General features: G+C 40.3%; 2 protein-coding genes across 3 annotated transcripts in view; one reads left to right on the forward strand and one right to left on the reverse strand.

Annotated features, from left to right (window-relative positions):
• The first annotated feature begins 4,641 nt into the window (after window positions 1–4,641).
• On the forward strand, window positions 4,642–47,849 carry nsmfa (NMDA receptor synaptonuclear signaling and neuronal migration factor a). The gene is made up of 15 exons (XM_079656715.1): window positions 4,642–4,987; window positions 16,214–16,275; window positions 16,470–17,366; window positions 18,065–18,131; window positions 21,931–21,999; window positions 26,446–26,498; window positions 28,258–28,338; window positions 34,619–34,749; window positions 37,347–37,430; window positions 37,530–37,563; window positions 38,364–38,434; window positions 38,632–38,711; window positions 41,471–41,573; window positions 45,619–45,694; window positions 46,793–47,849. The coding sequence occupies exons 1-15, from the start codon at window positions 4,917–4,919 to the stop codon at window positions 46,888–46,890; spliced, it is 1,977 nt and encodes a 658-aa protein (XP_079512841.1). The 5' UTR covers window positions 4,642–4,916; the 3' UTR covers window positions 46,891–47,849.
• Window positions 47,850–54,596: 6,747 nt separating this feature from the next.
• The window catches only part of camkk2 (calcium/calmodulin-dependent protein kinase kinase 2), a 20,607-nt gene continuing 3,114 nt past the window's right edge, over window positions 54,597–72,089 (reverse strand). The window contains exons 2-18 of one of the 2 annotated variants that reach the window (XM_079659539.1): window positions 71,498–71,541; window positions 70,417–70,686; window positions 69,280–69,633; window positions 67,210–67,257; window positions 65,447–65,500; window positions 64,125–64,176; window positions 63,853–63,986; window positions 63,352–63,388; window positions 63,097–63,118; window positions 62,912–63,000; window positions 61,463–61,662; window positions 61,234–61,287; window positions 61,082–61,155; window positions 60,718–60,805; window positions 59,827–59,958; window positions 58,978–59,081; window positions 54,597–57,045 (exon numbers count right to left, since the gene is read on the reverse strand). In XM_079659539.1, coding sequence (XP_079515665.1) covers window positions 56,973–57,045; window positions 58,978–59,081; window positions 59,827–59,958; window positions 60,718–60,805; window positions 61,082–61,155; window positions 61,234–61,287; window positions 61,463–61,662; window positions 62,912–63,000; window positions 63,097–63,118; window positions 63,352–63,388; window positions 63,853–63,986; window positions 64,125–64,176; window positions 65,447–65,500; window positions 67,210–67,257; window positions 69,280–69,633; window positions 70,417–70,635 — 1,734 coding nt within the window. In that variant the 5' untranslated portion in view covers window positions 70,636–70,686; window positions 71,498–71,541 and the 3' untranslated portion in view covers window positions 54,597–56,972. The remainder of the gene's footprint in view (window positions 57,046–58,977; window positions 59,082–59,826; window positions 59,959–60,717; window positions 60,806–61,081; window positions 61,156–61,233; window positions 61,288–61,462; window positions 61,663–62,911; window positions 63,001–63,096; window positions 63,119–63,351; window positions 63,389–63,852; window positions 63,987–64,124; window positions 64,177–65,446; window positions 65,501–67,209; window positions 67,258–69,279; window positions 69,634–70,416; window positions 70,687–71,497; window positions 71,542–72,089) is intronic. The other variant, XM_079659538.1, reaches the window with a different exon arrangement.

Genomic DNA, 72,089 nt, shown 5'->3' on the forward strand with positions numbered 1-72,089 from the left:
GATTTTTTATTTATTTTTTAATCCATATTTGATTCCATTCCATTCCAATGTAAATACTGTTATATTTATATTTGTTCTAGTTCTATATCTGTGTTTTAATTGTTGTTTTACTTTTATGTATGCACCACGACACCTAGTCAAATTCTTCCTAAGTGTAAACCTACGTGGTAATAAACCTGTTTTTGATTCTGATTCTGAAAAGTCTCCATATTCTGTCTTTAACAGACAATGTTAATTGAAAAAGTTTATGAACTATTTGTCTATGAAGCTTTGTGTAACAATTCTCCCTAATGGTCATAATTAAGCAGTTCAAATGTAGCAAATGAGATTATAATGCCCTGTCAAAGTTTATTACCAATGGGAAGCATTACTTCCACTGTCTAAATCATCCTCCTCAAATTAAACCATATATTTAAAGAAACAAGGACTTTAAAAGAGTTCAGTGATATGAACATCCCATTGGGACGGTATCAAAGTTTAATATCATCTCACTTAACGTCTTGCAAGCTTTAAGAGTCTTAATCCCCTCTTAAGCTTTACTATACTCCCCATCCATTTACACACACTTTATCAACCCGTTCCCAAACTTTATCCTAAAAATTCCTCAAAGTCTCCAGAAATAGGACAGGCTGCTCACTGCATGGCTTTCTTACAAGTGTGCCTTTACGTGTTCTGAATAAATATCTGACTGCCTCAGAGGAACATTTCACAATTCATTTTCACACTTTCTCTCCTCTTCTTCAGCCGTGTCACCAAAGTTCTGATGGTATTTTTATCAGCTGGTTTGCACACATTTTCTCACTGTCAGATGGAGTGATTACGTTTCAGATTAAAGGGCTGATAGCATGTGGCCGCGAAATGTGTTGAGACTGCACAAGTTAGATAATGCTGAAATAAAAATAGGGATAATTTGTATCACTTGGGAAAGTTACAAGAGGACTAAGAGTCTACACAGCAATGCCCCAAAAACTATTTTTGGGAGAGGAATAAGGTTGTGAATACGGTTTATGCTTAAAAAGAATCCTTTGGGAATGTGAACTTGCATTTATGTGATCGACCAATTAAATGACAAAATTGATTTATTGGTATATTTATATTCAAAGAAAATGCCATCAGTGGGCCAATTGTACATTAGACAAGTTACATTTTACTTGAAATATCAAATGACATTTGGTTTGTCGAATTGGGTTTGATGTTCATTAATACTGAATGATTTTCATTGGGAAACTACATCAGTATTTGTGGAGAATCTGATTGAGCATGCAAAGTTAGTCCCCTCAGTGAGAGGGACTCTCGGGCCACTTGGCTGGCTGCTGTTGTAACTGCTGTGACTCAAATATTGATCTGCTTAGCCATCAATCATCTGGTGAGTGCTTGTCAGGGTCAGAGGAGACACTAATATGTTGGGCAGATGTGGATTTATGGCTGCATGTCTTCCTTGTCCTCCCATTTTGATTGCCTTTCATCTATTTAGTGACACCCACAACCCGTTAAAGCACATTGTAGCACAGCTGCATTGCTTGTTGGTGGCAGACAGCGGCACTAGTTTTTTAGAATGAAAAACCTGAAATCGCCGCTTTCATTCATTCCCGTGTCTCTCGTCCTCCCTGCATGCTGTCCCTACTCTGCCCTCCTTTCTGTTTTGGATCCCTGCCGTCCATTCATCCCTCCCCTTTCAATCATCTCACATTTTGTTTGTCTCTTTGAAGGAGCTCCACCGTCCTTTCCTCCCTCATTTCATTCATCCCTCCCTCCTTCTCCCCTACTCATCTACAGTCCATCCACACACGATCACCTCAGTCTCGTCAGAGCTGCCTGGAATTATTTACTGCTTAATGGCCTACAGCCGCTCACCAAAGCCCATTGGTGCTTTGCTTTATTTATTGATTGTCATTCCTTTTGTCTTTGTGTGTGTGTGTGTGTGTGTGTGTGTGTGTGTGTGTGTGTGTGTGTGTGTGTGTGTGTGTGTGTGTGTGTGTGTGTGTGTGTGTGTGTGTGTGTGTGTGTGTGGCGACTGTGTGCGTGTGCAGGACAAGCACATTTTAAAAGATATAAAGCTCAAGGACATCCTGGAGCTGCTGGTGAAATGACCCGTTTATTGAAAGACTGACTGGTTTGATGTTTGAAGGCCAGTCGTGCATTACTGGGGGATCTGTCTGGTACCTGTGCTTCTATACGTTGATGTGCCAATATGTGTGGGTGTGTGTGAACCACTAATTATCTTCAATCAATGACAAGTGATTAATTATCTCTGAGCAGTGGGAGCTAACACATTTTCTATACCGCTGGGAATCATGCCAACATTGATTCTTTAAATAAAAGGAAGAACATCAAGTTGTATCGCACAGTTTGACATGAAAAGTGTTGGTTTCTGTAAATAATATACAGTGTATCCGGAAAGTATTCATACCCCTTAACTTTTTTCACATTTTGTTATGTTACAGCCTTATTTCAAAATGGATTAAATTCATGTTGTTTCTCAATATTCCACACACAATACCCCATAATGACAAAGTGAAAACGTTTTTAAGGAATTTTTTGCAAACGTGTTAAAAATAATCAAATTAAATATCACATGTACATAAGTATTCACACCCTTTGCTTTGACACTGAAAATTGAGCTCAGGCGCATCCCGTTTCCACTGATCATCCTTGAAATGTTTCTATAACTTGACTGGAGTCCACCTGAGGTAAATTCAATTGATTGGACATGACTTTGAAAGGAACACACCTGTCTATATGAGGTCCCACAGTTGACAGTGCACATCAGAGCACAAACCAAGTCATGAGGTCCGAGGAATTGACTGTAGACCTCAGAGACAGGATTGTATCAAGGCACAGATCTGGGGAAGGGTACAGAAAAATGTCTGCAGCATTAAACGTCCCAACGAGCACAGTGGTTTCCATCATTTGCAAATGGAAGATGTTTGAAACCACCGGGGCTCTTCCTAGAGCTGGCTGCCCAAACCAAACTGAACATCGAGGAAGAAGGACCTTAGTCAGAGAGGTGACCAAGAACCCGATGGTCCTAGTCAGGATCAAGGGAAAGATGAATGCAGCAATGTACAGGGAGATCCTTGATGAAAATCTGCTCTAGAGCGCTTTGGACCTCAGACTGGGGCGTGATTCACCTTTCAACAGGACAACGACCCTAAGCACACAGCCACGATAACAAAGGAGTGGCTTCAGGACAAGTCTGTGAATGTTCTTGATTGCCTCAACCAGAGCCCAGACTTGAACCCGATGGAATATCTCTGGAGAGATCTGAAAATGGCTGTGCACCGACGCTCCCCATCCAACCTGATGGAGCTTGAAACGATCTGCAAAGAAGAATGGGAGAAACTGCACAAAGATAGATGTACCAAGCATGTAGCAACTCAAGAAGACTTGAGGCTGTAATTTCTGCCAAAGGTGCTTCAAAAAAGTATTGAGTTAAGGGTGTGAATACTTATGCACATGTGATATGAGTTTTTAATTTTTTATTCATTTGCAAAAATTATTTTAAAACGTTTTTAACTTTGTCATTATGGGCTATTGTGTCTAGAATGTTGAGAAAACAAATACATTTAATCCATTTTGAAATATGGCTGTAACATAACAAAATGTGGAAAAAGTGAAGGGGTATGAATACTTTCCGGATTATCTGTTTGATATAACCATGTTTGTCTTTTATATTGTGTTCTACATTCGCACAAAAGGAGCAAAGAAAGCATCTGCAGCGATAGATAAAATCATACTCTAAGGTAAGGTGCGTTTATTTATGTGGCACATTTTCAGACAGAGGCCATTCTCCTCCTACATGTTCTGCAGAAATCGGCCCCTCTAAAAAATCAACCATTACCAACTCTACGTAGGCTTGAACTTAAAAATAAAAAAACTGCAATTTTTAGAACTCACGTTAAGGAAACATTTGTACGTTAAATTAAAGACTTTCACCTTGATATTCTAGTTTAATTTATGTATTTTAAGTTTTTAATGGATTGTTTTGTACTAACCTTACTGTATGTGAGATCTAAAGGCCTAAAGACATCCTGAAAGGTTTTTACGCATCCATTGATTTAAGTGAGAATACTGATGACCTGATTAAGGTGTGTGCAACTGCTTTAGTAACACATAGAAGCCATTCCAACTCTTGCAATCACAATTGCATAAGAGCATTGTGGATCCATGACTATAGAAGGAAACCTCTCACATTGCTCCACAGAGGAGCTGCCCTTTATGATCTGTCAGTCTCTTGCACTCTTTTGAATACTGATAACAATGGCTTGGAGAAATAAATATTCAACAGCAGAAACAACTCACAGTCTATAGCTATTGTTCTCATGCAGTATGATGTGGGGCTCAGAGCACTGCAGCGCCTGAACTTCATGCTCCCTCTGTCCTTGGCTGGGGATGAGAACCATTTTTGTGTGTGAGAGGGAGAGGCTTTTACCAAAATGACCGTTTACATAACACTAGGCAATAACCAAATAGATAAGTAATGGTCCAAAAAAAGGATGAGATGAAAGGCAAAAGGTTCCTGTATGTGGATGTCACCAGTGTCCCTCCCTCCCCTCTGTGATGATGATGATGATGGTGATATCACCACCCTCCCATTGCATTTTCAGATCAATGAGGGAGGGAGAAAGAGAGAAATAGAGAGAGAGGTCTGTGTATTTTCAGCCACACGCTCACAGCTGTGCAGCTACCCCATGTACGTGCTCATATCCTGAGAAACACAGAGAGAGCAAGTCTGACATTCCTCCCTTTTCTGCATCATTTCCTCTACAGACGCGTGAGAGACATACCTTCTCCAGGATTTCCAACTTTGTTTTCCTTCTTTTTGTTGCTGCGGTTTTTATACTGTTTTGGTTGTCGCATTCCCTCCGTGTCTTTGGAATGAACGGGTTTCCTGCCTGCGTCGTTTCCATGTCAGCATGGGAACTGCCGTATCCAAAAGGAAGAATTTAAGAAACGATGCGATTTCTTCTGTGGCAGCAAAAGTTAGGTGAGTGACACCCGGAGCTCTCCGCATTTGAACACGTTACATAGAAGCTTCAGTGAGACTTGGCAGGTATTTAAGCTTTCAGGTGCCACCCAACCGAAGTTACCCATGTGTGACAGTTCAATTTCCACTGCGCTTCCCGGGTACAGCTAGTCCTTATTTGTAATGCGCAGAGGTTATTTGCGCTTTTCTCACGTCCTCCGACTGTCCCGTCTAGCCCCGGGGCGTGCATCTGAGAAAACGTGTGCTTTAAAATAAAAATACATCCCTCCAAACAAGATTTGTGATGATTAAATCAAGCCAATTTAAGAAAAGGCTTCCCTTTAATCCTACAAAACTGTTTTACCTGGATTAAATCATGCTGGAAGAGGATATTTGCCCATGGCGCGTCGGAGCTATTACTGATGTTGTGAATGAAGCATCATTGTGTAATGAAAGTCATGCAGAGGCAAAGCGAGGGCTGCTGTGACTCACGGTAACCCTCATGCAATTTCTCACCTAAAATAGACTTTCCTCTGCTTTGAAAATAAATAGCCAGCCATCCTTTTGATAATGGTGTTTTAGACAAACGGCTGTCTGTCTGGCCGCATCGACCCGAGCGCAGCGAGGGGGCTGCTGGTGCTGCCTTCACGGCCCGGCGGGCAAATGGTACGGCCGCCAATTAATCAATCACTGAATCGATCAGATCGTTTGCAGTGATCACCTATCGTGGTCAGTTATTGGACCGGTCACTGAGGGGCAGCTCTGGTAAGCGGCTGGTAATTAATTAATTAAGGAAATAACATGGGACTCAGACTGTTTGGCACGAGTCCAGCCTGTTAAAAGCTGTTAACGACTCACTCGTTCAGTGTATGGGGCTGTATGGATTTTGTATAATGGTTGAGTCTGCATCCAGCTGTTAGCACAATCTCCATCATGTGCTGGCTGCATGGCTGAGCTGAAGCTGCAGTTTGCCTAAAAAAGCACGTGTGGCTGTTCATGTGTCCACACATGAAGTGCAGACAACGAGCTGAGATCTTGACTGAGATCAGAATACAAATGTAGTTGTCCTGCGTCTCGGCGGTGGCCTCGCTGCAGGCCTCGCTGTGTGACTTTAATTCGATCAATGAATGACCTTGACTTGTGCAGACTCCGACGTCCACAGATGTGGGCTGATGTGCTATTACGTCATTCTCTCATTGTGTCTTCCTTAACATTGCACAGCCCGTATACGTGAGCCGTGCTTGAGTGCATTGCAGTGTGTGTGTGTGTGTGTGTGTGTGTGTGTGTGTGTGTGTGTGTGTGTGTGTGTGTGTGTGTGTGTGTGTGTGTGTGTGTGTGTGTGTGTGTGTGTGTGTGTGTGTGTGTGTGTGGACAGGAGACAGGAGACATTTCATGTTAACTTGCATATTGAGGATGATCCCTTTCAATCGCAAACATACACACTCAAATACATTATTGGGTTTTCTATAGCCTACAACCCCTCTCTCGTTCACACACAAAGTTCAGAGTTTAATTATTTCTGAGTTTATTGGCATACTGAGCCTTGCCTCCCGTAGATGGGGAATGCAGCTGAACCACATCCAAAATTCATCAGCCTTTCCCCTGCAAGCAACCTCCTGAAAGAGGAAGTAAGCATTCTGAAGTGTTTTCTCTGCATCTCTCCACCACGTACAAACATAGCAAGGCATGTGCACACACATCTCTCTCCATTTCATCAACACATGCTCACTTCCTTTCCCCATTCTATCTGAAGGGCAGGCTGGACTCCAGCAGATTTTAAGTGCTAGCTCCGTCTGCAACGTCAGATCTGTGGACTTTTTTTTTTTACCCCCAACACAGCCATTTATGTTGCAATGTATGTTTAAATCCAAGGATTTTACCTCGGAGACACCATTTATTTTTCTATTCCATTTTGAAGGATGAGGTTCATTTCCATACATTCTGTACATTTTGTGCTCATCGTGTGCGCCGAATAAACTTTGGAGGAAGCAGCTGAGAGCACAACAGTGTCCCTACATCTGGAGACAGCTGGATTACTGTATCTGCTTATAATTGTTGTTGATTCTGTTTTCGTCAAGAGCCAGAGAGCTTGTTTCATAATCAGGATGTTAAAGGTCAGTTTACAGCTATTGGGTTGGAACTGGTGAGGGGAATAGACCTTTATGTCTGTGAAATGACTTTGATTATCAGGATGGCCTGGTTAATATGAGCCTCTGTGTCCCGTCAGTCTTCCGTATAGCTTTTCTTCCCCTGCAGGCTGGGAACTGTGAGATAGGTGAGGCTAGATGCACATGCATGCATCAATGGTGAGACAGGGTGGGAATTGACATGGGTGTCACGTACAAAGAAGGCTGTCCCTCTTGCCTCCCTCTTACTCACACACACACCTGCGCACATACTCTATGCCAGGTCGAGCTTGAATGATTAGTCAGCTATAGTCAATCCCGCAGGAAAAAAGAAATCAAGAAATGTAATTTTAATTAATTTTGAATGCAGAAATAAATTAAAGAAACGATCCTATGTCTGTTTTATATCATCATCATCATCATCATCATCATCATCATCATCATCATCATCATCATCATCATCATCATCATCATCATCTATGAAATGATGTCTTTGGGTTCTGGATTTGGGAACATATTCATTTAAACCATCAGCTAAAATGGGATGGACATTTTTCAATATTTTCTGACACTTAATAGACCAAATGATTAATGGATTAATTATGAAGATAATCATAGTTGCAGCCTTACTGCCAGCGCAACCTCCTGATGATGCTGTGTGTCTTTCTTTTCTTAACTTCTCATTTACATACTGTACAAACAAAGACACGCCAACACGTTCCTGTGCATCAGAATCCTTAAGGAAACTGACAGCAGGCATATGTGTATAAAAGTCTGAGTCATCATCCTTTGCCAACACATCCAAACATCACTTTTTTTTCTTTCTTCAATAACCACTACTCCTTTTGCTCATGGGGACCCTCCACTGACTTCATAAACTTAATGTTTTCAAAACCATAAGCACAAAATGCATAGCCTTTTGTGATCTATATTTAGCACCTAGCTAACACTATGACCTATTTTCTTTAACCAATTCTAACCTTATTGTAAACCCAAGCTCTAATCCCTAAAGAAATGTCCTCACTCTAAAGGTATAGGACTAAAACAAACACACAGCCACATACTTTGCATTAATCTACACAGAACATAAACTAATTTATCATTCAACAGCTTTTGTAATCTGTCTCTCTTGCATAAAGCTAAGTCGGTGAGAAGCTCATGAAACATTTAATGAACAAGCTAACCTGTTTATGGAGGGCATGGCTTGGACTGAGTTAGTCACACTTCAGTTGTGTGTGCAATGAACCGGTGCACTGCACACTGTGAAGAAGGTGAACGTGTTTATTTAAAATTCTATGAATAAGTAATATTCACTGTTTGTTGTTCTGACTGGAGACCTATTGTTGCAAATAAAAGCAGTTTTACTCCAGTTCCAAACATAGCGTGATATACTAACTATATACATATACTATAAGTAACTCAAATATGGTCTCAATATGAGTGGAACTGGCATAAAAAGCATCTGATTTTGATATGAGAGACCAAGGTTTGCATCATGATTTTCTTCCTTAAATGAAACCACAAAATTCTAATCACCAAAACATAACAACAACATAACAACAACTCACCACTTGCCGGTGGCGCTATAGGCAAAGTCAGATAATCAGGACACTCAATAGGATTTACCCTCTAAGAAGCATTGATATCTGTTCCAAAAAACATGGCAATCTTCCCCATTGTTGTCTGGACATGGCAGTAAAACAATCGAAAATGTCAACCTGCTGTTGGCACCAAAGTCAAATCTGCTAATCACCAAAGTCAGTAGGCGACATCCTCTTGGGACTGGTAATGGATGCACCAAGTATCATGGTAATCCATCCAATAGTTGTTGAGAGACTTAAGTGTGGACCAAAGAGGTGGACAGACCTGACATTGCAAACCCTTGAGCGTTATTGCACGTCCAGAAGGTATTTGTCCAGCCGAAAGGTGTGCCAGATCATAAACCGCTCATAAGAGGAGTAGTTTAGGAAAGCACTTACTGTACAGATGAGCCATTTTCTCATTGAGGTATGAGGATTGGTTAGAAATCACACAGTGGGGAATGGCTGTATTCAAACAAAGTGCTAAAGAGCCATCAGCTTCTCGTCGTGTTCGTCTGTCATCTCCTGCATGTTTATGGATGGCTGGTTATGAAACAGGTCACACTCTCCCCTCCAGCAGCTCATGAGAAGTGCGAGCGACTGACAGCGAGGGGGGGGGGGGGGAGAGAGACGGGATGACATCACCTCCAATTTGAATACCAGAATTCTGCGATATTGAGTGCAAAAGCAAATGCTTTGATCTTCCTATCAGACGGAGAGGACAGGCTGGGCTGTGGTCCGGATGAAGGGCGTCGGACAACAGCTTTCACAGAGCTGTGGGGGTGTGAGGGATGACCTAAAAGATGAAAGGATTGTTTGAGGGATGGAAATTAAATATTGTGTCTTATTAGTTTAATTAGTTTATTCATGGCAGTCGACAGGTGGTACTCTTTGTTTTGTAGACCTGTTCACGGGGGTCGAGGGTTGTTGCCTAATTTTGGAAATAACAAGCTCAACAAAAGGGAGACCGTGTTTCTTCTTGAATTCTGAGAATCTGGTCATTCTTTGCTAGAATCTTGCCCTAATGTGTGTCTTATTTTGTGTCTTATTTTCTTAAATGTTTTATGTGAGGGACTGCGGATGGAAATGAGCTCAGAGCTAAATCGGGCACTGTTACGCTTGACACATTTTAATGTTTTAAGTGTTCATTACTGTGCATTGTCCCTGCCAAATAAATGATTAAATATTGTCTGGTTAGCTTTTTAACTTTTTAAAATACTGTATTTTAGATTTTTGGTAATATGGACTGGTCTTTGCAATTAATAGACTGAGGCAGAAGTTATTAAAGCAATTTGGAAGAATGGTCTGCCTGCTGTCATCTACATTTGTTTTATCTTCATTTATTCTCTATACATAAATGACCATCCAAACAGAAAAGTTTGTTTAAAGAAATGTCCCTTTTATAAGCACTTTCATATAGTGTGGGTACACCTTACCAAGCCTAGTTTGAAAATAAAGACCGTAAGCATTGGTAAACAAAAGCAATGAGGTCATTTTAGAGTGAAGAAGTAATGTTTCATTTGCAGGGTCGAATTGAATCATTCGTTTCAGTTAATAATTTGTACATAATATGTTACTCTTTTAGGAAGTGTTCTCTTATTTTACGATAAAACATCGATAAGGTAAATATGTTCAGACTTCTGTAGGGAAACATAAAAGTGCTTGGTGTTAGTGAGTGTATAAATCAGCGCTGTACAGTACGTGGTGAGCCACTAGTGTACTGACATTTCAATCAGCTCCCTGAACAGGTGCTTCATTAACACTTCCCATAATGCCCCCCCCCCGGTCCTCAGCACACGCAACAAGCCTCTCAACAGGTTCTCATCACCCGCTGTGCAGTTCTTGTTGCGTGTGTGTGTGTGTGTGTGTGTGTGTGTGTGTGTGTGTGTGTGTGTGTGTGTGTGTGTGTGTGTGTGTGTACGTGTGTGTATGTGTGTGTACGTGTGTGTGTGTACGTGTGTGTATGTGTGTGTACGTGTGTGTACGTGTGTGTGTGTGTGTGTGTGTGTGTGTGTGTGTGTGTGTGTGTGTGTGTGTGTGTGTGTGTGTGTGTGTGTGTGTGTGAGAGTGAGAGTGTGAGTGTGTATGTGTGTGTTTCTTTGAAGGAAACCCAATTCAATTAAGCCCATCTGAGAGGGGGATTCGATTACGGAGCATTACGAGTGAGGAATCTCTTTGCTTGGCAGCCCATTGTTTACAGTGGAGAGACATCCGCTCTGATGATATTAACACCAGTGGGAATACTGCCACGGGAAGTGATAGCCTGTTTTCAGCCTCCAGCCGCTTGTCCTCTAAGGATATATGGTCACAGCGTAAAACGGCATGAGAATCGACAGGGAAAAGGCATGAGATGATTAGATAGGAGTCAATATTGGAATAAATCCTGTAAGATTATAGAACGTGCCACGATAAGCACCTGTATGTCAGTTCGTTAATCTTGGACTAACAGCGTCCTCAGGATGACTTTAGCAGCCATTTGTTAGTCAAATATTACAGTGGAAATGTGAAGATCCATAAAAGCTAAATCTAAATTATCTTAAAGTGGACCTATCATGCTATATTTGAATAACATAGTGTAGGAGCATACCTATATCAGGCATATTTATACTTTTTATTTTTCAAAATACCAAACAGATCATGAATTTTAGCCATTTCTCATTTCACTCAATTTAACACTGCCTTTGCATGGGCTGATTCTGTGAGAACAGCACCATCTACAGGCCTGGCATATGTACTACAGCGTCTCCAGCGCTTTCGAAAGGCAATGTCCGTGGCTGTCTCCTCCTGATTGGTGGAGTTGGCCCAATAGCCGTAGCGCCACTTCTGTGACATCACAGAAGTGTTCAAATCTAGATCAGTCTGTATCAGATCCGTTGCAGCGCCTTTTTAAGAGATTTGGGTATGGAGGAAAATAGAGAGGGTTGTGTTTTCTGACACTTGGTGAGTTCCCTGGAACACCGGGGACACATATTCATGTATAAAAGATGTACATAAGTGCATTTTGCATGATAGGTCACCTTTAATGAAACTGTGGTATAATTTATACTTGATCTAAAATGTGCACTTACATTTTGTCTCCACTTGGAAGACAAAGTCCCGTGATTTTTACTTGGAAAATGATTTTTCATGTATCCAAATGTGGGTGGGCATTGTTATGCCTTTACACCTTTTGCAGCAAAGCTTCCCAGGGCATAGGTCTGAGGGATGATTACTAACATTGCAGGCGTAAAACCCACTTAAAAACAGGACAGTTGGAGAAAGATGGCAAAGTAAAAGTGAATAAAGTAACACTGGATAAGTAATGAGGAATGTTTCACCATATGCATTAGTAAGCACACACCTGGCTGAAGTTAAAGGGTATGTTTACAGTTTTGTAATGTTCCCATCTGTCAAGAAAAGTATGCATTGTTCTGTCTAGATCCATTAAAAGAGATGCTGAGGTGTACCTTTTCTCTATCTTTTCTAGTGGAGTTTGTGGCAGAAAAGTGTTTAAGGAGGAGTAGAGTGTGTGTAATTGTGTCTGACTCATTCAGCCCTTGAAATGCTAAGTACACTCCAGTATGTGCTGAACTGTAGACCCAGACAAGAGGAGAAATATGCTCATATTCACTCTGACTCAGCAGGAGCTTCAGCTTGCACCCACAAGGAGTTTCTAAAGCAGACGTTCAGTAACTCTTGGAGAGGAGCTCTTTCCAAGAAAGTGGCATCATTAGCATCATTGTTGCTTTGCATTTTGGCTTGAGAATACCTTCTAGGAAAGATGAGAGCATCGGTCATTTCAGCAAATGACCAAACGGCATTTGTGTACATTAAAGATACATAAGCTTGCTGGGAAGTCCGTTGAAATTATCTTATGAGAATCAAAGTTTACACACGAAAGAGGTCAAGACTTTAAAGGTCACCTATTATGCAAAATCCACTTTTCCATTTCTTTTAGACATAAACGTGTGTCCCCTCTGTGTAAAGAGATTCTGAAAGTTTCAGGAACAAAGACCCCCTCTCTTTTTGTCCTGATCCATTTATATAAAAACCTGTCTGAAAATGAGCAGATCAGATTTTGGCCACTTTATGATGTCATAACGTTTTTTTGGCTTGTGTAACCATTAGCCAATCACCAACCAAGGTATTTCAGAGGGCAATAACACACACAAGGTATTTTGTCATTTCATTTGGGGACTTGAGAGTGGGAGAGTGGTTTCCAAGAACTCTGTTGTGATGGTCACTGTGACAGCCGAGTTGGCAGCTTAAAAGCATTGCAGAAAGCTTTCAGAATATCTAACTTTCATTCATGTGAGTAAATGTCTGATGGCCGACAGACTCATTAAAAAAAACACAAAACACTGTTGGTTGCCAATTCCCATTTTCCAATAAGCTCATGAACATACCACCATGGAACGGTTTTGAAAACATTACAGCTATACGATTTAGAAATCTCTGCAAGATAATGTTCATCATGTACTAAAATACATGGAGACGTGAAGATATGCATGGTTGGGCGACATTCTGGGCAAACATCTATTTTACCTTTAAAGTTAACTGTCATACAACCAGTCTCCTCCATCACTGTCAGAATATCTAAACAGATCTCCATTCAGCCTCACTCACTCCCATTTGACACATGTATCAAATCAAATGACCGCAAATGTACCAAACAGGCCCGTAGAGACCCCTTAGGAGGCCAAATGACAAAGGATTTTAGGGTTGAGTTGATTTTCGCGTCTGTCCTGAGGAGCTTTGTCTTGCTTCTCGCTTGTCCTGACTGTTCTCTCTGTCTGCCTCTGTTTTCTCTAGTTTACTCCCCCTTTCATTTTTAATATGCCCCCATTTTTCACCACACACGCTTCTTCCTCTCTGCTGTAATCCCGTCTCTCCTCAGAAACTCCCCTCCCTAACTCGTGTCTCTCCACAAACCCCTGTCACATGTCTGAGAGCATGCGGGATGAATTCCATATCTGCCTACCAGGCTTTCTTCCTCTTGTCCTCCTTCATTTTTCACATGTGCACAAGTTATCCGTCCCCTGCCGCCTGCTGCACCTGTGTCCCTGATGTGATCGCATGTCATTTTTGGAGTGGGTGCGAACAGTGATATAAGACAGCAGGGAGAGAGGGTTTATTTAATGGATGGATCGAGAGTGATTTTTCTATATCCCTTTCTGACTCAGTTTCCTCTCATGTATAATGGATGATGCGAGTCTCTTGCACCATTGTTTTCGGATTCTAATCAGAGTGCCCAGCCTGTTGAATAATGAAACAGGAGGGCAAAATAAGAATGTCTCAGAGCTTCAGGGGAATACCTGCTGATTAGACCGTAGAAAACATGTTTCACGACGGCCCTTAACGGGACTGGTTGCTTGTCAGATCACAAGACACAAATACTTTGTCTTTTTCATTTTTTCTGTTCTTTCTTCTTTTTTGCCTTTGATTACTGAGACTGACTCACACACACAGTAACTTTAAGATGACATCTTAGACTGCGATCTGAGGTCGTCACGGCGACATCACACATTGGTTTTCGAGACTATGGATTTGAAGCCTCGACTTTGGTTTTTGGCCTTCGTGATCTAGTCTTTTTGGAGCCAGAAGTGGCCATGTTTGGACGAGAGGTTGAAGCAGGAAACAAGCAAGTGAGTCACGTATTATAAGCAGCTAATGTTAGCACTAGTTGGCCAGCTTGGTTAGCAAGGTGCAGGCGTAAATCACTTTAACTGTGATGCTAATTATGCCTAGCAAAAACATGCTTATTTGTAATATACTCATAAAGTTGGAATAATTTTGTTTTCAGATACATTCCACTTTTTACTCCTATTTAATGTTCACTGTGATGTGTTTGGAAGAGATTGATCAATACAGTTTTGAGAAGATATACATTTTATCTATCAAGAACAAATCACATTGTCACAATCATTTCATGAGAAGATGTACAAATATTGTAATTCAACTTTATAGGCAACAGTGTATAACTAATGCATTCCCTGCTTCAATTTGCATTTTACAATAATTATAGGATTATAATTTACTAAATGAACATAGTGATGTATTAAAGAACACTTGAAATTAGCACTTAGATCACAAACTACTTAAACTATTACTACTACAGCGAAAAAAGTGATAAGTAAGGTCCTTTTCTTATAGACTTCTATCAAATCTGTTATCCTTTTGCAACCTGGTTGCCATAAATCAAGGAACCTAGTGTATGAGAGAAGGAAAGATGTTGCCTCATAGCAATGTTTTCCTTGCCCCTGCTCTTACTGTGTGTGCGCCTGCTGTGTTGGACAGGCTTGAATAATTGACAGAGCTGCCAGGAGGGAGGCATTCACCCCATGTTTGCCCTTCACTCAGGAGCCTCTCCTGCACAGTCACTTCCAACACTAGCTGAATAAGAAAACAGGTTACTCTCCTGCAAGTGCTGGAGGACGTTAAATGTTCCCCTTTGATAATTGGACTGTATCTGTGGACACATCAGCTTACTTTTCAGGATCACATCGATATAAACTTAATAAATGCTGCATTATAACCAAGTTTGCTAAAAGGAAAAGCATATGCTGACTCACAACTGATCAGTCTACCTGAAGTTATAGATTATTAGTGACCTGTTCAAAGTCAGTTTGCATACAGTGCTATAGGAGTTACCTGATATTTATATCATACACTATTAGAGGTTCTCACATTTTCTCATTTCCTTTCATCCCTCCAATCAAACCTAATAATAGTCATGACTCGTTATTCCTAATAGTTATTGCTGCGGTTCATATCCTCTCAGTTCCAGATTGACATTGAAAGCACATGTTGGGAGTAATTCGTCTCTCTTTTGCCCCGTCTCCTTTGGCTCATTTTCCTCTCCTGTCACACAGAGGAACGTTAGGAGGTCAGTGTCATTCAATTGCAAGACCCAGGGCTATTTCATTAAAAGCTGAAGCCCTCTATGATATTGGATTTTTGCTCAGTGTGGCTGAATGGACGTCTGTAGCGTATTATTGTCTGTCTATTTCTGTGTGCGAGTAAAAGAGACACTAAGAGAAGAAAAGGAGCACATTATGAGATTCAGTACGGTGGTCAATGAGCTCACAGCTTCTATTTTCAGCACGTAGCCAAGCAATCTTCTTCAATTGTTGTCAAGGTTAAGCGTTTAAGTTGACATGAAAATACAGTATTTGCGGTACAAACACACATACCATTTATGAACCAGGAAAAAACCAAAACACCCATGGCCTGCCTGCTGTGATTACATCCACTGACGCAAACTGAGGTCATACTGAGAAATGAAGTTGAACAATTCTTCACTTGATCTCATCCGGCTGTCTCATTCACGTTCTCTCTTTCAGTCTGTGGCTGCCTGAAGTATGGAGATAAAACTGCACAACAGCTGCATCTCTAATCTGTGGGTGGCAAAAGCCTACAAAGAAGGCAATTAGGTCTATAGTTTACAATTCCCTTGCCCTTTTCTCCTCTCTACCCTCCCATTTCCTCTTCTTTCAACTCACCCCTCCTTTCCAACCATGAATTAATGTCTTTATGTGTGTCATGTGTGTGTGTCCCCACAGAGGAGCCCGAGCATTTGGAGAGTACCTGTCCCACACACACCCTGAAAACCGAAACGGATCAGGTCAGCGTTTCAGCCATCCTGCCATTTGTCCATCCCTCTATGCTGCTCTGCCTATTCCTTTGTGCTCTCCAACCTCCCCCTCTGCTGAAATGCCAAGCTGCAATCATCACTGCAAAAGCTGATAACCGAAGAAAGATGATATTTAGATTATTCTTCTCTAACACTCATGTTTTTTTTTTTCATCGCCATTCTAGCTCATCTACTGTGTGAAACCTTGGTGGGTCCCGACCCGGAGTCGCCGAGTGACAAGACTGGCCCGAACAACAACAATCATCTCCATCCCTGTTCCAACACCACCAAGGGCTGTGAGGACAACCGGGATCCCGGCCAGGTGAAACCCACGCTGGGCTTACACCAGCCACCTCCACCATCCATCACCATCTCTACCAAAGCATCAAAGCTCTCCCTTGAGCGCAGCTTCTCAGCGGAGGAGGACCAACAGAAGAGTGTTGAGTGCACCCTGCAGCCTGCTCGCGTCTACACCATCACCACTCAGCGCGGTATGCTGATGAGCAGCGGCCGGGGCAGCAAGGAGAGCCTAGAACTGGACGTCCTGAAGGAGAAGTCGGGGAGTGGCGGGGTGGCCTCCAGAAGTGGCCTGACCCAGGGTTCCCCTTCCTCCGCCACATCGTCTCCAACCCAGCACCACCATGCCAGCAGCAGCCGTGGCAACAACCACCATCACAGAAACCATCACGACCCTCACCACGGAAACCACCACCACCACGGCCTCTCCGGCACCACCTCCAGCAGTGGGGGGGCGAGTGGAAGCAGCAGTAGCAACCAGCAGCAGCAGTCTTCTGCGGTCACTGGATCCCACTCCCATCATGGATCGCACCACCACGGCCACCACCATCACCTGTCTCAACCCCCGCTGCAGACCTCTGTCAGCGCCCACAACATCCGCGGCTGGGGGGAGGGGGGAAAGGGGGAGGCGGAGTGCAGCGGGCTGGCATGCGAGTCTTGCAGCGGGGCCCCCTCGCGGAGCCAGGGGTCTCTGGACCTGGAGAGCGCGTCCCGAGAGGCAGGCAAGCAGCATCGACGCCTAGAGCGGATGTGGAGTGTGGACCGGATGACTGGGCTGGAGAGAGGTGAGAGGGTGGAGGACACAGAGGAGAGGAGAGGCGCTGAATTCCAAACCAGGGCGGGAGGGGGTAAGGGTATGTTTTTAGACCCCATTGGTGGGTTTGCTGGGGTTTGGTATTGGACCAGAGAGGAAATAGCATTTCTTTAATTTGCCTGATTGCAACTTTAGTAAAAAAAAAAATAAGCCTCCAATAAACTTCCTTTCCCATTAGTCTAGTATTTGTTAATTATATTTGTTTACAAGTGATATTTCTAGCCTTTTTAAAGTTTCAGAACCACTTCTGTTAAAATAAGCAGAAAATCACAGTCTACACTTGAGTAAGCAATAAGTAAGCAATAACTAGAACACTTAGGAGATTTCTTTTTTCATTTTAACTTTGAGAAAACAGTTGAAAGTAAATTCCTATTGCATTCAAATCTATTTCTTCTCAGCTCTGGTGGGGATTGATGGTTTGTTGTTGGATGTGACGTGGTGGTCTGTTGATCTGACTCTTCGTCTCCCCGTCCCTCCCCTCTGCTGTCTCCTTCTGTGTGTCTCCCTCTCTCCATTTGTGGAGTGGTGGACTGTGAAGTGCTGGTGCTGTTGCTGGTTTTGTGCATTCATATATCAAATATATTGATTACAACGTTAGCCAATATGGCACATAGATATTTCATGTTTTGTACTTAACCCAGGATTTAACATGTGTCTCTCTAATTGCAGAGGACACTAACTGGTTCCCAAAGGAAAACATGTTCAGCTTTCAAACTGCCACGACAACCATGCAGGCGTGAGTGTCCAACCTTCAAGCACACGCATCAATCTCACATGTACACAAATACACACACGATCACACTTATTTTGTTTGAAAGGTCGGACTGGTGTGTTTGCATGTTTCAGACCATTAACTCCAGACTGCATACTTTACATAAACCGCACACCATTATCCAAAGCATGCTATAGGTTTTTAAGATTGATTTCTTACCTTCCAGGCTGCCATTGATTTTCATTTCAGTAAGCTATAAAAACAGACAGACAGACCCTTAAAGCGTGCTCTAGGAAAAACAATCCATCATAGTGAATGTTGAGTCAACTTTAGCTGAATAATTAATGCATGGTTTGTTTTAAAGGCTCATCAAGATGATTTGACATCTGAGATTACACAATTCATTATCACTTCTAAACCGCTGGATTGCCGATGTTTTAGATTTCATATTTCGACACTTTTGTCAATAAAGAATTAAGTATATGTTTATCTTGAGCAAGTTATAAGACTACGAGTCTGCAGCCATGTTAGTGTACTGCATGTAAACATAGCTGTGGAGCTTCTTATCAGGATCTCACATGGTTAAAATGACATTGCTAACATTTGGCTGTTTAGCAAGCTTATTTAGCATGTTCACCATCTTAGTTTAGTCTCTTAGCATGCTAACATATGCTATACACAGTAGTGTTTCCAGGTATTAAGTAATGAATAGGAGTATGGGAAAAGCTGATGGTGTCGCCAATTGAAAATGTACAGTATCACCAACATTGTTATAGTTTAGTCTGAACCCAAATGGTGGACTATACAACCAAGAAGGGCATCGAAATCCCCAAAGGCATGTTTTTTAGCACGGCTTCAATAAGTACTTTATTGGCAGTAATGTAACGTAAGCAGTTTTTTAGTTCATGTGCAAAAACATAGGCAAACACTATATTAAAAAAGTGAGTTTTTTTAAAGCAAATGAAAAAATAAAAGGCAGATGTGTGTGAGTGAGAATGAGTGTTAGTCTGTACAAAATAACTTGAACACAAAGGCAGACTCAATATAAAATAGTTTGTTCATTTTGCCTTTTAAATAAGCTTAGACCAGCAGCAAGGTCAACTTTAACCCACACTTACTGTCTCATTATGCCTCACAGTTTTTCCATCGCTGTTTTCGGCCTCATTAATCACCGGTGCCTGAAATGTGTGTTTTTGTTCTCCCTCTCCTCTCTTCCTGCGTGCTAATTAACAATGGGACAACCAAACAGGATATCGTGAGTATATTTCCCATGCATGCTTCCTTTTATCACTTACATGTAGCTCGCTTACTTCTTGTATTTAACTGCTGTTCCTTAACTTTGATGTCTACCATTTAACCTTCATCCCTGGGCTGGGTGATTGAAAACAAAGTGACCATTACAGGATAGAACCAGGGAGTGGGTGGACCTTTTTTTGAGGTACTAAAAAATTTGATTTTCGAGAAGCATCAATCATCTCCTTATATAGAGTTATGGATTGTAAGGTAGAAGCCAAATCAGCAAATGTATTTTTATTTTAATTACTCTTTCTTGCCAGAAGGGGGAAATGTAGTTTTCAAGTCCAGAGTAATCCACTGAGGTCGAGTTATTCTGCCATTCTCAAGTCAGGAAAATGTCCGTCTGTGTGTTGGCTGACCACAACCTGTCAGCTCACATCTACCCAGCAGTTATGTCGGTTCAACACGCACATCGATAGATAAGAGTTTGGCCATATTAGATTTGTGTGGCACTCCTGTTAGTGCTCTAATCCCTCTCCACCAACATCTCCAATTAACACAAAATCTGTGCTGGCGGACTTTAGGCGTTTTTGGAACTGACTGTGGTAATTGGCTCTAGACAGATTTGTTAGGAACAAGTATTTATAGTGCTAACATGTGATCCCAAGTGCCTTCTGGTAAAACTATATGATTTATAATTTGTTGCGTTTTATTTCTGGTCCGGTTCCTGTTCACACTGACATGATGGAGGAGTAAACTAAAAATGACAAAAACTGACAGATGACTTTGTTTGACTTTGACAGTGTTGTTGATTGCCATGATGCATTCATTTAGATCACTGTCACACTTTCTAATGGACTTAATGAACTGACAAAGTAAAAATACTCAGACACAGCGTTAAACAGCTCCTTAACTGTTAATCAGGCAAATACCTACTCTAACGTGCAAAGTGTGTACATTGATAAAAATATGAATTAATAAATTCAGTAGGTTATATAAATGGGCAATATAGATCAATTATTCGATCGCTTCCTTATTACATTTTTGAATCACCGTAGTTAAGTCGTTTTGAAACCATTCTAAAAGTAGTTAGAGGAACACGTTAGGCATGAGAGGTTAGTATTGGTGATCAGAGAAGAAGGTTAAGCCATCAGATAAATGACAAGAGGAATAGTGTAGTTTCCCATGAATAAACTAAGACTAGTTCTTCACATTTCATACTGCACAACCCCTGCTGCAAACACATCTCACCTTACTAAACCTAACTAACCGAGCTGCTTTCAAATGCTTTCAAGTTCTTTGTATGTTGACCAAGCTAACCTCCTGCTGCTAGCTCAAAGGACATTTTGAGGATTTATTCAAAATGTGAAGATTTGCAGCGAGGGATTGAACCACTGACCTTCTGATTGGTGGATAACCACTCCTCCTGAGCTATTACGATGAACAGACATAGTGTAGCTCATTTGAAGTAAGTTGTAACAAGCCATCCTGTTGCTTTTTGTACCAGTGGCACCATTTATTTACTCCTGTTTGAGTAAGGTTCGCTGAAAACTACAAAATCCTATATTTTATTCAAGATGTATGCCAATGTATACGACTGGGCTTGCAGTTGAGAGCCACAGACTGGCAGGGGAGTCAGAAAGTATTGACAGGGTGACTAATGCATTCTTGGTTTTGGTCTTTTTATAGGATTTGTTGCCTGTTAAGAAAATAAGAACAATGGCAGCCTTGACCTTTTAAAGAACATTTTGTTCTTTGGTGGATTTTATAAGCTACTTTCCACTACATACCCAGAGTCGGTCAATTAAATGTAGCATGGTCAGAGATGCTCTATCTCTCTCTTTCTGCCATGGAAACATTTTAATCAGCTTCACACGATTGTTGGGTTACATCTGAACAACAATAAGTGCGATTATTAAGACATAATCACACATCAACAGTGATGCATTTCACACCATGTTTGTACTTTGACACATAAGGTGGTGTCCCTTTCTGCACTTTTTTCTATTCAAAAAGTTTTGATATGAAAGGACACAAGACTTACACAACAACATAACTGTCGTGAATATGAAGTATTAACTTCACAGCAATGGAGAATGTGCTCTATTTTCGAGTTGAGCTGTTACTTAAGCCCAAAGGCCTTCAGTGGCAGAATTACACTCTCAAGATTATTTTTAAACTGCATGAGGATACACCACAAGTATCCATGACTGATTCTGCAAAAGTAGTAGGAATCCTACAATTCAGAAAAAAAACATATATCTCATAAGGCACCTCTGAAAAGCCACATGAGGTCACCAGACCAGCGTCTCAGATGGATTATACCACATGCAGACTGGCACAGTTGTTGCAGGGGTGAATAGAAAATAAGATTTGAACAGTGATGTGATTTGACTCTCTGGTCTTCATACTCCAAGCTAGCTGCTGCCTACCAACAACAGCTTCCTGTTTGCAGCCAAATAAACCCTGCCGCTAAAAGCCCTGGCACCAGATCCCCCCCCCCCCCCTCCCCCTGCTCTGTCCTACCCCTTGCTACGCCAGCATTCTCGCTCTCTCATCCCTTTAATACTGTGCCACGTCCCGGCAGGACTTTCCGGGGATTTGTGCAGAGAAAAAGGAGAGAGAGGGAGCAGGATTCTGCAGAAGTCATCCAGAGGTACGAAGCGGCCCCTGCCAGGGTTTGCTTTGCTGTTGGCTTGTTTCTGGCTATAGTTCCGTTGTCGCTTATTTACAGCTGCCTCTAATCTGACTAAGCCAAAGATTCACTACGTGGCATTGGAAGGTGAGGACGTCAGCTTTCAAAAGGATCCTCTGAGTGCCCTGCTAGAGTGCCCACATTTCTAGGCTGGAATTGTACTGCCACCCCTGCATTTTTGGTCTCTGAAAAAACTGGTACATTCTGTTTGAATGGTTTGAAAAAACTCTGGCAAATCTTCTCATAGTGTGAATGCTACTCAGCCACACCTAGATTAATTGCATTGGTAGTAAGACTTTTGTATGACATTAGAGTCATTCGTTCAATATACTTCAGAATTCAAAACCATCCCTGCTCCAACACCATACAAGTTTGAATGAGACCGCAGCATTCTACCGAAACATTTATTTAACACCCTAACAGAAATGGGTGAATTAGAATCACTCCAAAAGTTTTTTTTTAAATGTGGAGTGAGATTATGTAACACTTGCAGGAGTAGTGTCATCAGCAACAAGTTCAGAAACTGCCCCACCCAGATGCTCCTTCACACGGAGACAGATGGCGAATGTGTGACCGCGCATCTCAATTCCTTTAACATCTCACTCAGTGTCATCCATCTGCAGTGTCAGTTCACTGACATTGGTGTTTTTTCATCAAAATGTGTGATTTGAAAATGGGGGTAAAAGCAGAAAACAGAAAAGTTGCATAAAATACCACGGGAAAAATTGTCCGCCATCCAACAGAAACCATTACTTCAATTTGTATAATCCAATAATGCCACATTCAACCACGGCAGTAAAATTGTAAAATAGTATGTTTAAGTATTTCCTTTTTCTCTTTTGTTTTCACTAAGCTGAGTATTTGACCACTAAAAGCAGATCAAACAGGAAGCCATCTTAAACTGAATAAAGGGAAACTTATGAGCTCTGACATTTCAGTGTTGTATTCCTGACTCGGTGAAGCACTTTTTTCTTCAGCCCTATTTCCCTTTAACAAAAAAACACTTAATATGACTGAAAGCTTCTTTTATATCATATTATATTCTTTTCATATGATGTACAGCCGAAGGGTAAAAATGGAAGCATTTCCGTATTTCAATCTGGTTGGCAAAGTTTAGAAAAAGCTTTAAAACATCAGTGTGGATAAAAAAAACCTTTGACATGTGAAAGTGTTTTTAAATCTTCCTGCATTAGTTTAGTAAAGATGTGCCCTAAAGCCACAAAGCAGAGCAGAAATGATTACTCTCATACAGCAGGCAGGGCCTCTGTCAAGATCCTCATCCCCACATAGCCGATCATTTGAACCATAGTTATAACAACATCAATGCACAAAGGAAAGAGCCATTTCAGTATTGCTCTAATTCAGCCCCTGTACTCTGAGAGTGCTTTTTTTTCCACAATGGGAGAGTAGATTACACCTGGTGTCTTTGATGTGAGGGGTTCACTTTCTTTTTCATCTTGCATTACCATCACTACACAATTAAATCAGTTCTTTTCCCAGAATTTTCTAAAGTCTGACTTTACTGAGTACACATTTCAGGCACTTTAGTGAGTCTATACTTCTAATGCACACACATAGGAGGAAAGGAGAATTTAAAGCCACGATTCCCCGGGCCAGTCAATGTGATCTACGATGTTATACCAGTAATCATACAAATATGCTGTTAAAATCTTAAAATGGTACTATAACTGGAATACCAACAAATGTCAACGTATCAATTTATAGTCAGTGTGGTTCGAATCCCAAATTAATATTGTTCCATCCATATACTTATAGGAGTTGAATACTGTACTCATATTACAAAATGTACTGAACTTATACATTTGGATGCATTATGGTGAAAGCTATCCAGCATTATGTAGAAGTTAAAATGAGCCTTAGCTCACATTCATGCATTAATTATCATAATCCAATAATATACCGCATATGGAGTACTTAATAGTTAAAATATTTTTGACAATTTGATCAAACCTTAGGCAAATACTATCAAAGAAACTGGGAGAAAGCTCTGTTTTTATTAAGAGTAAGACACATACAGGATAGTCTTTGGGAGTGAAAGAAAAGAGGAATGGCTTGTACAGTAAGGTAGAAAAGGAGGGAAAATAACGTGAGAAATAATGCAGGTGTGATCATCATTCTTGTTCAAATAAAGATATGGAGAAGGTGGAACAGGCAGAAGAGAGTCAAATTGAAGCAAAATCTGAAAATGTAGGCAAATATGTGGATGGGAAAGGAGTCATGGAAAGTTATAGAGCATCACAGAAAGAGCTGAAGAAGAGGGTGGCAGCACCTGTCAGATTGTCTTAAGTTGGAAATGGAGGAGGCCACGGTTTCTCTCACATTACACTCTCTTTCACTCTAAATCTCATTATCCGTGTCCACACCTCTCATTGTGGGCAGCTGAGGTTTCAGCACAGGAGAGTGTGTGTATCAGTGTGTTAAAGATCTCAAAGTGCAAGCAGAAGTGATCTCTCCTGTCTGTCAACCATGATTTGATTTGTGTTAGTACATTAAATGAGAAGGGAAATGCATCGTTTGGTGTAGCGAGTTTACTGTTGGTTTGCTGACATTTTTATGGGGGTAAACCAAGGACAAAGTATTTATTTTTCCTTTTTAAGTCGCTTCTTTTTTTTTATGTGCTTCTCCACTATGAATAATAAACATGGACCCACTATCGCACAGACACACATATACATAAAACCACACGCTGAGATCATTAATCCTGAGTGCAGACTGTTGGCTAGGTGTGCTGAAACTGAGTGTAGATGTGACATGGGAGGGAGGCAGGAAGCTGGGACTCTTGCATAGAACATCGCGTCGGTCTGAGACAGGCAGTCATAGGGACGACTATACAAACCATATTGCTTTGTTCTTACTAAATACACAAAATGGACTTCAAGTGGAACATGGTAATGCAAAGCTTCTGTATTTAATTACGTATAGACTACAAATATACAGTGTAGTCAGAGAGTTTCATTGTTGCTAGGAGACATGAATACTATGGTTGACTTTTACGAAGCTAATGCAAGTAGCTACTGTAAACCTTGCAAATTGAAAACAAAAGAGAAAGTAACTCCACAAGTTTGTAGCATATGGTCGGCTACAACACAGCATTTATTTGATAGTCTGACATATCCTCTCATTAAAGTGTGTGAAGAAACAGGAATAAAGGAACGGACCAAGACAACAAGTACGTTTTGGAAAGATAAGGTTCAAAATGTTAATAATGCACTGTTTTACAAATTTGGTGAATTAACTTTACTCATTAGCCTCAATGAGATGCAAAAGTTAACAATTTTTATGACTACATTTGAATAATGAGGGAAACAGGCTTCGTGCACTCAGGTTACTTTACACCACAGATGTAATAAAAATGGCATTTGATCCTGTAATGACTGGAATAGAGTCTGCAATCATTAGCACATGTTTCACAGATATTCTGTTGTGTATAGACAAATCCATTGTCTGACTCACAGATGGTGGGAGAACAGTTATTGTAATTTAAGGTTATTCACGGTCAGCGGTCTCTGACAGAATAGGGTTTCCTAAAGTGAATGTTAATCAGTCTCCAAGCACTGATGTGAACATGTTTATGACACAGGACTTGTAATGAGAAATACGTCAGCTTATAAAACATTTTAACTATCAGTTATGTAAATTAAAAAGAATATGGTTTACAAAGATACTGAGTATTGTTCAGGATGATGGATCACCATTGGCCTCTTGCAGGCAGGGTTTAATGGAGGATTATAATGCTGATTAATAAATGTGCTTTTATATTATGGAGCAGAGGCATGTGGATTTAGCTTGATTGTTGGAAGCAGCAAAGAACAGCATATGTCTAAGTTTTCATCTGTTATAACAATGATTATATTTAAACCATGTAATAGGGTCTTAAGGATCTTCTGGACGTATTTAATGTGTAACATCCTGCCTTATACGTAAAAGTTGCCATCCTTTAATAACAAAATCCGGGTGGTTTTTATAAAAATGTTTAGTTATGCATATATTATTATTATAATTTTAAATATTGAGTAAATAACCTCACTCTGATGCATTGAAACCTATAAAATACTGGAAAAGTGTCTCCCTTTTGGCTGTTACGTGAATGAGACTCATTAAATCTTTACTTTGAAAGGATAATCAGCGGTGCTTTGGCCGTGTGGTACATTACACCCACACTGCTCCTGTGACAAGTATTTTCCACTCACAGTGACAATAAAATGAGTATATTTACCTATAATTATCTCTTTTTTAACCTAGAGACAGAAGCTTAACACTAAACTCTCCTACTTGTCTTCCCTGGCTTTGTTGTTTCCCGCCCTCTTTCCTCCTTCTCTTCTTTACGTTTTGGGTCTTCCTCTTTCCTCTGTTATCCCTCGCATGTTTTCATTTCCCTACCCACAGGAACTTCCGGAAGCATCTTCGGATGGTGGGCAGCAGGAGGATGAAAGCACAGAGTGAGTCAGAGATGTGTGTGTTTGTGTGTGTGGCTGATATGTTTGCTCAAACTGACTGTTGTGTTTTCCACCTCGCCATCATCTGTTTTTCTGTTTGTTTTCTGGTGTGTTTATTGCACGCGTGTGGCACCAAAGCGCGTCTGCTTTTACTGGGATTACAAAACGTAATATTGAATCACTTGAGGAGTATATGTTTATCAGTGTGTGTGTGTGTGTGTGTGTGTGTGTGTGTGTGTGTGTGTGTGTGTGTGTGTGTGTGTGTGTGTGTGTGTGTGTGTGTGTGTGTGTGTGTGTGTGTGTGTGTGTGTGTGTGTGTGTGTGTGTGTGTGTGTGTATTGATTATGCAGCAATATGAGTCTTGCTCCTGTCTATACGAGTGTGTTGGTGGTCCTTTCCTGTTGCATCGCTTTCAATGTTTCGGGTCTTTGTTCGGTTTGTTGTAAAGAAAAAGATGCTAAATATATTTTTTTAAAGGTAAATACGGAAGTGATGAATGGTAACAATGGAGGAGTGTGTGTCGTATTGAAAACACGTCGAAAAAATGTGGATTAGATGTGGCTTCAGTAACAGTATGAGTGTCATTTTAGGAGCCATCTTAAAAATGTAATGGAGATAAAATGGGTGGAGATAAAATGGGTGGAGATAAAATGGGTAAGAACAAAGTAAAATCAACTATAAATCTATGCTCCAGCAAATACAAACATTGCTTATTTTTTTATTTGTGTCAAATTAAGATGCATCATTATTACAAGTAACTTAGGAAGAGTACACGTGCTAAGATTATACAGCATGTGCCAAACATGTGCCAAATGTCAAAGCACTATGAATGTTAACAAGATGTTCCTTGTCCATCGTTATAGGTCACAATGGAAATGTGTTACAGACTAGTGGCCTATGATGATGTCAGGCGTGAAGGCCATTATTTTGTAATGCGAAAAAAAAATGTTTTAGCAGACAAGCCTGAACCCAATTATAACCCAAATGTGTCACCTATGATTGTAACTCAGTGTTACATTTTGCACATTTATTTAATCCTAAATCTCAAGACGCAACCCTGCTGTGAGGAGGAACTACTTCTCCTGGAGCAATTGGTCCCAAAAGGTCCCAATGCTGATTAAGTGAAATCATCACAGAATCATCTAGTTTTGATAAAAATCTAAAGTCTAGTCAAGAGCTATTGTGTCACAAAACAGGAAAACATGTTTTGATTTGATAAACAGTTATTTCTAAAAGCAACCCTGAAATATCAACATTTTAAAAAAAAAAGGCCTTAAAGTTGACCTTATGAATGTTTCTATTTAATGAAAAGATTGTTGTACTTGAATAGAATAAATTGTTGTCAGCAGCTAAATGGCGCCTTGAGGGACACTATTGATTAACCGTGTCAAACACTCTAAAATAGTCTACACATTTTCCAAGAGCACAGTGATTACTCTTCAAAGCAAAGCTGATTCTATCGAGGCTCAGTAAATCTTGGAGACAAAAGCAGACTTTGAAATCCATCCTTAAGATAAGAAGCAGGATCTTTTATGGTGTTGTAGTCTGTCAGCATATTGTATGTGTATGTGTGTTTAAACATGCAGGTGTTTGTTTGTGCCGAGATGGGGTGACATCGTATGTACACAATATATGTGAGCTTTTTCCGTGTGTTCACGTATGTGTTTTAGGTGGCGAGTGTGTAGGGAAAAAAGGTCATTTTGCGGGTTGTTCAGTGCGTGTGTCTGGTGTGTGTGTGACAATCTCTCCCCGCCTGTACTAGCATTCGCTGAGCGTAGATCGAAGAGTTTCAGCCGCTCCTGGAGTGACCCCACCCCTGTCAAGAATGACTCTCAGCATGACAGTGAGTTAACACGTACTAACACACGTTCATCTACACACAGACGCTGACACACACACACAGTGGAGCAAAAATTGTGCGATTTAAACACTTGGAAGCAGGCTTTAACTCTGAAGTAACCAAATCACGTGTTACATGTGTGTAAACCAGTGTCTGTTGCGTCTCGTATAGTTAAGTTACCAGTTTGTATTCCCTGCATGCACTGAGATATGAAAAATGTAAAACTGGCCTCCACCTTTAAGACCTGGCCTTTTTTAATATTCCAGACTACTTCAGTCACACTCCTTCTCTAAATATTATAATGAGTGCAAAATACAGACATGTACTTTTAAAGTGTTAATAATCCACCAAAACTGCTGCAGCTGCTGCATTTTAAACAATGTAAAAGGTGTGCAGTTATTATTAATAATAGCCCATGACCCTTCATGCCCTCACATCACAACTGGCATATCGATTACAACTTCAATTCGCTTTGTGCTTGCTCAGTGTTTTTGTCCTTAATTTATTCCATACACAGGTGGCTCATACATTGTTGAAAGCCACTTAGCAGCATTTGTCAGCTCTGAAAATGATTTGGTAATCAGCACTTTGATATATGAACCGACCGATGGAATGAGGCCAGATCATCTCTAGTCTTAAATAATGGTCCAGCTGTCAAAAGTAATGCAAAGTACAGTATAGCACTTAGTAACAGAGGTGGGAGAAATATTCAGATTGTGTAGTTGAGTAAAAGTAGAAGTACCAGAGTGTAGGGATACTCTGTCACAACTAAAAGTCCTGCATTCAAAAGTAAAAGTATAAAAGTATTAACATCAAAATTAACTTAAATTACCAAAAATAAAAGAACTCATGATGCAGATTGGTCCATTTCAGAATAATGTATATGATCTGTTTTGATTATAATTATTGACGCATTAAAATGTTCTCAAAGCTGGTAAAGGTACAGCTAGTTTTAATGACTCTGTATACTGCAGGTAGCTTGTGAATTTACTCCAGGTTTAACTAAAGTCGGATTTAAGTGTGGTTTATATTTATCATCATTAATCCAAATCTGCAAAGTAACTAAAAGGAACAAAATAAAAGTAGTGGAGTAAAAGTACATGATTTACCTTTGAAGTGTATTGGAGTAGAAGTACAAAGTAGTATAAAATGGAAATACTCGAGTCAAGTACAAGTATCTCAAAATGGTACATTAGTACAGTACTTGAGCAAATGTATTTAGTAACTTCCCACTCTGCTTAGTAAGTACAAATGTATATTCTACATGAACCTTTTTTAAATATTTCCAGATTAGGAAAAATCCTAATTTTGTATGCATCAATAGGCAAAACAAATTGTACTTCTTTTCTTATGTTCAGGATACCACAAAAGTTATTTCTTTTTTTACTTCCTCCCTCAGCAAATGTAAAATCTTAAAATCCCAAAACACTCAACAGTGAAATAATTGCCCGACTAAAACTGCCGATGTGATTCTATCCGGGTCAAGGAGATTATGTTTTTGGTTTGGTTTGTTGGTTTCTTTGTCAGCAGGATTGTGGAAAAACAACTGTCCCGATTTTCATTAAACTTGGTTGAAGGAAGTACTATGGCCTAAGGGGAACCCAGTTATTATGTAGTTCTGAATCAAACGGTGGAGACATTTTTTTTTCACTTAAGGCAACTGCCATTGAAGAGGTCTGTACTCTCCGGGAGCCATTCTGGTTGTCAGTGTTTTCAATGGTGATTTAGGTACTTGAAGGTTAAAGCCACTTTTCATCAAGTGTGTCCAAACAGGACTTGGTATTTGACAGTAAACTGTAAGGTGACATTTTGTCATCACGGTTTTACAGCTCAGCTCCGTGTTTTGAAAGAACAGTTAACACACACATAACAAATCCAAAGACACTTACACAGACAACCCTCCATCACACGTACACACTGACTGTCCCTGCTGTTGACTCTGACCCTGTCCATCTGTCTCCCTTTGACCGTGGGTCTTTCTTAAACTTTGTGATGCTCTCATTTTATCTGTGAGTATGTCTTTCGAACTGGAGTATGTGTGTCTCAGTCCGAGTGTGTCCGCTGGTGCAAATGTCAAGGCAAGGAACGTGTGTCCAAGTGTATCTAAGCGTATCTAAATGGCTTATAAATGCAAGTTTCAACCCACACTGATTGAAGGTGATGTTTGTCTATGTTGGTGTCTGTGGTTTTCTGTTTTTCTCCACCTTCCATCTTCAGTGTTTCTGTGTTTTAGAGTGTGATGAAAGATAAATGAACTCATGATGACAGTCTAATGGTGCAGCTGATGCCTCATTCTTCCCTGTTTCCTAAGGGAAAGGTATTGTTCTCTGGAGGAGAGACATTAATCATCAATTTTGCTTGTTATTTTCTCTTTTTTCATTCTTTACTTTCTTGAGAAGGATATTTCCCTCTTGGTACCTCTACAATGTTCTTTATTAGCTGCTTCACAAAACCTATTGCCTACAGTTGGGCTGAAACTGATTCTGATATTGTATATATAAATATCTGATATCTGATATTCTGATACTGATTGGCTGATACAAGCATAAAAGTATATTTTTGTTTTCAAAATATCCTCATATAACATAATGGCCAATTACTATTTTGAAGTTGTTTTCTATAATCTTAAATACAAACAAATGTGTATTATTAATAAAAAACCTCAAGGACAACACTGTGAGCAGCAAATATATATAACACAAATATATGACAATCATAAACGTAGTGCTCACATTGTAATTAAACTACAGCAATGGAACATCGCACTTGAATATAAATAGCAATTATCAGCAACAACACTTTTACTATGCATGCATTGACCCTAAGAATGTTAAACTGTAAATAAATACTAAGTCAAAACTGCATGCATCACATCAGCCATCCACGGATCAAAGAAATACTGACAGCTCAGATTTAACGAACACCTGCTCTGTAGGTCTGTCTATTTAGTGGTTATGAACATCAAGAAAGCATCTATATGTCTATAAGTAAATTAAAATACTTTGTCCAGCTATGTAATACTGATGTCAAATGGGGCACGAGCAAAAACATATTTTAGGTTCCTAAAATAGACCCACGGAAAAATGATCCGAATCTGTTTAAGCGCATAGGCAACATTTAGACTATTTTCTACGCTTCACCTTGCTTTCAGACAGCCATTTGCAACAATGAGGGGCAGCTGTTGTATCCAGCCATGATTGTGCCAAGGCTAAAGCTAAAACCTTGTTGAACAAAAACAGCTGTTCTACTGCTCCAATCATTTCATTTGTTGGTATGGTTGTCTGTTAGTTCAGATTCACTAAATTCACACAATAACTTAAACAAACTAACTCATCAAGGCAGCAGTAGAAACAACCTGTGTTCTTTGCGTGGTAAAATAACTGTGTTTTTCAATGATGCTTTTGGCAAGAGCATAGATAACATCTTCAGTTACCAATCAGAATAATGTCATAGCAGGAGAAGCACAGGTGTAACAAATATGATCACTGTGCTCAGTGGAGTCCAAATCAGTCTATGAGCATCGTTATTAAAGGTCCCATGACATGGCCATTTCTACTGATCATAATTCCACTGTTGAGGTCTACTAGAATAGATTTACATTGTTCAATGTTCCAAAAATTGGTTTTTCATAAAGCATCTCTGTATAGTATGTGTATTCACTCTCTGTCCTAAACGGCTTTTTGTACCTCATTCACACCAACGCAACTCCGGTTCAAGCTCCGTGCTAGAGATTTTCAGGTTCAGAACCGGTTCTTCGGTTTAGCTCCGGCTCTTTTCACAACAACCAGAGTCCGACGGGTAATGCGTCATTGCGTCATCGTTTGCGTCATGACGTAACCGTTTGCGTGCCTGCTTCATAAAGCCAAACCGCGCGGATAAAATCAGTTGCATTCATTTTTTATGGCTCTATCTGCAGCTTTTCCGGAGTCATTTCTGTTGTTTAGATTATATTATTATAAAAAAGTGTACTTGTGTCAATAAAGTTTTTTTTTTAAACACAACTGCTTCCGAGGTCGGTCTTATTTCTTAAGGTGGACTGAACCATGAGTGTGGAGTAACGTTGTATCTTTAATTTAAATGAACTGTAACCTTCACCCAGGTATGTAACAGCTGTTCTCAAATGAACACGTGAAGTAAAGTTTAATATTTATAGTTTTATAGATTTATAATGAGTTATAATGAGAGGTGATCAACGTGAATGCTCAGGTTCCACCTTAATACGCAGACACGTTGCTTCACCATGAGTAGAAACCTTTATATATACAGTCTATGGCAGAAACACTGAAAGTCTTGTTAAGTTTCTCCATCGTTGTGTACAAACTACATAAAACGCTGGCTTTTTGTTGTTGTTCAGGAGTTGATCCTGTCTCTGCCCCCGTCTCGACGTAAGCGTGACGTATGCGGTGCTTTTGCTCTGGCCGGACAAGTTTTTGGTGCTTGAAACGAACAGGATTCCGGAGCTAAGAGGCTGCTCCGCTGCACTGTGAACAGGAAAACCCGGTGCTTTTCAAGCTCCAGCTCCGAACCGGCCCTGAAACACCGTTGGTGTGAATGAGGTAGCTCCTGCCACCCCCCCCCCCCCAGCGGAACATCAGTGATTATGTGTTACAATGTCGTTAGTTAGCAACCACAAAATGACACCAGTAATGACAAACAGATGAGAATGCTGCGTGGGCTCTGGGTGTTGTGTTAGCGGGACGTTGCGGGGCTCGCTGCACCGCCCTTTGAGGCTCGAGGAGCGGACAGTGTGAGCTGTATTACTGGTGTCGTTTCCTGGTGTACACACACACACACACACACACACACACACACACACACACACACACACACACACACACACACACACACACACACACACACACACACACACACACACACACACACACACACACACACACACACACACACACACACACACACACACACACACACACACACACACACACACACACACACACACACACACACACACACACACACACACACACACAGCCTGAGAAAAGATAAGGCTGAGTGAGTGTGTGTCTCGGCGAAACTCCGCGGTGTAGCGCGGCTGAGAAAAGATAAAGCTGAGTGTGTGTGTATGTGTGTGTGAGGAGCTCTACTGATTGGTCCATTTGGTCGTCGTTACGTCACTGTGACCAGGAAGAACAAAAATGGAAAAAAGAAAATTCTCCAACGAGTCTTTCTGGGGCAGCATAGACAGGCCTTTTCTGTGTTAGAGTTTTACTCGCTACAGGGTTTACTTTGAGGGTTTGTGACTCTGCAGACCGTTTACATGCAGAAAAAGCTACATAACACACAAAGGGACGTGTAATAACCGGAAAAGCATGTCATGGGACCTTTAATTCAACTGCCTTCTATGAAAAATACAAATATATGCTGTTGATAAATTCTCTCCTCATGTTAGGTAATATAAAAATGTAAGGAGTTTGACCTCACATTAAAGGTTGGGTAGGTAAGAATGAAGAAACCAGCTAGAGTGCGCTAGAATTTGAGAGTACACGACCGAAAAAAAATCTGCCCTTTCCTTCAGACTTCCTTACAGAGCCCCTCCTCCAATACACACGAACTGAACCAATGAGGGCATGAGATAAGTTTGTGCACGAGATGGAAGGCTGACATGCAGATAGGCCATCCAGTTATCTGCCGCGGGCCGGGGCAGATGATTGGTCGTGCTTTTTACAGCGCTATGGCACAGATGAAATATTTGTATGTATTTATTGTCAAAGCATTTAATGTATTCATTGCTATTGGGATGTTAAGAGCATTCCATGGAATATAACAAAAAGTGTTTCTGAAGTGAATTACCTACCCTACCTTTAATAAATCTCCTTCTAGGAAATAATTCAACAGCTGTCTCGCACAATTTTACATTTTACAACATTTAAATAGAAATATAGTGTGAACTCGTTATGATAACATTTAAAAGAAGCACGTTTCGATACGACTGCATTCCTTACTAGAGGTGCTGCCCTCTGAACTTAGTTGTTTCTTTTCTTGTTAGCTGAAGTCCTGCTCACTCACGATCCTCCTCTTTCTCCTCCTGCCAGTGGTCTCATCTTTTACTTCATCTGTCATTCTTTTATGTCCCCACCATTATTACCAACTCCATCCTGTTTCCTCTCCTCCGCAATCACTCCTCTCCACTTCCTGGACACGTCCTTTCATTCCCAGTTTCTTCTATTTCTCTGTCACCTTTCTTGCCTCTCAAGAACACTCCTACCTAAAACCTATTATCTTTAGTGTTCTTGCTCACAGGTGTGGTATTATTCTCTTCCAGGCGGAGACCTGCAGGCATCCTGTGGTACTTTAGATGAAGGAGGCCAAGATGATAATTTAGACTGGGAGGAGGAGAGGGAGATGGAGCGGCTGGCCTGCGAAGGAGACGACTTTATACCTCCCAAAATCATGGTGAGAGATCAGTATTTAACAACAATTTCGAATCACACTTAAAGTTGGCAGACTTACAAGGGAAATAACTTTTAAAAGGTTCAAAATCAAAGTAAAAGAGCAAGGAGGGTCCACATTCCCCCTCTTGTATTTACAACCTTAATGAAAGCCCAAAGTTCTGACAATGCTGCTGCTCTTTTCAGAAATGGTGGGAGCAATTGAAGTAACATTTCTGTGGATGAATTCAAATTTCAATCAACAAATGATTCTTGAGGAAAGTGTTAAAGGTCCCGTATTATGCAAAATCCACTTGTTCATGTCTTGTATACATAAACATGTGTCCCCTCTGTGTAAATAGATTCTGAAAGTTTCAGGAAAAAATATTTGCTCTCTTTTTGTCCTGATCCATTTATATAAAAACCTGTCTGAAAATGAACTGATCAGATTTTGGCCACTTTATGATGTCATAACGATTTTGTGGCTTGTGTAACCATTAGCCAATCACCAACCAAGGTAACCCCCCCCCCCCCCCCCCCCCCACCTTATCACCTGAATCTCCTCCTAGAGCACCATTGTGTACTTTTTCACCAAATATCTCTCAGAGGGGCGTGGGGAGTGGCTCCTTATTTTCATCTAAAGTAACAGACAGAGAATCAGCTATTTTGAAACAGGGCTGAAAACAGAGGGGATTATGGGATGCTACAATGATCTGTTTGGTATTTGGAGCCAAACACTTCAGAGACATGTTTGTATATATCTGAGACCTATAATATATTGAAGAAAAACAGTATAATAGGGGACGTTTAATATTCCCAAGCTCTTATCTTTTTTTTTCTTTGTCACTAAGCCTTTATATGTCCTGCCTTACATTAACCACTTGTGAGCTCGGCTTGATGCCAACAGTAATGTTAACCATCTATCCATGTTACCCTAGCCTGGCAGTGCTCTGCTCAAAATGTAACCACTTTGAACACCAAGCCAATCAACTTCCCACGTTGCGACCATGAGCTCACAGGTTCCATTTGAAGGCAGCAATAAATCGATTCCTAAAATCCCCACATTGCTACACACTAGCATTAGTTGTTTAACCCTTTCTACCTTTTATATGCTCGTGACATTCAAATCCCACACTCCCCAATTTCGAGTTGGGAGACTTCCCTAATAATAATAATGAAAATAAATCAACATTTTCAAAACGTGCTTTACATTTATGGAGCTATTTCAGGGTCATAAGTTTTGATCATTCAAAAAAATACAATTTATTTGAAAGTTCAAGTTTTTATCCTGAACTTTGAAAAATACAATGATTTATTCAAAATAAAAATAAGTATTTGAAATCATTTTTCAGGTTGAATATTATTTTTGATTTAGTTCAGCAATTTCTTTGAATTAAATGTATTTTCAGATTTCATTTTCATACATATTTTGATATTTGAATCCTTATTTTTTTCAGTTGCAGATTTTTTTCATTTTCAGATTCAAAACAATTATTTTTTCAGTTTCAAATCTTGTTTTTTCAGGTTTCACATTGCTTTTCACCTTCAGATCGTTTTTCACTTTCAGATCTTTTTTTCGCTTTCAAACTTTTGGCCCTGATGTTGCTTGGCGGGCGGGGCTTTCCAAAGAGTAGTTTTGTTTGGCATCCTGAGTGACAGGCCTCCCTGTCATGTTGCCTTCATGGATGTTAGGTAGCGAGAGAAATACAACTCAATACTTTCTATACACAATACTCCCGTGATTGGTGGTAAACAAAACTGATACCAGCGTCAAAGTTCCGTTAAGTGAGCTGTTGAGCATCGTAGTTGGCAACAATCAAGGTATAAGCGCAATAAACTGTGCTAGAATGTGAAATTACATATCCGCAATCAAGCGTTGTCCTTCCCCAATTCCACGTAGCTCCTTGAACGCAGCATAGTATCGGCTTGGTTTTTGCGATCAGAATCAGAATACCTTTATTAGTCCCACTCCCACAGGGGATACATTTACATTGTTACAGCAGACAAGAGCCAAAGACAGCTTAATGTTACCTAAAGCATGCATAAGAAAAGTATTAAAGATTTAAAAAAAAAAATTATATATTTTTTTCAAGTTGCACATTTTACAGATATTCACATCAATCAAACAAAAAACAAGCAGCCATCTATTTAGAACAGATAGAAAAAGTTGAAATGAAATGGTGTTGACTGTGAAATAAAAACATGAGGGGTTTGATGGTTGAAGGTCCCTCAATGCCACAGATATCAATATCATTTATTAAGTTGTTATGAATGTTGTGTAAAAATGCAAGTTCTGTATTTGTTGCATCTTAAAAATATCCCTTGTAAACTGGGCACAATAAAAGTAACTGTTTTAGGAAATGGTTACTTACACACTGCTAGGTAAATATGTTAAAATGAGCTTAATCCTAGGAAGGTACATTTATTTGAAACGCCCCTAATATATTCTCTACCATCTCACTCTGAATAATATATAGAGCTGTACATTCCCTGCAGGCATGAGAGTGATGAAGTTTGCTCCTTTCCCCTTTCCTCTCATTTCTCTGAACCCATGCTTGATTTTCTCCATCTTTCCTTCTCTCACACCCTACTTAATCCACCCTTCGTCTCCTTCACCTTCAGCTGATCTCTTCTAAAGTCCCGAAGGCGGAGTACGTTCCCACTATAATCCGCAGGGACGACCCGTCCATCATCCCCATTCTCTATGTGAGTCAAACACAGTCGGACATGTGCTTAAAAATATATGGACATACCAAGCATACACCTTTTACAAACAACTATATGTGTTCATTTATTTTTCCTCAGGACCATGAACATGCAACCTTTGATGACATTTTGGGTGAGTAAAAATGTTTGTTTTCTCTTCGCGTCTGCCTTTATAATAAAATATTCAATAAACATGTAATTCCAACAGTGAGTACAATGAATAACATAATGTACTTAAATCACATAATCTAATAATAAAATGACTAAGAACAGAAAAATATGAAATATGAAATTGTCAATCGCATGATTTTGGGCCCAACTAAATCAAGTTGTCTCATACACATGAGAATGCATTGAAGGACTACAAAAACACACTTATTATAAAATATAGAGCCACAGCAGATTTATAAGACCAACAGTCTATAAAATCAATCGCCTTTAGTCTTGAGCGTGCAGCAGTTTGCCTGAGGAGCGGAGTCTGAACTCTGACTCACTCTGTAGGGGTTAAAGGTCAATTAAACAGCTACAGGTTAAACTTCGCCTGCTATAAATCTCTTTTAAACTTGCTCAGATGTGGCTCAATTGCTCTGTTCGTTTAGAATCAGCTGACATGCTGCAACGATACCGAAACATGTTTTTTTAAATGGATTCTCGAGGCTGTTAATGAATAATTCACATGTAGCCTATAGATTTCATGTTTCCATTTTTCTGTCTTTTATTGACCTGTTTTTTGCTGTTGAAACACTGTTGAATTCATATATTCCATTAGTGTCTGTGATGTCTTACTGTACTTGAACCCACCCTTCTAGAGGTTTCCTTTGACTTAACATTTCTCCCTCTCTCACTGTACATTGTTACTTGTCTTTTTTCGTATTCGTTATGCTATCTGTCACTGTTATTCACATCAATACAACCTGTGTTTCTCTCTCCCAGAGGAAATAGAGAAGAAGCTCACAGCTTACAGGAGAGGAAGCAAGTTCTGGAGGATGCTCATCTTTTGTCAGGTAAGGAACATGTAGACACTAAATAAAAGTAATACGGTATTTCCTGTAAAATGTTACATTCATTTGTGATAAATGGGGTTATGTGTACATTCATGCAGTGCACTGACAAGTAATAGGTACCATTTTTATATATAAATCAAGAAAACTACTAGTTGTGATGGTATGTAATTTGTTTCATTCTTGTGTGTGTGTGTTAGGGAGGACCTGGTCACCTGTATTTGCTGAAGAATAAAGTGGCAACTTTTGCGAAGGTTGAAAAGGAAGACGACATGAGCCAGTAAGTTACCACTGGGTTTATATAACATTTTCTCTCCATCTCTGATACGCTTTGCTGAGAGCTATTTTACATTTGTGGGCTAGCATTTTAAAGTGGGAGCCACCAAGGTGACATTTTTGCTTTGTGACTTTAGCTTTCTACTCTGAGGTGATTTGTGTTCAACTCCATTCTGTCCTTTGCTTTGGCTTTAGCTAACACCGTTCCTTCCAATGCCCAAGCACTGACATGTGATGATACCTTACAAGACATTCAAAAACTAAACAAAGCCATTTACTAGAACAGATGTAATTACAGAGGTTTGAAGTTGATCAGCAAGCGGATCGCGTTGTGTCAAGCTGTTGTAGAAGTTATGTTTAGAGGCGAGGTGATGACCAATGAACATCAGTATGGTTGCAAGCAGGAAAGGGCACGACTTAAGCTATGATCGATTCAAGAAGGTTAAAGGGGAAGATCAGTAGAGGTCAGCATGATTTCTATGGTCTCCTTGTGGACTTAGAGAAAGCATATGAGAAGGCTCCGAAAGAGAACTCAAGAGGAGCAGAGAAGTTTGTAAGACTGGAGCACGATATGTGCAAAGGTAGTGCGACAATGGTGAGCTGTGCAGTAGAGAAGTGACAGATGATTTCAAGGTGGAGGTGGGACTACATCAAGCATCAGCACTGAGCCCTTACTTGCTTACAATGGTGATGGCTGACGGAGGAGATCAGGCAGCAGTCTCTGTGGACGATGTTCATGGATGACATCGTGATCTGTTGTGAGAAGAAGGAGCAGGTTAGGGACAGCGCAAAGAGGTGGAGGGATTCCCCGGAGAGCAGACAGCAGGCACATCTGGAGTAGGGCTGCACGATTTGGGGAAATAATCAAATTGCGATTTTTCTGACAGATATTGCGATTCGATTTGCGATATTTGTTTTTAAGCGACCCAACGGAAGTTTATTGTAAAATGAGGCCATATCTCCGGCTAGGAAGGTCGCATCCACGTGCTCCCGTCTCTAGCACCCCCGCAGCCCGAGCTACGAGTGAAAGAACTAAACTTACATGAAACTTCCGTTGGGTTGCTTTAAAGTCAAGCTTCAGTTTAAGATTCACCCTGTAATAGAAACATGTGATGGAGCATTACTAACCTGACTCAGATGGTTTGTTTCACCAAACCATTTGAAAGCTCCATTGGAAGCCATTTATTTCAAAAACACTTGGCAGGTGATTGGATCAATCTGTCTATCACCTTCTATCATGGGCCACTTCTGATTGGTTAACAGTGACTGGTACATGTGGAGCACAGCACTTCTGTTGGTATGGATGACTGACACACAAGAAGAACAAAAACACTTTTTAAAAAAGCAGGCTTTGCGATTTGATAATTGCATAATTTCAAATCACGATTTCGATTTAAAATCGATGAATCGTTCAGCCCTAATCGGGAGGTGGCAGAGTTGAAGATGCTATGATTTTTGGTTTGGAATCGACGAGGACTGTGTCACGATCACAGGTACAGATCAGAACCCAATAGCACGACTCAGATACAACCAGTGTATAGCAATGTTCAGTTTATTCAGGTCAGGGACAGGCAGGGTCAAAACCAGGAAATCCGTCAGACAGGCAGCCAAAACCAGACAGGGAGCAGGCAGGAACTCGAGATCCGTAAACAGGCAGGCAGGGATCAAAAACCGGGCAGGACAAAAATCTAGGCTAGAGACCAACACTCACTGGAGAGCTTGGCGGAAACAACAATACAATCTGGCAAAGGACAAGTGATAGTGAGGTGGTATAAATACTGTGGAGTGATGAGGAAATGAGTAACAGGTGAGGGGAAGGGCTGGGGAGACCAGGTGAGGGAAGTGATCTGATTACAAGGGCCTGGAGGAAGGCGGGATCTGAAATGACAGGAGAGTTTAGATGAGCCACCAAACAAACAATAATAGAAGTGTCTAACTTGTGACAGACTGACAGGATTAAGATCGAGTATATTAGAGGGACGGATCAGGTTAAACAGTCTGGAGACAAAGTGAGAGGCCAGATTGAGATGGTTTGGACATTTGCAAAGGAGAGATGCTGGGTATATCTGGAGAAGTATGCTATCTGAAGGTAGAGGTGCCAGACAAAAGAAAAGGCAAGAATGTGGTTTATAGATATGGTGAAGACGACATGCAGGTGATTGGCATGAGAGAGAGAATGCATACAGTATAAGAGATTAAAACAAGTTATCTGCAGTAGTGACCCATACCTCAAGAAGCCAGAGTGAGAACATGTAGGGAGGTATTTATCATTAAGATACCTTAGCTGCCCTCTCATTGAGTCCTAATCCACCAAATATCACAAAAAGGGCTCCATCCTATAAAAATGTATTTTGTCTCACTCCTAGAGAAGTCTCTCATTTTAGGCATTCAAATGATTGAAGATCCTGATACAAATTACTTATGTAAATGCTCTTTTCTCCATTTTCAGAATATAAATAATATTTCTGCTCTTCCACTTGACTTAAATCGAAGCTGTTCCACTGGGATGATTCAACCTTCAATTGTTTGTCATTCATGAACAATTGAGAATCTTTCAGACCGTTTCTCCTGGGGGGGGCATCTTTGAATAGTTGATGGTTTAGAGATATAAAACACAACCTCCTGTTCTTTGCAAAATCAAGTGGTTAATCACCAACGATGTGCTTTGACACGAGCTAATCTTTTTTTAAAGGTCATTTTTTGCATTTAATTCCATGGGAACTGTTGGTAAGAGTGATAACTGAAGTCTTTGTTTTTGTTCAGATTCTGGAGGAGGCTTAGTCGATTCATGAGTAAAGTCAACCCAGAACCCAACCTCATCCACATAATGGGATGCTACGTCCTGGGCAACCCTAACGGAGAGAAGGTAAACAGAGGCTGACGCAAGAAGACACACCATCACACACACTCTCACAACCTATAACACAGAAGCTCTACTTTACCCTAATTACATGTCAGGCCAGAGGACGTTTAGTTCACAGAAAAGATGGTGACATTTGGTGTCGCCATAATACCATTTTGAGTTCACAATTTTAGTGGTCAAATTAATTCCCTAAAATGAAAATATATAAAAGTCAGTAATAGTACAAAAAGAGTCATTACATTTATGAAAAGATGCAACTAGATTTTGACAAACAAAAAGTCCAAAAGCTATATTTATATTAGGACATTTATTTTGTCCAAATAACACTGTAATCTTACAATTATGATAACATCGCTACACTCAAGCAAAGAGTATTTCACAGAAGATACTAATGTCATTTAAAAATTAACACATATGTCAGCTATGGACTGGTTTTGCTCCAGTGTTTAAGTTGCAGTAGCTTTGCAAGTGGCATAGCAGTTATCTTCTGAAGCTAATGCATAGCGCATCGAAACTATAACAACATGGCAGGTCTATGTAGATATTACATAAAGCCCGCAAGTACTAAGGTCGGCTAAGGCTGTTTGTGTTTGTTCAAAGAAAGCTAAATGAAGGACACTGTGGTTTCTCATTTAATTATTTCTCAGTAATGCACATGCAAGCCAGTTGCAATACCAATTGTCTTCACTTTTATCACATTGCTGGAATGTGGTAAACAAAATGACTTTGTAAAGTAATCACATATTTAGTGAGACACCTTTATCCCACATTGAATGAAAGAATGTAAACACAGTTTCTCTGGAGGATACAGGCAGACAATGTTCAACAGCGGTGAAATCTGATTCCCAACAATTCATTACTTCCTTCCTGTACACACCGTGGCCCAGGTAGAGTAGATCTGGCAATTCATTCATAACAAGGTCTCTGTTGATTTACGTGTTCAAAACGTCAGATTTATGTGCCACGCAAACTGATTTAATAAATTAGCCTGCCCGAGGTGTAAAGACGTTTTGTCTCCTATCATTAAAGTGAGTGCTTCCTTGTGCTCGCTCGTGCCTCGCTTTGTTCTCCCCCGCTAGTTTTTCTGTCTGCTGCCCTGTGCTTTCATATTTCTTTTCATAGCGTCGCGTTAGTCTGATAATCACCACACGTTCATCCCGGCTGCCTCCGTTTCTAGCTCTTTCTTCCTCAACATGTGGGACTATTACCTCACTCTGTGTGATGTCACTGGATGAAGCACACAGGCTGAGTAATGATGCACCTCTCTCTACCTGACAGGAACAAACAATAAGACACAACCCAAAAAATCGAAATCAAAGCAGACAAACAAACTGGCAGACACACAGAGGAACGACATAGCCAGCGGGGTTTGTCTGACCTAGCTGTCTGTTCCAGTCATGTCTGCCAAAATACTTTGTTATATAAAGTGGGTCTCTCTTGGGTAGATGGAGAGACTGGAAGTCTGCAGTACAGTGTGCAGAGTGACATCTCCCCCCCTGCAGACAAACACAGGCACCTGCCTCAACAGAGCTTCAATTCCAAAACAACAATATTGGTGGGATTCATATTTCACTCAAAGCTTGGTCCCAAGATCTCAAAGTGATATTTTCTCACGCTGGAGGCTAAATGTCATCTAAACTACAGTTGATGAGTATTTGTTTATACCTCCCTAGAGTACACTCATACAATTACAAAGTGATTTTACGAGAGACCCTATAACAAGTGTTTTTAATCAAACGTGTTCTCCATTATACACTATATGGGGAAAAGTGTGGTCACTTTAGTACACAGTTCATTTGATGTGCTAAAACAGCATCCAAACTCCAAGAAAGTCTTTAAACTTCTCAAATATCTTTTGGTCCTATATCGTTTTTCTCTAACATTTCGTATTTTCTTTACTTTCTTAATCATATAAACAGCCATAGAAAAGCCCATCATCAACAGAGAACATCACTCCCAGCCGCTCTATCTGCCAAAGCATAAATGGAGTCAGATTGGGTCCCCGTTTTATTCATTTTGAAACAGGAAGGATCAATGCCAAATGATGAACTACAGACAGCATAAACCAATGGCTTGCAAACACCACGTCGCTGTACATGACTTAAATAATAACTAAGAGGTTATCTTAAACACACATGATGTGCTCAAGATGCTTGAGAGGAGGTCTCAAGTAACATACTGCAATTTCACACACACTCACTCGCTGTATATTCACATGCTGCATGTCACTGTATCTGCAGTTGTGCTTCTTGATTGGCTATAACAATTGATATGTATTAAGCTTATGCTGTTAATACAGACATGAAGGCATAATAGTCTCGGCTGACTTTAATAGAGAAGTAAATTAAACTACCCCCTCCCTGTTTGAAAACATATTAGTTTATTTATGATTAATACAAATGACTCAGCAAATACCAAAGGGGTCTAGCCTGTTCATTACAGCAAGAGCTGATTTTGTAATAATAATCATCTCCAATATAATATTGTCTTGTTCTGGGGTTCTTTCATTGATATGAATGTCATTTAATCTAAGAAATGAACATTTGCCACAGTTCTGAACATTCAAAGGAGCTCCAATTTGCTGATATTAGGGGAGGGGTGAAATGCTTCTGCTCTGCAGTAAAAAAGAAAACCACAGTTATAACTCTGTGAAATGTGGAGCAGGCTGCTTTTCAGTTTCTAACACCAAAGCACTTAGGGCTTGTCAGTTTTGAGACACAGCGTTGAGGATGAAAACATATAGGCTGGAGCAGCAGAGCAGCAGGGGAACAGGTCAGCCAGGCAGTCTGACCTACTTTTCTCATTCAGAGTTGTTTAAGCATGTTGTTTCGTCAGCACAAATTCTGCCTCAGTCTTGGCATCAATAGCCTCAGAGGACAGAAAGGAAACAACCCAACATTAATAGGGTCCAAGCACAACAACATTTCTTGCATGAAAAGCAAACATAACACTAAAAAACAGCAACAAATGTAAGAAATATCTATCTATCAAATGGGTATTCACAATATATATTTTCCGGCGCATTACACTCCATGCAGGAAGTAATCCTCACTCTATCGCCAAGTCTCCAATGGCCACGGCAATCCACTGCAGCGTCAAGCGGCATCCCCCCCCCCCTCGAAGTGCATGAGATATTTGTTTTTTGCCTCCAGCTCTCTGCACTACAGACTCGGCACACCTCCTGCGTCTCCCCAAACATTCTTTCCGCCACATCTGGCATGAAGCCATCTTCTTTTAACTTTTTCAAAGGACTGCAAACACGGAGGAATGAAAGCTGCTCTTTTCATCGTCACCTCCATTCTGACATCACAAAGTGAAGAAGAAAAGCGCATGTGGCCCTTTGATCTCTTTGACAGAGGGGTATTCCATGTGAACAAATTGGAGCAAGAAATCAGTCAGCTTCAATTTTTAATGTGCACGTGTCTGTGAGAAACTCCAGAATAGATTACTGAGAAACCCCAAATCACTGTAATGCTCCAATCAAACTGTCATTATGTAATTAGGGCTGCAATTGATTTATTTGACTGAATAAGGAAAACATATTATATTGCCATCAAAGTCTTTATATGCTTGTTCCAACAGTTCCAGAATATTTCATCGACACTGAGAAAAATCTACAAATTCTCACATCTGAATAGCAGGAAGCAGTCAGTGTCCTCCATTCATTTTTTAAATGCTGCATTTAATATTGTGGTTTAGGGAAAAACACTCTAATTTACAGATAAGTTCAAGCTTTGATTTGAATATTTTCGTTTAATTTCTTCCTAAACATGAATAGGATAATGAGGTGCTTCTGTAACCTTTTAGAAGCTCTGCTGTTTCACGGAAAAGCAGAATCAGAATTCTGCACAGCGGTTATGCTTTTTTGCAGTTGATACCTCCTTGTTACCTGCTCGAGAATGTGCACGTCTCTTTGGCGGTAATGAGCAGGATTCATAGCCGTTCTTGAGTGTGTTGTTATGTTTGTGTCTGAGTGTGTGTTGTGTATGAAGATGCAGGCTTCCCAGTGGGATTAATTGCTGTTTGCTTCCTTATCTCGTCCCAACAGCTGTTTCAGAAACTGAAGAATCTGATGAGGCCTTATTCTGTCGAGTTCGGGTCGCCGCTGGAGCTGTCTGCTCAGGGTGGGTATGAACAAAACACCCCGACACACACATCAAACAGTCAAACGAATACACACATGATGCGTGTATGAAAGACAAATCGCTGTCTATCATTAACATGTAGAGGAGGAATTTACTCAAACAGCTTCTCCATTTTTCAAAAACATGAACATGCTTTGATAAGACGTTTGAAAATGCAAAAGATCCAAGACATAGACTTCAAACTCAATTATTCACAACGACGACCACCAACCTTATTGCCACCAGAATTTGGTTTCTTATCAATATTAAGAAATGCTCTTTAATATATCTGGACAGATGCAAAGTGTTGATATTGTATGTATTTGCAAAGGCTAGCTGTCCATAGCAACTGAAGCATGATACATGTTTGTATGGTTATAGTTAGTTGGGCACGCACTGATCTTAGTTTAGATTAGGGAAAGGGTCAGTTCCGGACATCCAAGTTTATGTCATGGATTTTTTGACCTTTCAAAATCCTATAGGATATTTTCAGAAACGTAGTAATTAATTAACATCTTCAATGTTGTAACCCATCTGCAATGAATACTATCCCAATGTCTTAATATTAGAAACAAATATGTTAAAATAATAAATGATCCTCCTAACAGTATAGTCAAAATATCATGGTTGTTGTTTTTTCAGTTCTAAAGCTACATTTAGCAAGATCTGTGGGACACCATTTTGTGTGCAGGACAAAATCATTTCAAGACATGATAGGACTATTTTAATACGAGTAATAATTCAAATGTTGTTGAGATAAAGTAAAGAAATATGTGAGATATCAATTTAAAAATACTCTTGGTCTTGTAAAAAAAGTTTTGGAGTAATTGGATTCAGCAACAACAATTTCCATGAATGCAAATGATCCTTTCTCTCATGGGATTTCAGTGCAAACTTTGAACCCAAACCATTATAAAATAACCAACTTATCAGGATTAGAAAACACACAACTACTTTTAAAATAGGTTGACCAAGAAAATCCATGACAAGGACTTTGAGGTCTTAGTGAAATTATATGGAAAATGGTAAAACAAAAAAGTGATATTCTGCTCTCTTAATGGTTGAATAATGATGTTCCCGTCTCGTTTACCAATCAAGGCAAAGAGCTGATTGAGCTGTACTTCGACTTCCGCCTCTACCGGCTCTGGAAGACCCGCCAGCACTCCAAACTCTTGGACTATGAGGAATTTTTGTGACGAAAAAACCTGGATAATGGGCGCAGCAGAGCCCCCCAGGAACCCGTCCAAAAGCGATCCAATGACTGAACATTTGCTCAACTATAGCGCTCGACCCGACACATTTAAACACTCATACCTGCTTTCATCCTGGAGAGGACTGGGAGAAGAGGAGGATGTGAAGGCAGGCAGGATTGAGGAGGCTGAAGACAAAATCAATTATGCTGTGCCTCAGCTCCTCCTCATTTTCAGAGTAAGGATCAAAGACTAACAAAAAGGGCCGAAAAAATACACAAAAGAAAAAAAATGAGGAAAGATCAGAGAAAACTGGGCTGTCCAAGTCTTAGTCACCAACTCCATTTGCATCTTGAAGGCAAAGGAGAAACAAAAAATCTATTCATAAAAAAAGCTCATTTTAGTCACCCCTCTATCGCAAAAAGACATTTTCTGAGGCTTATGGGCTTCAGCAAAATCTCATTCTGCAATAATGTGGTTCTGTGATTAGACTGGACCTCTCAGACCCCGAGACATACATATACATAAATAATCCATGTGTCGATGTGTGTATATACCACATGAATATATTAGCATAGCTTTAGTCATGCAAATAATACTCTATATGAGAATAATGATGCATCATTTATTTTTGATGTGCATTGTTGTGCAGTTTCATATGGAAATACTTTGGAATAACTCAGGTTTTAGCCATGAAGTACTTCATCTGTTGGTCCATTCTATCAAGATATTGTAATCGTCATCACCATTGCTTGGAATGAATGTATTACCTCTCTGGAAATGTATCTTCAGTTTGAGGAATTGAGCTTCATGTTTTGGTTTAAAAAAAAAAAAAAAGTAGAAAAAAAAGTGCTGATTTTGTGAGAGTGTGTGTGGGAGTATTTTCCATGTAAAAAAAACATGAAGATGTTGTGTGTATTTCTCTTTCTGCTCTTCTGTTAAAGCAAAAATGTTCATCACCTTCACTTGCCATTTCTCTCTCTTCCCGTCACACACATACGCAAATACAGTCTAGCATGGTTCATGATGTCAAGAGGGATGTAACAGCCATCCAAGAGCTCCTGCCACTGCAGTGGAGGAGTCGCCCTATTGATCCCTGCTACTCTTCTGCAGAAGGTCCGAGCCACTTAGTCGGCCCCTGTCAGCCGAGCCAGCTGCTCTCACTATCTGCCAAACACTCTTGGCATATCTTAATGGCAGGCAAACGTGTCTCCGCCACCTCGTATATCACTGGGCTGAGATCCAGTCTGAGGACCGGAGTTCTCTGAATTAAACTGATCTGCCAGGGGTTTAAGCTGTTAACAGCCCCCTGCCACCCCTGCCAGGTGGTAAAAAGGCCAGGAATATGCACAGTGTGTGTGTGTGTGTGTGTGTGTGTGTGTGTGTGTGTGTGTGTGTGTGTGTGTGTGTGTGTGTGTGTGTGTGTGTGTGTGTGTGTGTGTGTGTGTGTGTGTGTGTGTGTGTGTGTGTGTGTGTGTGTGTGTGTGTGTGTGTGTGTGTGTGTGTGTGTGTGTGTGTGTGTGTGTGAGAGACAGCACACCACCTGAGTGACAAGAGCTGTCTCACGTGAAAGATGGCGAAATGTGGAGAGCAGCCACTAAGCCGAAATCTGAAAACATTGCTTATACACACACGAACAGAAACACTGGGGCTGGGACAAAAAGACATTTAAGAAGTCAATACATCGGGATATGTGAAAGGGGTCCACAGATTGTACCAATAAAAAGACAGTTTACCCATCGTGAAGAACTCAGTCTGTGAACACATTATCTGTATGCTTGTCTGTGGGGGACTCAGGCCAAAATAACCCTGTTGATGTCATCAAATGTATCTCAGTTTCAGCTTATGACAATTACCAGGCCTACTATCAAGTTTATTTAATGGCAAGTGACAAAGGACTTGGGGCTTGACTTATAGAAGGGATATCTCATAGTCTCTATAGTATATAGTTAAGCATTACTAAATCACTAGGTCAAACTATCTTTAGCAAAGCCAAGATAATGTGCTTCACCATTGAAACGGGGACAGTGACACTCTAAGAGCACAGAAAATCTCAACACTCAGTTTATTTGATTTCTCAGGTTGACATGTTTCTGTGAAGGCCCTTATGAAGGCAGATCTGCTTAAAATTCCATTGAGCTTTTGTACTTATGGAGTTCTGCAATCCCAGTTTTTTTGTCTGTTTCTAACGACATGCTGCTGCATTTCGGCCATAACTTTACCAAATGTGGCAGCGTTCCAAGGAGACATTGCTAAGTCACGCAACGGCTCACTGCTCAGCCAATCACAGCGGAGTCCTGTAATGACATCGGCCCCTGAATGTCAGTGAAAACCTCGCTGCAGAGCAACCCTTGCTAAGTAGGATTTTAAACCAGTCATTGAGTCTCTGCATAATTCATTGGCGTGCAGAACGTTTACAGAGTGCATGAGGAATAATATTTGTGTTATTTAATAGATTGACCCAAGCCCTTCATAACACACATAAATATACAAACAAACTCACAAACACAGATACTCTTGATCTGTGTATGGCAAACACATTTCCATTTGTCCTTATTTGTGTGGATGTGTTCATATTTGGAGCACTATGTGGGGGCTTTTTTTTCTGTTAAAGTCAACCAGCCTCACTGGAGTGCTCTCTTCTAACAAAACTCTGCTTTTATTTGTGCGTGCCCTCTCTCTGACATTGCAGTGCTAGCCTACAGTTTGTCTGGCACAGACAATTGCTCTCTCAGCCTGAGTCACGCAGAACATGTTTTCACTCCAGATTTAAAGGCCAAACACCTGTCATATTTCATTGAGCCGTGTTCATTCCAGCAGAAGCATTGCTGCTGAACGGTTTTCGGTTTTCTCAACATAACTCCATGGTATACTTTTAATTCAAAATCTAGCAGCGATTATATGGATTCAGTCAAGTCGGAAAATGTATTTCTCATGCCATAGAAACTGTCTATAAAGATATTAATGGTAATACCTTTTCTGTTATATTTCTTGGGCTGAACTGACCGTGATGTGAAGAGCACTCTGACTCAGGAGTTTGAGAGAGCTTTGATATTTTCTTCTTCAGCAAAAAATCCCACAACATTTCACCGGAAATCTAATTAAAGATGCAAACGTGTCCAATTGTCCTTCTCAATCTGCGTTGTATTATTTGCCTTTGTATTCCATTTCACATGGTGGGGAAATCAGCGGGGAAATCAGCGGGGAAATCAGCGGGGAAATCAGCGGGGGAATCTGAGAAAAAAATCGTATTTCAAGAATTTTTCAATCTCCACCATCATTAGTACTCTTTGTAAATGAACGAGGTTCTGGCCTTTCCCCATTTCAAACAAAGAAGTGGAATCATTTTGGCTTGGAAAACCTGATAAAACCTCACTACTGCCAACAAACAGGCCTTTTCCCATTGTTCTGCAATATCTAATTTTAATTGGAAAACATCTTACACTAAACTGCTAACTGCTGCAACTGCTACGATCCAAAAAGAAGTGTGAATATGGTTCATTTCATGTAATAGATAAATAAGTAAGTGGCCAATGCCTATTGATCAAAGGAAAAGCCAAGTGAGCAACTTCAACCGTATTCCCAGTCCAACATCTACCAAGTGGCTTCTTCCTGACTCGTGCAAAGCGGTAGCAGAATCGATGAAAGGTAGATAGAAGAGGCATATGTTTAATCACCAGAAGGGAAACATGTCATAGAGTTCTTTCTAGAGTAAAACTCAGTCCAGCCCCAGTGCCAGAAATGAGTTAGAATAGCAAGGAAACAGAAAGAGATGTCAACAAAAACACACATTTCTCATTATTTTTGTCTTAGCAGCATTAGCATGTAGAATTGCAGATAAAGCAGTCTTGATCCAGAGGAAGTACTTCTGCGGTACCTTATCTCCCCGTCCCAGAAACCCCTCAATCCCTAATCTCCGTGCACTTGCCTTTCACGCACTCTGCTTAGCTTAGCTTTTCCACCTCCATCTCGCTTTCCTTTCTCCACTTGAAGCAGAATGTAAGTTTGATATGCAAACATCACAGACAGTTTGTTAATATTCAAGTGCAATTCTTTCAGCACAGTCCCCTGAAACTCCTGATTTTAAAGACCACCAATGCGCCAACAACGGTTTACACATTTCCCTTTCACCTGTTTCTTGGAGGGGGCAGAAACAAACAAGACAGAGAAAAAACTGTTGATTGATAATGAATATGTGTGTGTGTAAAGAAAGTAAAACATTATGTTAACTCAAACATCATTGAAGCAAGCATCCCACTAAGTATTCAACTTAAAGCAGGTGTTATCTTAAGCTGTTCTCCTGAGTCCTTCAAGGTCAAAAAGCATTGAACCCCCGGAGGCTACAAACTGCGGAGTCATGAAAAGGCCAAGCCTGGTTTAACGTTGATGAATGTGGTACATACTAGGACTTGTGTTTTATACCTGTGTTTTATGGTAGGATAAGTTATGTTGCATACATTTACTTCATTAATCAGATAGAATTACTTTTTTTGTTAGCGTTCATTTACAACTTTAATCTCTGGTTTTCTCCTCAAATATTAACCCTTCACCGCTGGCTTCTCAATAGAGTTTTCTTTACCTATACTGGCCCTACAGTATATTTGAGTCAAAGACAACACACTAAGAAAATAACATAAAAAGGTAAGTCATCATACTGTTGTCTCAATCAATGTAAGCAATCTAATACAAAAATTAATTGAATTCTTATTCACAAGGGCATTCAAGTTCCCTGCTTCTTATCCTCCTTCTTATTCCACTTAAAAACCAATACAGCCCCTTGGACAATCAGGATTCCTAGTGAGGGTTATGGACGAATAAAAAAGAGGAAAAGTTAACATTTCGAGGAACGGAGTAGTCACATAACACAGATGATATGTTCCTTCTTGGCTGTGACCCAGTCACTGTGACAATAAACCACGCTCAGCACAGAAGAGAGCTACAATAATAAACTTCCTTGCAAAACCAGCAGATAATCCGACAGCAGTTTATAGACTCTACTCAGTCTACTGTATGAGAAATGGGAGCCACTGATGTTGACTGACTGTTATATACTGCAAATGCATACAACCTGGTCTTTACACAGCTGAATATATTTCATATTCAGCAGCGAGCTAAGAAACAGATAATTAGGAATTTAAAAATATTGAAATTACAAGGAGGCCATCTCTACTCATAGGAAATGATTTGTAGTGTGCTTAGCAACAGGTGACTATCAGTATACATTAAAGACGAACCAGGAGATCAGCTATTAAGGTATTCTAAATGGTATTATGAAGTATTTCTCTGATGCTCAGCTGAATGCATCTGATTGCCAAGAATGGCCATTGTTGAGTTTCCCATCAGAGCCTGTGTAGGAGTACCTGATCCTTGGAAATCAAAGGAAACAACCATGGTTGCCATGAAACCAGTTCAGCTGAACAACACTTAAACAATAATGGCACTTCTTCTTTACAATGTAAAGCATGAGAGCATCATAGGCCAAACAACCACTATAAAATAACTGAGCTCAGCCACTCCAAGATATGTAGCCTATTATGTGTAACATATAAAAATGCAGGAGCCAATCTTAGAGATAGATGAAAAGAGCATAAAACACACAAACAGCAAAAGAATAGAGAGAAGACATAATATCAGGTGTTAGTAAAAGCAGTATTTACCTCTGTGAAGTTAGTTGTGGTTGCTGCTAACCTAACCGGTTAGTTTTCTGGCAGGTTGGCTTCACAACAGGACTGGTGAACACGCGTGACAGCGAACATGCATGTTTTTTCCATAAAGGCTTCCAGTAGTAACACAGTGCGGTTGTTTTAGGCTAACCTTTAACGCAGCGAACTACTGTTTATAGTCTTTGTTTAGCATGTTTCCAGCAGCGTCATGTTAGCTAACGGAGAGCAGGCTTGGTTACGGCAACAGCTGACACGCGGAGGTTTAAATACCCCGCCTCATTACGAAGGGTGCGTTTGATATCGTGTAGGCTACAGCCGCTTGACAAATCTATGAAATAGCAACTCCACCTTGTATACTCTGTTACAAGCACGAATTCATTTTTGAATGCAAGACAAAGTAGACTAGGTCATCAAAATATAGTAGTATAATAGTTTATCTTAATCTTGTATTACTTGATATTTTGTATGTTGATTATGTTCTGTTTAATTATTCTAAACATGCAAAGTAAGAGGTAGTCTACAGTATTTTCTCACAAACCTAGCCTAAAAGTGAAATACACTGAGTAATTTACTTATTTATTTGCTCCTCAGGATAATTGTCTGTGTGAAATAGCCTGCAGGCTTCATTAAAGTAATATCTTCTTGATATTGTATTAATCTTGGAAGATGGCATAACAGCACAGTTCAGGACCCAAAGATGCATTTACACCACATCTTATACGACCAACATTACGCTGTTTGGTACAGTGAGCTTCGTTTATAATGCCCAAGAGACTTGACCAATTTCAAACCTGGCCTTTGGATTCCTTTTATGCTGATGTTCTGATGTTTATGGCCGTATGTTATTGATGTTCACTCTGTTTTGCACAGTTCTTCACACTCATGAGATTTATAACCCACTGTATCAGACAGCAGTCCCTAATTGGATTTGAGTCTGATTAAAAAAACGATTATGCTATGCACATAAGTCCATTTGTCCTGTATCTGATTAGTAAATTTAATTTTTGGTGCGTTTCAGTTATATCAACCTTATATATTCATATTCACCTTAGTGTGAAACTATAATTTACTTTCTACATTTATTTTTCTTTACTCATAAAGTAAAAATAATTGAGAAGTGAAGAGTTATCAATCATTTGAGTCTTTCAAATAAAGTTAAACAACAACAGTACAAGGAAATTAGCACAAGAGGTCAGTGTCACACTCTGAGTCCCAAGATGTGTAAAAAGCCCTGAGTGTGAAGAGTGAAGGTCATATTCTTGCACATCAACACTTTTTCACACTAAAAACTGACAAGTGCAGTGTGAAAACCAGGCAGCACAGAGGCAGCAAGGGACAAATAAAATCAACATCATGGATACAATCTTTAATGAAAATATCATCACTAAAAATGCCCAAAAATGAATATCTGGATATCATTTAGTTTCTTTAGTGGCACATGAATCACTATTTGTCAACTCTTTCTAACATATTCTTGTTTCTTACTTTTTGGAGGACAAAAAATCGTTACATTTATATATTGAATCTTACGGAAGAGGATTAGGGCCAGCCACATGAAAAAAAAAAAAAGTCAGAATTATATTATTATTATTTTTATCCTCCAAAACATTTTTCATGTGGCTGGCCCTAATCCTCTTCCGTATTTTCTCAATGTAAAAATGCCTTTGAATATTTAAAACCACAAATTCACAAGATGACATGGTCACACTTTTTCTTTAAGTAAACTTGCTTAACATCAGCATCTAGTGGCAACCCAAGGTACTTTAGTTTTTTTTTTTTACATTTAAATGCAGGTGTCCTCCTTAAAAAAACGAGCTGTCATGCAACAAATGGCCCATTTAATGTGTACAGTATGAATCCAGCAGAAGTTAAAATGCATTCAATTTAAAGCAAACTATGGCACATGTGTTCTATTGTAATATACAGGGAAGGAGCACAGTGTGATATTCAGGCTCTCAGGAGTATCCTACAGCCTGTGAAATATTATGGTACACAGCACACACTAGTGGTGTATTTCAGGAACTGTTGATACAAAGCTCAAAAACATCAGAAAGGCAATAATATTTTATTCAAAGATGAACAAGATACAGTGTGTATAGAATAATTAGTTTAAAGGTCTCGTTCATGTTTTATCAAGGACCTCTCATGCTATGACAATACAGTGGTATGTGTTCAGTATGTTGGCATGCATTTTAGGGGAGAAGCACCCCCAAAGCTCAAATAAATGTACACTACAGAATGCAAAGCCATGTGATTAATAAAGGTAAATCACTTAGCCTGGCCCTCTGACAAAAAAGGGAATTTAAAACCAACAACAAGTTCAAATATTATATATAAAATGTTTAATCTTACAGCTTTTCTGTGGCTTGCACCAGTCAGACCCAAACTGTTCATCGGTTTATTCTTGATGCTCATGAAGGGCAAAACTACTTTCAAAAGGGGAAGTTCAATTCATCTTGTACAACAAAAGCAACTCATTCAGAATGTAAAATGTCTGTGAATGTTTAAATGAGGTGACATTTTAAAGTATAACACAAATTGAGGCATGCCTGCAGCAGCTACCTGTCTTACTAAAGGGCATCGAAACATAATTGGCTATCATTATTGAGCAATATCATTAAGTTAAGTTATCATTAAGTACAGAGAAAATGGATTTGGAGCACTTTACTGTAAGGAGCACAACCTAATTGCATCATTTTGGAAATACATGGGTAAACAAAACCAATTAGAATCAGTCACATCCAGCCACATCGTATGCATAGTGCTAGTCTTAGAAAACTGACAGTCGAGAGCGACATGCAGGTAGTGAGTACAAATAATCACAGTCCCTTTCTCATACATTCAACACAAGAGTGCTGAATAATTGAAATGTGGAAGCATTACATGTTATATTTAATATTGTATCAATATTCTATGTTGGAGATGCTTTATCTACATTTACACTAATGTATTTTAGAAAACAAAGGGGGGGGGAAAGGTGAAAAAAATTTTTTACTGCTTTGGGATCTTCTAAAAGTAAAACATCAATTCAAAAGTAATTTACAATTCATTTGAAATATTTGCAGGGCGGCCTTGATTAAAGATGACTGTTTTTTTTCTACATCATGCATAGATTTGTACAAAGAGCCTGCAGCTGCACTATGCCTCCTACTCAAGACGTACATTAGTGGCCAGCTCTAAGAACAAAAGTAGTTTAAAGGTTCGTTTTTCTTTACTGTACTCTACTTTACAAAGGTAGACATAATTTGACTTTTTTTGGTGTCCTGAAAATGTGCAGTTTTGAAAAAAACACCAGTAATTCACAATTTCAACTTGAGGTTCAATAGTTATGATTTTCAGTTTTAACTACATTAGAAAACATCCACCGTAGGAAGTGGAACAAATACATGACACAGTTGAAACTCAGCATAACAACACACAACCATATAACTGGAAAAGTAAAAAACAAACACATTTGAACCATTGCAGACAGATTGTTTCTACCAACACATTCGTTTTTTTCCTCATGTGCATTTGGTAAATCAGTACCATCCTTACTCAATTTGTTGTAACTCTATCACTTTAAAAAATATACAGCAAACACCTAAAATCATATCAAAAGCTTTACTAAAAGAACTTGCTTTGCAAAGAAATGATCTAATTATCTTCTATGCTCACAAAACACTATATATCAACTATTTTAAAGCTTTCTATTGATTGTAGTAAATTCATAAAGAGACGGTGAAAATTGCGTCAAACAAGTATGAGCGTGCAAATGTATCATACAGTAGCTTATAGGGTGTTTGCATTGGGAACGTAAACACATGCATTCAATGAAGTAAACATTTCTTCACTCCCCTTTTTTCATTTTGGGAAAACCGTATAGATTCTTCACTTTTAAATATGTTACAAAACTGCGCCCGGCTCCTCTGAAGCAGAGAGAACCAGACAATCATCGTCAAGACAACCTGCTCTCCTACAGAGGAAGTCGAGGTGAGGATGAAGACAACCATCCTTCCTCATAACACCCATCACCATCGCCTGTTCCCGTGCCCTGTATACCTGAAAGAATTGTCGAGTAAAGACAAGGAGAACACAAGTGGCTAGACTACAAGGAAAACTCTGTACAGTTGAAGCCTGAGACAAAGCATGCTGGGACTATATACGCATGAGGGATGAAGAGGGGCAGAGTGGGTCAGGCAATAAATGATGAAGAGGATGCTCTCATGGAACAATCCAACCCACAACCTGCAAACTGAGCCTTTTTAAGAGGAGAGGAAATCTTTAAAATTGTTCATAGATCCTTAACTTCTTTTTTTTTCTGCGCCCGCCGTACGTCCATCTTTCAGGAAATGTACACAAGTGTGAGCTGCCAGTATAAAACTGTGAGTAAAGGGGTGTGTTTGCAGGCAGGAAGATAACACGGCGCGTGAGGAAGCCTCTGCATCAGGAGAGAGCCTCGTCCTCTCCCACGTAGGGCAGCTCCAACGTCCTCATGCCGTCGCCACTCTCCTGTTTCCTAAGAAACACACCAGAGACACAGCATTTAAAGCACAGCACCGAAGGAACGGACAAAATAGCTAGTTAGGTAAGCTACGTTAAAGGGGACCTATCATGCAAAATGCACTTTTGTACGTCTTTTATACGTGAATATGTGTCCCCGGTGTGTCAGAAAACACAACCCTCTCTCTTTCCTCCATACCCAAATCTCTAAAAACGGGGCTGCAACGGATCTGATACAGACTGATCCAGATTTGAAATTGTTCTGACGTCAGAAACGGGGTGCTCCGCCCATATGGGCAACTCTCCACCAATCAGGGGAATGAGAGGTTGCGTGGCATGGTAACAGCATGGTAACATGACGCTCGTGCCCCGCCCCCCTCCTTTGCAGGGGGGCGTGGTCAGCTGCAGCTCATTTGCCACGGAATCAGCCCTTGTGAAGACAGGGCTGGAATAGAGCGAAATGAGGCATGGCTAAAATGCATGGTCTGTTTAGTATTTTGAAAAAAAAACTTCACAGACATGTTTTTATAGGTATGGCCCTACAATATATTATTCAAATATAGCATGATAGGTCCACTTTAAGGAACTGAAGCCAAACGTTTAATTGTTACATAATGCGAGGCAGCGAGCACTGAGGAAACGCTGTTGGGCAAGTTTACACATCAGACACAAGGGGAAACTGAAGAAAATAAAGAAAAGGGGAAAAAACGAGGGGGGATGTTCTAAGAAGTGAATCATTTATGTCGAGGAGAGACACAACAGCTATTAGTTTACAGCTCCTTTGGATAAGGGTGGAGAGGGCTTTATGAAAAAGAACATCTTTATTTATTATACAACGTATTTAAGGCACCTCAAAAAGGTGTTCCTGAAAAACCAATATCTGTTGTTCAAGTGCACAATATATTTAGTATAGTTTCACAGCTTTACCTTGACAAGAGGCAGCCATAGAGGAAACTGAAGCCATTATGGTATATTCTCAAAGCACTAGGCTTCATTGATAAAAACAGTCATTGTACATCACAGAACACAGAGTTTTCCTGCTCTTCCACACCTATGACTGTATTTTTTGTTTGTGTTGTTGTTTGTTGCGTTTAAAGGGCAAGTTTTGAATCACCAAAGTCAAACAATAACACAAGCAAACATCAAGGAAACGGTAAACCGGCAGCATCTGTGTCTGTGTGTCTCCATCTGAATGGGCTGTCCAATGGCTAGGTGAAATTGTGGAATATGAAAAATGTTCCTAAACACGCTTAAACTGATAATAATTGTTTAAGATGGGTATTTATTTTTGGTGGCTCAAATATTTACGTGTTGCTGCGGCACCCGTCCATGGCAGTCCATTGTTTTGCTACCAGCCCAATTTTTGTATGCATAATTCCGCAAAACACTGTAGTCTAATAAAGCTCTAACTGAAAAAATAAATGTATTTACTTTAATTTGTTATAAAGTTAAATGGGATTTTCTGCACCACAGCTTCACCCAAAGCTTCATCGGAAATAAAATATAAAGCAAATCATAATACAGATACTACTGGCTCTAAAAAACAGCGCAACCTTTCCCAAACATGGCTTCTCCAGACACCGTAACGAGCACAGGCTAGTTTACAAACTGGAGCATTTGGCCATCAAAGCCATATTGAGAAATACAGCTGCTTATATCATGCCGGGGATCTTAAAGTAAACTATCTGCAGCACTACAGCAGGCAGCGTTCTCCTGAGGTTATTTACCTTGTTTGGTTACAATGAATGTAGCAGTATCTCACATTGCCTGCTCTGCCTTTCCTGCAGGCCAGGAGGGGGGGGGGGGGAGAGACGTAATAACAGGATACTTGACAAACATTAGCTCGCTTTAATATCACAGTACAAGAGGACCCAGCAGCTCTAAATGAGATTATGCTAGTGATAGCACAAGCTATTTACTCTTTATATGACTGCAAAACAATCCTTACGTGAGCGTTGGCCCCGGAGCACCCAGGCTGCTGCGGTCCTCTTTACGGGCCCAGTCAAAGGGGTTCCCAAAGGAGCGCCTCCTCAGCATGGTCCTCACCATGATCTGGAACAGAAAAGTCAACAATAACACACCCATCAGAAAACCATGCTATTATTTGTATTTACTTGCACTATTTCGTCGCTTTTATTTGTTCTATGTCCTATATATATATGTTGATCTGTTGGAGGAGCCTGTGAGCTAAGTTTTTCATTGCCATATCTACACTGTTGTTAATGTGCAAATATCAATAAAGCCTTGAACTGATTTGAATAAATATGCTAAGAAATGTTAAGTAAAAAAAGATCCCCTGGTCCTGGAGTTATTCTAACCGGAATATTGTTTGTTTTTAAACTTCATAATGAGCATACATTTCCACTCAGGCTGTAATAGCATTTATTATAGCATTTATATGATATATATACTGTTTATTACAAGAGGCCAAAGTCAAGTATTATATTCAATTCACATTCAAAGAGCTCCAGTTACTAAAGTTTTCTTCTAGCAAAACTCCAAGCCTGAAGATGTTAGGTCCACCTCAAATGTTTATGTATTTTGCAGCATTTGGCCGCAACTAATACAAATAATTTAGAGCAACTAAGTGAGTCATACATCCGCTCTAAAAGAGTGCAAAGAGGGCAAACAAGTAGGTGGCAGACAGAGGTGTAGTGGTGCTGTTGAAATGTAACTGCAAAAAGAGAATACATAAAAAAAAGCCCTTGAAAAGCACTCTTTCTCAGTTAAGATGTTTGTTGTGTCTCTCCAGGTAGCAGAAGTGTGTTCTGTGTTGTTCATTGATGAGTCTCCTCACCACTGTGGCCAGGCTGGGGATGTGTTTCACGGAATTCTCCACCTCCTCCTCCGTCACCTCGATCAGCATACTACAGTTGTCGTCCTCCGGAGGAAGAGGCTCAGCTCCGTGCCTCGTCACCCACGGGTGCACCTGGACACAAGCATGAGGAGAACAATGGCGTACGTTATGTATTACTTTATGATTCCAAACATAGAATCTTTGAACGGAGGAACATCGAAACACATGCTACCAAAGTGACTTCAAGTCAAGCTATGCCGGAAACATGTTATTGTTATTGAGAGATTTCAATAATGTAGAATTAAATGAACATACAAAATGATCTTACGACTGCATTTCCAGGGATCTGAAGCCGACACAAATTTCACTTCCACATTAGGGGACATCTTTTCTCCAACTACAAGAGGTTTGTTTTACACCAAAGCAAATGTAACTAAGGAATAATAATAATAATAATAATAATACATTTTATTTCAAAGCGCTTTTCCAGGTGCTCAAAGACGCTTTACAGTAGTTTGATAAAACATGATAAAATAGAATAAAGAATAGAAATAAAAAATAAATAAATATTAAAACAGCAACAGAGCATAATTCAAAAATTAAAAGCCAGTCTGAAGAGGTGTGTTTTGGTCAGTGTTTTGAAAGTGGGGGGGTCGGTGCAGTCTCTGATGTGTTGTGGAAGGGAGTTCCAGAGGGAATCATTGTTATGACATGTTAATGTGCAAAACCAAACCAAGTAAGAGGCACTGGTCTCTTATAATTAAACCCATTAACACATACAGTGATTCTCCATTTGAATATCTGCTACAGGTAGTTTCCAGCCCTCTATAATGTAAATGTGCTTGAATGCAATATAATGTAAAATAGCAGTTTACAGGAACGAGTGTTTACCTTAATTTGAGGAATTGATATTCTGGTCTCTGGATTCTTGTCCAGCATTTTCAGCAACAAATCTTTCAGATCATCTGAGATGTCAGCACTGTTGAGGTAGACAGAAATTTAACCTTCAGATTATGTCGTGTACATTTAAATCATATTTTTGTGAATTAAAAGACTGCAATTTAATCAAATAAACCAGAGGTTCCTTGTTTTTTACCAGCCAAGGAACTGATATATTCTTTGTATCCTAGTTAAACATCACAAAATAAAGTTTTATGTTGAGCTATGAAGCATCTTGTAAAAAAAAATTATTAATTATAATAACCTTTATTTTTCATGTTCATTTATTAGAATGAATCTTAAACTTTTCACCCACTTTTCAGGTAACTCCACAGGTTGAGTCTTGATTTTCTGATGAAGACTCACGATGCGCTCGTCCATAAAAGGGCACTGTGAATGAAAGAAGGATCAGCTGATTAACTCTTGAACAACAGCCCAAAAAGCCATTTGACCAAAGCACACACTCACCACTCCATAGATGAAGCAGTAAAGCGTCACTCCCATGGCCCAAACATCCAAAGCCTAGATGTAAAAAAAACATGATACCAATGTTATGTTAAGAAATAGTTTCCTCAGTGTAAGATAGTTGAAATACAACACTTAATGAAAACTTCACGAAATGATCAAAAAAAACAAGGATGTGTGCATTTCTTCAGATCATCCCCAGAGGGCACTAGTTAGTCAAATGTTCCTCCACCTTTCCAGAGAAGTTCTTCCTGGTCTCAGAGAGCGCTTCGGGGGCGAGGAAGGCGGGCGTTCCCACGGTGCTGGTCAGCAGAGCATCAGCGCCCTCAAACTGGTTACTGACTCCGAAGTCTGCGATCTTGATGTGTCCGTCTTCTCCCACCAACAGGTTGGAGGGTTTCACGTCTCTGTGGATGATCCTCTGGTAATGTACTGTTGGAAAGGAAACGTTACAGACACATTTAACCGCAACAATATCCCATTTGAGGAATCCTGCTTCGGGCATGCAAAGACTATTCATCTTTTTATCATATTGCAAGGAATTGGGTATTGAGCAATCAGTCTTCTCAACATTATTTGCCTGTAATTCCAGTTTTTCTTATTGAAATCAATTGTATCTAATAGAGGTGTATTCTATGTATAAATGTGCTGGTATGTTTATGTTGATCCAGGCTCTGGATTTTAGTTTTGTTTGTATTAATATCATATTTAGCGGCTGTTGATTGTTATGTGTGTACCGATCCATGGACAGCAGAGGGAAATTAGCTAATCGCTAAATACGGTATCTTTTCTGTTTATTTTTGCATGTTTAAAAAAACTAATAATAAAGAAATTAACAAAAAAGTATCAAAAATGTAAGGAGAGAACAGTACTTTTCATATTTGTTATTGTAAACACATCAGTTGTTGGCTTGGGGTGTAAAATGAAAAATGGCTTGTGGAGAAATCTCTGGAAGTGCACTTAGTCAGGAAGTTGGATTACCATATGGGCAATTAAAGAGAATAAAATGTATTTATCAAACTAACCACTTAGCCTTGTTCAGTTGTGTTTCATTATAATAAGAAATAATTGAGTTTCAGTGTCCCTGCTGCAGAGCCTTGCATCTCCTCCTCTCAGTGTTAGTCTCCTAGACGACACATTTTGCAAAAGCTTTTCTGCTGTGCTGAAATACATTAAGAGCCACTGAGCTGCGGTGAAATGAGCCTTGTGGGTGGCTTGAGTCAAGAACAGCACAGGCAAAGGATTTGTGTAAGTGGCGTGGAAGAAGTGCAGCACTCACGCAGGTCTAGATACAAAAGCTCATTTTGGGATATTATCGTGTATTAGGCTACTTTTGCAACATAAATTGCTACTGTAATCATCAGTATTTTTCATTTTTTCTTTCACAAAGGTTAAGGTGTTAAGATTCAAGCACATTTTCAGAATAAAGGTTGGTCAATTTAAAAAGTACTGAGTTTCCTTGATACATTTCATTTCAACTGCCTAATAAAAATAAAGCAGCATCTGAGAAGACAATAATTAAACAGCAGCTGTAGCAGAATTGAATTAAAATGTTTCTGGATGCATAACAACTCTGAAAGGGATGAACAGCCCTAATCACCCGCCCCCCCCCCCCCCCATTATTATTGCTCTACCATGCAGTCACAGATTGAACAATAACGGATGTTTTGGAAAGACTCACGATACTCGATTCCCCGGAGTAGATCTTGGAAGTAGAAGCGTGACTGGTCCTCGCTGAAAGGCTTATCCGTGGGCACCTCCATGACAGCCCTGAATACATAAACGAACACACAATTAGCAATCATAACTAATGAGATTCAGCTCAGTCCAGTGACACAATCATTTTCATAAAGAGGCTTAGCTTACCCTTGCTTGACCAGCTCAAACACTGTGACAGAAACACAGATGAGTTAGTGATGAAAGCTTTTCAAAGACATAAACAAACTGCCAAAAATATCTTTTACAGTTGGTTTCAAATACAGTGTGTGTGTGTGTGTGTGTGTGTGTGTGTGTGTGTGTGTGTGTGTGTGTGTGTGTGTGTGTGTGTGTGTGTGTGTGTGTGTGTGTGTGTGTGTGTGTGTGTGTGTGTGTGTGTGTGCTAACTCTCTGGCCACAACATACCCATGTACAGATGGTCCTCGCTGGGGTCATCCAAAACCTGGCCACAAAGGACAGAGACATGGAAATAAGCGTAAACACACACACACAAATGGATCATTTTTCCGTATGCTAGCTCATACAGTTTTGTTGTACGTGATGCTCTCAGATACATGTATGCTTAAATTAAATCTTAAAAAACTGATTGTTGTTTTGATCCCTATTTTTCCTTCTTTCTGTGACACTCTGCTGAGGCATCTCTCCAAATTGTTCGACTAGAGAGTTGGCAAAATACCTTTGTTGTGCTTCACAGAGAAAGGCTTAATTTAAAAGACTGTTTTACTGCATACAGTTTGAACTTGAGTAGCTCTAATTGTTTTGTCACTTCAATATCACGCTTGAATTATTTGTAACCTTTATAATACTTATACGTATATAACCGTCTTCCTGAAATGAAGCCACTATGGATTAGAACAAGTTGGATATTGTGATCCACAATTCAGGAATGTTTTTAACAGCCCCTACCTCTACTAGCTTCACCACATTGGAATGGTCTAGCTTTTTCAGGATGGCAATCTCTTGATAGACCCGCTCCAGGGGTCCTTTGAGCTGAGGGGGGCCTTCAGGGTCTGCTTTGGCTCCACGAGGCGGAGGTCTCCCTGACAGAGGAGAGAGAGACAGGAAAGGAGGACAGACAGGGTTTAAGTATTAACGCGCTGTGTTCATGTACCACTGAAGCATTAACAGAGACTGTGCTCTCTGCTGTTTAAGCCATCTGCCCCTGGCTCCGGACTTACGTGGGAAACCTGCCTGCCTCATCAGCCTCTTCTTGGACAACACCTTCATCGCCTACGGGAGGGAGATGGAGTGGAGGATAAGAGTAGAGTCAGAGGGGGGTGGGAGAGCCAAGTGGGCAGGAGATTCAAAGCAAATATGAACAGAAAGGCAGACAAAGAGACAGAGTAAGACATCTGACAGAGCACCCACTCACACACCTACATATCTCAGCAGCGCCTCTACGTTTCTCTCCTCACCTTGAACATCCTTTGTGTTCGTTTCGGGAGTGCTAACACTTGAAAGCATCATCGGCTTAAAAGCTAAGCTGAGAAGCATCAAGGTGATAAATGAGTGAAATGCAAACCTGCCTCATTAATCCTTCTTTTAGAAATACTTCTGAAATGTACATCTACCGAAAAAGTGTGTTTTTAAGCTTGACATCATACCATAAGGTTTAATTCATACAATATACTTGAGGCAATATGTATGTACTTAAAAATAGTATATCATTCAAAATGATGGACTTCTAGGTGTCATTAGCTTACTTCAGCAAAAGCAACATTTTGTCTCATAGAACATATCAGTAAACAATAAAAGGACATACGCAACACATGCATGGCAAACACATTTCAGGCCTAAAGAAACTATGCATTTTGCTCAGTTTCTGACAGGACTCCTACATTTCTAATTCAAAAGAGTTAAGTGGCTAAATTACACAGCATTTCTCAGTTTTTCATTTGAAAAACTATTAAATTGGACAAGTTAGAAAATAGGCACACATTAAAAGGTTGCTTCTACACATTTATTGTGTGACAGCTACATTGTTCGGCTCGATCATTTCCGTGTTCCGGGGTTATAAGCCTCGACCCCCCTCAGTTACTATGGCAATGATATAATCACTTGTGGGCTTTGACACTTGGGAGGAATATTAAAATAATCCTCATGTCATTGCCTGTCAACATCATGCAGCTTAATGAGAACTGCAGCAATACATATGAACAGCAGACAGAAAATCTGTTATTGCAGCACGCAGCCAGGCACAATTAACATGTTCACACGTGGAGGACTCACATGAAATGACACCAGTTAATGTGACGAGGGGATTTGATCATTATGAGCTATATCTCTGTCTGTGTGACAAGTGATTAGGAATGAGAGAAATGGAGAGAATGTTAATAGATGGGGAAGAAATAACATCTGTATGTGTGTGTGTGTGTGTGTGTGTGTGTGTGTGTGTGTGTGTGTGTGTGTGTGTGTGTGTGTGTGTGTGTGTGTGTGTGTGTGTGTGTGTGTGTGTGTGTGTGTGTGTGTGTGTGTGTGTTTGTGTGTGTGAAGGACTCACATAGTATGTGTTGTCATCCTCATTGTAGGCCAGCTTTACAACACCATAGGAGCCCTGGAACAGGAATACGTTTTAAAAAAAAGGAACAAAAAATGTGAGAATGAGGCTGAGCAGCTGCCATTTTTAATGTGAAATACAGACACATCACACTAAGTGCAAAGCAATCTTAATACATATAGATACACACAATACACACACATATATACCAGGGGTCGGCAACCTTTTTGATATGAAGTCCCATTAAAAAATATATATTTTATCAGCGTGCCGACGATCGTGAATTATCAACGGGAGGGCGGGGGGAGCCTCGCTGCGGGGAAGCAGTGTGTGGACCTGCGCAACTTACATGATGCCAAATTTAACAAACACATTTAAATAATTGGTTGAACGGCTTAATAACAAGGACGATCATCTGTTCTGTGATTCTCCAGAGCACACATGGCCACACATGTGTAGCATGTTATTTCGATGTGAGATGAGCAGATCGCCACTGGGCTTTCAACTAAAGACACAGCCATGGAAAGACTGTGGCATTTGTACAGCTCCTTATGGGTACTGCAATTTGTGAAGTGCTTTCCTCCGTGGTGAAACGATCAGCACTGCACCACGGAGGAAATCGGCAGAAAGTCACCTGGAGTTAAAGAGAGCGGGGCTGCCTTGCGTGCATGGCTTCCTTCTGCAGGTAACGGGGAGACGCGCTCTGGGGGCGGTCTCGTTCAGGATCCGAAAATAAGATTTAAATATTTTGCACACTTATTCCACTTATTCCTAGTGTGCCACTGGTTACGGTGCCGCCTGCCAATGGTGGCCGCCCCCTAATATATACAAACGGGGGAAGTGTGTGGGTCCAGGGCCGTCCCCGGCCAACAAGAGGCCCCATGCAAAGTGATACGATGAGGCCCTCTGTTTCGCGAACTTATGCGACACTAATTGCGCCGCATAAGCGCATAGGTACGCCGCATTTTCGGCTCAGTTGAGGCCGCCTCCGCAAGGTGAGGCCCCCTCCGCAAGGTGAGGCCCCATCCGCAAGGTGAGGCCCCCTCCGCAAGGTGAGGCCCCACGCAGTCTGCATGATCAGCCTGTAGGGAAGGACGGCCCTGCGTGGGTCGACAGTGTACACTGAAAGAGTACCAGCTGCTTCAGAGTGAGAACAGAGCAATTCAAATCATCTCTCCCTCTCTCTTTCTTTTGATTTCAGGCTAATTAAGGAACCTGGATCTGGTTTATGCTATCAAGCTCTTCTGCCCACACACTCAGGAAATACAGGATAAAAACTAGGCCCAATTAGCAGCCTGTGTGCATACATTCATGCCCAAAAAACAAACAAGAGATAAGAGAGGCGGGGGCAGAACGGAGAGGCAGAGCCCCCGAGACGATCTGATAACAACCGTCTTGAAGGGCTCTATTTGTCTCAGCCGAACCACACACATTAACATGTCTGCCCTCATGCAGAAATTCACATCAGCCGTGCACATTGTGTCTCATGAAACCCACAATGTAAGTCGTGCACACACACATACCGAGCTAAGCCTTGCACGACCCTTAGAGAGCGCTATTTATACCAGCAGCCTCTCGCCCAAACTCTCCCATGGCCTGGGAGTCTACTCAGAGTTTGGGAAATGAGGACAGCCGGAAGAGAGCGGAGAGCAGAGGCTGTTACCGCGTGTCCTCGATGATACGCGCTACTTGACAGACATGCAGTAGGCGGGAGGGAGAGAGAAAATGGGAGAGTCGGTGAAAGGGAGCAATCAGTTGAGTTGTACCTTTCCAATCTCATCTTTCAGCTTGTACTGGTTGAGTTGAACGCAGTCCTTGAAGAGAGAAAGAAGAGAGGACGACAAAAACGGTTTCTGTTCAGATGAAATCACACATTTTAGATGTCGAGAAATATATCAGAAGCAATCTTCGAAAATCTGCTTTCCCCATTACATTTTCCTTCCATAACATTAAATGTTTTACCTCAACAAATTCGAAAGTGCAGCGTTTCGCACATCACTATTTCTAAGTGTATTTTTCTAAATCTGGCGACACGTGTTCTGTGCTTGTCAGCTTTAAAGCAGTCCCTGTCTTTAAAATCTCCACAAATCCATGTTTGAGACTTGACAGGTAGGATGTGTTACCCAGCTATCACAGTGTTCCAGTAATCTTCAGGGGAAACTAGGCAGGTGTCATCAAATAAAAAGTGTGGATTTAAGACAAAGGGTGATTAAACACATTCAGTGCTGAGAACAAACTCCAATCAGCCCACAGAGAATGAGTCATACAAACACCTGGAGATACACCTACTAACCAGCCTTTTATTGAAATATATTTATTTGTAAGAGTAATTGATGTCATTGTTGGTCAATGAACCATTGTTGGTTAATTGAGTGCCAAGATTTTTTTTTGATGTGAATACATACATTTAGAGAAATAACAATGACTTAAATCATCATATGACCCTTTACTCACAGTAAGGTCATTTACAAAACAATAATTAAACACCATAAGAGGATTATTTAAACATATTTTTAAATAATTTCACCTAATGAAACTTTGCACTTTAAATTATGATATACTGCATATTTTATTTTGTTACAAGTGTAACTTGTCATATTCTTATTTGTTGTATAACTAGATACATTTTATTAATTTTAAATTGTATAAGAGTTTTTCTTAATTGTTTTGAAAAGAGTTCTATATTTGATGATTTTTACAACATTCCTGTTTAGTGTTTTTGTATTGGTGTACACAAAAGCAAATTCCTTGCATGTGTAAACCTGCTTTTATACATGCAATCATGTTCTAACTATAACACAGTCCCCCCTCTGCAGAGCACTAAGAGGGATTCTACTTACATTCACGGGTTTCTGCATCTACGTGAATCTCAGCTATGACCTACCAAGACAGGAAGACCTTACCTTTGCATCCACTCGTTATCAGTGTGCTGCTGCTTTTAAAACAAATGCACATGTAGGTCTGCTTACTTTCAGATGAGTATGAAGCTGGTGTTTTGAGAACTAACAGATGTTCAATAGGAGCACAAGCCTGGCTTTGTGTAAAAACGAGTTAGTTTGAGAATGCATGAGTAGGACCTTATGCAATGTAGTCCTTAAGGGAGTACACTGTTCAGATGGTGCAGGAGTATAAATTATATAATCCCAATTATTATTACACTGGCAGGCTGTAGCATCATTTTGGCTAATTTCTTGGGATTTGTTCATCAACATATTAAGGTCAACCAGTGAAATAACTGTAAATATACAATATTTTCTGTTAACAGTTTAGAGTGGTGAAGGAATGTGTCCAAAACCAGGAAATTAGTTATCATTTAGCACTAAATGGTTCCCTCATCTTGTTTTATTTAATGTGGTTTTACGCCTAAAATAAAGGTCTGTTTTTTTTTGACAGGCTTTCAAGATGTGACTAAAGATCCTCACGCGCTCAAGTCCGCTTTTAGCTTAGTGTTTGTGAGGTGAACTAATGCGACTGACTGTCATGAAGATCGTTTATAGCATAACGTTAGCTTCTTACTTCTGGCCAATGCATTTACATTTTAACTATTATTAAAGTGGTGTCAGCATGTGGAGATTAACCTGCTGAACACAATGTGTGTAAATATCATAAATGTGTGTTTCCTACAGGATTTATTTGCTGCAATATATTCAAGTTCTACAGAAAATCCAGTTGGCTTTTATTAAAGAAAACTCTTGCAATTCTAACTTCAGGATCTGCCTACAAATACACTACACCAAACTATTGACTTTGATGGTTTTGAAATGTCTTCAAGTAGCAATATCAGAGTTAAAAATCCATAACACTGGATTTGTGTTAGCCCGTAGGCTTGACCCTACCTGGAGGTCTGTGATGGAAACGCTGTGGGACTCCACTGTGGGCCGGCGAGGCAGGCGTGGAGAGGAGTGAGGCGACGTGATGGGAGAGTAGGGTAAAGACGGGTAAATATGGCGCCCGTTGAGACCCGGTGAGCTGCAGGGTGACGATGCTGTATGCGAGCGCTCCTGCAGAGATAGCTTTCTGTCCGACAGGCTTAACCTCCCCCTCTGCTCTTGGCTCCCGGGCAGCAGAGCCTCCGACCGGACCACCGTGTGGGACAGCAGGTCGCAGGACGGGGTCCGGAACGAAGCCCGGAACGAAGCCGCCACAGAGGACGCAGGCTCGGGCGTCTCCGAACTGTCCATGTCTTCTACCTGAGATATGATACATACAAATCATTGTTGTATTCTTTTTTTATTTGTCAATTTATTGAACATGTTAGAAGCAAAAAAAACAATAATAATTATAACAAAGAGAATCAAAATTTTAAAAAAGTTCAAGGTATACAAAAATATAACTGTCAAATAGTTTCTGTCATGTTCAAAAGGGGCAAGAAGAAGCTTAAAAACTGTTCTGGTCCTACCCCCTCTAACGCACATTCTTCATGAAAATCAAAGTTTAGCTCATCGGCCTCCGTGATATTGGATTCATTGTTTTAAACAAATCATTTATTTGTAAAAAAAATAAACAACTTTTACAACGACAATAGCAAGCAGCATCACTTCGCAGGTCCTGCTCATAACCATTCAGGATTTGGATTGTAAATAATAGTTTTAGTTTAGGTAAAGTTGCACAGTATTTCATCTCATCATTACAGTTATTCCACAGATGAACACCTTTTGATGTGATGCAATGAAGTTTGGAATTTGTTCGTATGGGTGTTTTTTTTTATTTAAATGCAGTTTCCTCTCAACATGTGTATGTTTTCTCTCAGTGTGAAAAGACCCAAAATGTTCCTTTTAGCATATGAGTATTATACAGTATGATGGTCAATATGTTGCATTTGTCTGTTTCTATCACTTATATATGATACATCTGAAATGGGGTGTGGTAAATAACATGTATGGCCATGTATCATCATATGTCAACGCTTCATTAAGTAGAAACCCACATTCCAAATGACACCCCTGGTACATATCGTGTGTGTTTGATCTTACCTCCTCTTCTCCGGGCGGTCTGCTGGGTTCGTATTCTGTGACCACGATGAGGGACTCCATGGGGTCTGGGGAGGGCGTTTCGGAGTGGGTGTTCAAAGGTGGAGCGGGACAGCTGCACAGCAGATCAGGCAGAGGTTTTGAGGCCTGTGATTGGGGCGCATGACCGCAGGAGGCCGGGGGCTCAGCGGTGGGCCAGGGCGTCACGTGACAAGGGAACATGGTGCCTCTTCTTAGCAAAGACAGACAACCACTGCTCCATCAGATGGGAGCCTGGGGGGGGAATCAGTGACACATGAGCAAATTACATAATAATAAAAACATATGGAGAACAACTGTTGGCCTTCTGGACATCTACAGCACTTTTAACAGGTGGCAAGGCAAATAGTGCTGGGACAAAAGAAAACAAAAAAGGGACAGAATGAGTACAATCTGCTTTATTTGGACAGTGTCCGTCTTAAATCGCTACCCTGAACAAAGTATACAACTCACTTTTTGTCAAAACTGTAATATATAATCACACTATAGAAATACAATAACAAAAGCAAAGATATAACACCTATGTCCTTCTCTCTTGACTCACGACTCAATGCACAGAACCCTCCAATCCCAGTGTATCTTTGACTGGATTGTTTCACAAGTAGCCAGTTGACAAGCACATTTTAAGCCTTTAAAAAGCGATGTTATTGTCAGACAATAGCCGATGGTTTCAGAGGTTGCATCTGGTCCAATCAATCGGCCTCATTTGCTCTCCACACGTCCACATATTTAGCTGCACACAACCAAAGCCAGCTCCAATGTCACTGATACTCAAATGGAGTGCAGACGCTTACGATACACACCTTGTCTGCTGACAGAGCATACTGTAGGAAACGTTAACTTTGAGATGAGGTCTCTACTTTGATTTGGGATTTTTTTTACAAAATGTGCTCATGCTGCATGACCTAGGTTAGAGGGAGGGAGCCCAAGACAATATTTAACCAGCACCAATATTTCATTCAACTTTCACGGCATCCTCAACAAACAGTGGCAAGAGTAAAAAAACAAATATCAGTTTACAAAAAGCTCGTCTAGCTATATTTACCTTTAGCGTTGCAACGCCCGCAGTGAATTTCCCTCTGCTTTCCCCTGTGGCCATGCAAGAACAAATTGAAAGCAAATGAGAAGTGGGGGTCCAGGTGGACAAAAGAGGGCATCTGTATATCTGTATCCACGAAAACCAGGGCTGCTAGTTTTCCTTAGACCAAGTATTATAGAATATGTGTAACTCACGCTTTCACAGCTGGAGCACAGTGTTTGAAGGGCTACCACGGATCAAGTTGCGGGTGTAATGAAAGGGTGAGGGGAAATATCATTGGAGTTAATATCCACTAGCTGTGAAACATAAGGAGATGCAGTTCTAACCGTATGAAACCTTTGATTTTTTTCCCCCACACATTCTGTGAGGTGCTAATTAATTCATGATTACATGTCTAGTACCACAAACATCAGCTCTAAGTGGACAGATTTGACGCGTCTATAACAGCAATGCTTTTAATGTCACTTATACAACAAAGTATTTGATGTATGCAGCATCCAACCAAAGCCTTTCTTCTGCCATTTCCATCTCTCCAAGTCCACTCAGCTTATTATCTGCTCATTATCTGTGGGAAGGATGGAGAGAGAAGGAAAAGGAC

Source organism: Notothenia rossii (assembly GCF_949606895.1).
Source record: "Notothenia rossii genome assembly, chromosome: 11".
Taxonomy (NCBI): domain Eukaryota; kingdom Metazoa; phylum Chordata; class Actinopteri; order Perciformes; family Nototheniidae; genus Notothenia; species Notothenia rossii.

What these genes read in the sequence shown, in the direction of transcription:
- nsmfa (XM_079656715.1), top strand. Translation starts at nt 4,917, where the DNA reads ATGGGAACTGCCGTATCCAAAAGGAAGAATTTAAGAAACGATGCGATT. An exon ending in CAGGAGGATGAAAGCACAGA is followed by an intron (nt 26,499 to 28,257) that starts GTGAGTCAGAGA and finishes CGCCTGTACTAG; the next exon opens with CATTCGCTGAGCGTAGATCG. An exon ending in TTATACCTCCCAAAATCATG is followed by an intron (nt 34,750 to 37,346) that starts GTGAGAGATCAG and finishes CTTCACCTTCAG; the next exon opens with CTGATCTCTTCTAAAGTCCC.